Raw genomic sequence first — 72,089 nt, 5'->3', positions numbered from 1 at the left:
GACGGATGAGACGGTGCAGCTGCACCTTATTTTGCCACCCTGATGAGACTCTGACTCGTCCTCAAGTGGGGTGGCTCGGGATCTTCCTATTGTCAAGGGAAAGGGTTTAGACGATTCAGGTCCAGAAGGCGGTCCAATTCCGGCGATGCCACGTCTCGTGTGGGTTATGCCTCAAGACACGCAGCACCAGCTGATTGATCAATATTTGTGTCCACACACATGAAGTGCTCAGGAGCTTAGACTTGGCTGGAGGACACCCAAGATGGCCAATATCTCTGCTGGACATTCACAGACAGGGAAAGGGCCCAGAGGACGATGGGTTGTAACTTGGGGATCCATTGGCAGGTGAGGGTTGGTACCTCCTGTTGGGGTCAGCCTGCTCTGCCTGATATGACAGATACTTCACTGTTATTGAGGTATAGGGTGGGGGAGGGGGTTTGTTGGGATGTTCAGGGGAGATGTTATTCTTAATCGCACTGAACCATTACATGTTGGAGCCTTGCTACGCTACCCTGCTTGGGCCACCAGTGTTCTCCATATGCATGAAGCCCTTCCATGGCTACTCTGTTGGGTAGTCCACTAGATTATTTGGGGTCCCTGGGCATGCTGAGCTGGAATGTCAGGGGGCGTTGGATAAGATCAAGCGAGGAGCAATCCTTTAACAAGCAAATTGTGCCGGCGCTGATATTTTAATGTTGCAGGAGAGGCACCTCATGGGGATGAAGGCACTGTGTTTACAAGTGTTTTATTCAGGCTTTGTGCGAGGGTCCAGAGGAGTTGCAGTCCTGATACACCGACCGGTCCCTTACCCTCATACTAAGACTTGGGGCAACATGCAGGGCAGGTACCTTTTTATCCAAGTAACGGTGGGAGGTGAGTCTGTGATATTGGGAAGTGTCTATACCCCACCGCCACTATCATGTGAGCTGGTAGAGAAACTTTTGACTGTATGGGCAGATATCCCAGGGGGTTTGGCAGGGACTGGAATGATGTGGTGGATGTAGTCCTGTACGGGTGGAGGCTTAGCGGGCCCCTGTGACTCACCACCCCACCAAGCTCCCCTCCCTGGTGATGGCCCTGGATTGGGTTGTCCCATGGCGTAGGTTGCGTGGTACGACCCAGGGATACACTTATCTCTCAGCAGTCCACAACTTCTTCTCCCGCATTCCTGGGGGGTTGCCAACAGGGTGTTTGAGGCAGATATTCTCCCCCGTGGGCTCTCGGATCATTCGCTGGTGGCCATTACTTTGCATGCCGGTTTGGCACGTGGTCCCTTCCGGTGGCACCGCTCGACATGGAGTCGTCAGAATGAATACTACAGGGAACGTCTGAAAGAGGCCATTGATTAATACCTATCATGTAATGTAGGGTCGGTGCCTGCTGCGGAATCTCTTTGGGAGGCAATGAAGCCCACTCTTCACGGGTTGGACGTCTCCTTCTGCGCTGCGGCCCGCAGGGTCCGTAGGGAGTCTCTCATTCGAGCTGAAGCTACAATTATTGATCTGGAGGGGCGTATCAGAGATGGGGGCGGCTGGTCCACCGTCAACTGCTGCTCGCGCAACAAGACTTCTCATCTCTCTTGCTAGATGAAGCCCGCCAGGTTTGGTTGGCAACCCGGAGTAGGATATACCAGTGAGGAGACAAGTCAAGTAAGCTACTACACAGATTGTGTCAAGGAGTGTCAGTCTCCTGGGCATTATCGGACAGGATGGGTTACAAATATTGGACCCGTCAGCCATTGCATAGAGATTTTGTTATATCCCTGTTTCAGTATTTTCTTCTTTATGTCTATTCTGTATATATTATGCTTTCTCTTAGGTTTGGTTATCAATATGCTTCTCCTTTAAGCCTCTTTTAGCATATCATTGTTGCTTAGCGATACTGGAATGTTTAGGCTCTGATGGCTCACTTGATGCTGGAGCTTGACAGAGAGACACTCTGGCAGTTAGAGAGCTGTACTTGTCTTTAAGAATAAATCTTCTTAAACTACTGGACTGAATCTGTCTTCTTTGGATGCAACATAAATTTGGCGACGAGGTGGTCAAGTCAGCCCTCTTTGGACCCACATCCAAGAAAAAACTTCAATCCTCATCTACCTCTCCTTCAACTGCCAGACTACAGTGCTCTTTAAACCTTCTTTTATGAAACTTCAATCAACATTGATTACCAAACTCAAGACTCAGCCAACATATCTACTCAAGATAAGTTATTCTTCCTTCTATTTGAGACATTTTCTGCAATTTCAACTTTCATGTCTACTTGCTTAAACAAAATTTAGCAAATCCATAGACTTATTTAGCCTTAACTGAACTGTGCTCAGGCTTTCACTCTGCACCCTTGGCAAATTCATAGATTTATCTACCCCTAACTGAACTGTGCTCAGACTCTCATTCTGCACCCTGCCAAGACACTCGCTTGCTGCTCTACCATACAACTATTCGCCTATCACTGAGAAGCTCTTCGCTACATCGACATTTTAGCGATTGCCACAACTTTTGCTTCTTGTCGTTGACAGCTGATAAACACTTGTGTGCTAGATTGCCTCCCATGTGCTTCTCTCATTGATTTGCCCGTTTATTGCTGAGATACTCCCCGTTTTCAATGTTTACCTTGAACATTTTTTTTTCAATAACTGACTACACTTTTGTGCCCATTTATTTCGACAATTTTCGAAGTGGTGTTGCTTTCAATTGGTGCGCTCTCACAGGGCTCGCGCTTGGTTTACTTCAGGCAGCAGACTTCAGCGACATTTAAAATTTCAAAATTGAAGCTAAAGCCTACCTGATTCGGAACTCTGCCGACGTCCTCAGAGCTCCACAGCGCGACCATTCCAGGCTGCAAAGCGTCTTCGTCTTCCTCTTCAAAAAAACGTCATCGCGCATCGCGCAACGTCTCTACTTCACGCAACGTGTCAGCCATCTTACCGAGCACCTAGCAACCACCTAGCAACCACCTAGCAACCACTGTCAATACAACAACGCGCTTTCTTCCGCGCACTCGCTGATGCGCACAGCTGATTCATTTCAACGTTTCAACACTTTTACTGATATTATTCATTCATAGTGCACTCGCTGGTGTGCACAGCTACATTTTTGCCTTTACGCTGATAGGCACAGCGTTGATCTGAAATATTCGTCTTTGCCTCAACACTGATAAGCACAACAATCTCATCCTCAACTGATTCTTACCAACCTTACATCATTGCCTTCACGCTGATAGGCACAGCTAAGTTAGATTTCACTTCTATTACATGTCATTTATGTATATTGCATTTTCTTATTTTCTTTTCACTTTTCTTTACTTTTCTTCATCATTTTCTTTATTTTACCTTATTATGGCTATGCAAACGGCTATTCTTCCCTCCCCTTTTCTCCCAGAACCAGGTTCTACTCCAAAAATAAAATGGAATCAATGGTTCAAATCTTTTGACAGCTACATCATAGCCATTGATGGCACTAAGTTCCCTCCTGTACGAAAAAATGCTATGTTATACAATGCATTAGGCGCAGAGGGTCAGAGGATCTTTGATCATCAACCTAAAATTATACGCCCGCCCTCTGATGATTGGAATGTTTACACTGAAGCAATTCTCAGGTTGGAGAACCATTTTATTGATGAACCAAGTATTATTGTTGAGAGACACAAATTTTACACTCGAAAACAAAGGGAACATGAGAGTATTGATACCTTTTTAGCAGAATTGAGAATCTTAGCAGCTTCCTGTGAGTTTGAAGGTCCTATTGACCAATATTTGAGGGATCAACTGGTTGTCAATTGCCATTCTAACGAAGTCCAAAAAAGAATCCTCTGTTGTAGAAATCCTTCAATTACTGAAACTTTAGAAATTGCAAGAGGAATAGAGCGATCAGTATCAGCGTCCAAAGAACTAGGCAATAACAAACCTTCCACATCAGAAACAGTTAATAAAATTTCCCAACAAAGTTCACAACCTTCTTCACAACGTGAAAAAGATAAGCCGCTTAATAAGACTGAATGGAAGAAACCTGATAAATCTCTTCAATGCTATAGGTGTGGTTCAAAAAATCATCTTGCCAACTCACCAACTTGTCCAGCCTTAAAAAAACAATGTACTAATTGCAAGAAAATTGGTCATTTTAATTCGGTTTGTAAGTTTAAAGCCAAAACCATGTATGTGTTATCAGATAATCCTACTACTGAAGTGAATTTAGTATCCAGAGACAAATCCATTAACAAAATTTTACTATCTGTTGAAATGATTAATTCACAAGAAGATGCAGATGGTGGTGATCCTGTATGTGATATCATCATAGGAAAAGTTTCCCTTGAAGTTACAGTTGATTCTGGCTCTCCGGTTACTATAATTCCTGATGTTTTCTTCTTTAAAGAATGGGTTGGCATTGATTTATTACCGACTGATATACATACTGTTGCCTTCAATGATATTGAAATTAAAATGATGGGATATTTTTTAGATAATATCACCTTTGAGGATAGAACCATTGATACAAAAATCTATGTTTCTAAGAAAGGATATAAAATCCTAGGTTGGAAGGACCAGGGGAAATTTAAAATGGTTTTGAGACCAGGTACTGATAACCCTATTTCACTAGACCGTTCTGAAAACATTAATACTATTAATATTGAACATCCTTCATTAGACACTATAATTGATAAACATCAGGGTGTTTTTTCTGATAAGTTGGGTTCAGTCATAGGATATGAACATAAGATTATCCTGAAACCTGATGCTATTCCTGTAGTTCACAAGGTCAGACATGTTCCATTAAGTATCAGGGATAGACTTAAAACTCATCTTGATCAATTATGTAATGAAGGTGTGATTGAGCAAATTAATTCATCATTATGGATTTCTCCAATCGTCGTTGCTCTTAAAAAGAATTGTGATGAGATCAGGCTCTGCATTGACCTTAGGTCATTGAATAAAAACATTCAGATTGATTGCTTTCCTTTGCCTCGCATCCAGGACATGCTTGCGCAACTCAAAGGTACAAAGGTATTTTCTACGATTGATTTGAGAGCAGCATATCACCAGATCCAGCTGAATGATGAGTCTAGGGATCTCACTGCTTTCAACACTCCATTTGGTCCTTTTAGATTTCTTAGACTACCATTTGGCCTAGCTTCAGCGGCCTCAGTCTTTCAAAAACTAATGTCACAACTGTTTGATAATGTAAAGGATGTTTTAGCTTACCAAGACGATATCCTAATATCCACGAATACTGTTCAGGAACATCTAGCTAAGTTAGATCAGGTCCTAGACATATTGAACAAACATGGAATGACTGTAAAGAAACAGAAATGTAAATTTTTACTTGACAAGGTGGAGTATTTAGGACATGTCATATCTCAGGAAGGCATTAGTCCCAAACAAGACTTACTTAAGGCTATTCGTGAATGTGCTCAGCCATCCAATAAGGATCAATTGAGATCATTTTTAGGATTGAGCGAATTCTATTCAAGATTTGTACAGAATTTCGCTCTGATCAGTGAACCTCTAAGATTGTTAACCAAGAACAAAGTTAAATTTGTTTGGAGTGATGATCACAATTCTGCATTTGAGAAGTTAAAGGATTTGATCATTTCTGCTCCAGCACTGAAACCTTTCAATGAAGCATTATCATCCTACATTACTGTTGATGCAAGTAACATGGGTCTAGGTGCTATACTTAGTCAGTTAGACAATGGAAATGAAAATATAATTGCTTTTGCTTCTAGACAACTTTCGCCCTCAGAGAAAAATTATAGTACTATAGAAAAGGAAGCTCTTGCTTGTGTCTGGGGTGTTAAACACTTTTCTACTTATGTATGGGGCAAAGAGTTTATACTTGTCTCTGATCATAAACCCCTTATTTTCATATGGAATGATAAAGGGTTGAGAAATGCAAGTCCTAGATTAGTTCGCTTATTTTCTAAACTATATGACTTTAATTTTTCAATGAGACATATCCCGGGAGGAAAAAATTTTAAGGCAGACTTTTTATCAAGAAGTCCTGTGAACTCTTCGGAGGTTGAATCCGTTCTTGATGATAAGGAGGTAGTAATACGTTTAGTTGATGGATTAAAGTTAACTGAAGGAGTCATTTCCAAGTCAGAATGGCTACAAGCCTCCAATAGTGACAACTCCCAAATTCTTTTAAAGAAATGGATATCAGATGGCTGGCCGAGAGAAAGTCAGATTGATAAAAACATGATTCCTTTTGCTAAAATTAAGGACGAGCTTAGCCTTGAAGAAGATCTGGTTATGAGAGGATCTTTACTTGTTCCTCCTATATCTATCAGACACAAAGTAATTACTTTAGCTCATAAGGGACATGGAGGAATTACCAGTACAAAGAAAAGACTAAGACTGCATTACTGGTGGCCGGGCATGGATGTTTCGGTTGAAACATTATTGTACAACTGTACTGAATGTTCTCATGCTGAAAAATCTTTACGCACAGTCAATTCACCTTTGTCTCCTGTGAAATTTCCAGAAAATCCTTGGGTAAAATTAGGAATAGATTTTTTGGGACCAATTGCTGGTTTGAACCAAGGTTATAGGTTTATTTTAACTGTTGTGGATTATCACTCTAAATGGGTGTCTTTTAAATTTATGAAGGATCCCAATACAGAAAATGTAATTCGCTTCTTGTCCAAATTGTTCAGGTCTGAAGGAATTCCTGGTTTTATTGTTTCAGACAATGGTGTGCAATTTGTTTCACACAATATGAGAGATTTTTTGAATAATTATGGAGTCAAACATTTAACCACCGCTTTGTACAGTCCACAGGGCAATGGTTTAGTAGAAAGAGTGAACCGCATTTTAAAAGATTCTCTTCAACTTGCCATCTCTTCTGGACAATTGGTACAGGACGTTGTCAGTGACAGAGTGTGGTCGTATAATAATACTCCTCACTCTACCACGGGCATTACTCCTTTTGCTATGTTACGTGGTAGGGAATCTTTTAATGAATTGTCTCCTCAATGGGTGGTTACCAAAACCAAGTCTGGGGGAACCTCTCCGGATTTGAGTGTAATAAAAGACAGAGTTGAGAATTCTCAAATTCGGTCAAAGATCAGATATGATGACAAAAAACATGTTAAGAATCTGTGCTTTTCTGTTGGAGACAAAGTCAGAATAAGGAGACCAGGTAAAGTCAGAGGTTCTAGATTCTATCCTGAAACTACCATTATCAGAGTTGGTAAACATTCTGTCATGGTTTCAGGTGGCAAATGGTGGAGTAACAGAAGCATTGCTAGAGTTAGTAGTAATAATTCTCCAACCCTCTCTGATCCTAGTCAGTTGCCACATCCTGTTGTTGATTCTCACAATTCTATTGCCACTTTTCCTTTTTATTCTTCTTTTGATGGATCTTCTGTAAATAATGATTTAACACTTCCTAATGATGTTTTGGACGATCCTGAGCTTGTTTCTGACCCTTCCATTAGAGTCGGTTCCAGGCAGAGGACCACTCCAAAGTATCTTGATGACTATGTGACTTAACCTTTTGTTTTACAGGTGAGGAGGTGTGTTATATCCCTGTTTCAGTATTTTCTTCTTTATGTCTATTCTGTATATATTATGCTTTCTCTTAGGTTTGGTTATCAATATGCTTCTCCTTTAAGCCTCTTTTAGCATATCATTGTTGCTTAGCGATACTGGAATGTTTAGGCTCTGATGGCTCACTTGATGCTGGAGCTTGACAGAGAGACACTCTGGCAGTTAGAGAGCTGTACTTGTCTTTAAGAATAAATCTTCTTAAACTACTGGACTGAATCTGTCTTCTTTGGATACAACAGCTTTGCAGCGTATTATGCGGACCAGTATACTCCTAGGGAATGTCTGCCGGCAGGGTGATAGGCCGTTTTTTATATGATCTCCCGCCTAGGGCCCTGTCAGATGAGGTCAGTGTGGAGTTGGACCGTTCACTCACAGAGGACAAACTGGGCACCGCCCTCCGGGAGCGCTGTTGCTGGCGGACATTGACCGTGCCTTTGATTCCTTGAGCTGGGAGTACCTATTTGCACTCCTGCGCAGGTTGAATTTGGGGACTCGCTACTTGTCTTATTTAACCCTACTCTATACAGACATAACGGCGTCTATACGTGTGGCGGGTTCTATCTCGTCGGCCTTTACTAATGGTAGAGGCACCAGGCAAGGATGCCCATTGTATCCTTATCTGTTCACCTTGGTCATGGAGCCCCTGGCAGCCCCTGGCAGCCTGGTTGTGCATGGATGCACAACTGGCCGGTCTCGTATGGGCCGAAGGACTGTCGGATAACATAGCCCATGCATGTTGTTTTTTCTTACCAATTTGGACAGGACTGGCCTGCGGCTGCTGCGCATCATGCAGGTGTTCGGTGAGACCTCCGGCCTCTATATGAATGAGCAAAAGTCCACCCTTTGGGTCTTTGGCAGAGGGGATAAGCTTGGTGAATGGGCCTCCACTATACAGATTGGGCACGGGGCTGAAATATCTCAGTGTGTTCCTCTCCGATTCGCATCCGACTGCATGGAACAGAAGCCTGGTGCTGGTGTTGAACAGGGTGAGTGAGGATATTAAGGATTGATCCCTCATGCCCCTATATATTTTTGGTTGCTCGGCCATCTTAAAGATGGTCTCTCTTCCCCGTCTATTATATCAGCCACAAAATCATCCATATCCTATCCCTCCAAGATGGTTTCGCCAGGTCAATATGGTCTAGGGCTAGTTTTTATGGGGGGTGGGGCGGCCAGGGTGGCTTTCCGTATCTGTTTTCAGTCCACTTATTGTGGGGGGCTTGCGACTTCCAACATTCTTTCTTACTATATGGCTACGCACTTGTTGGTCCTTAATGAATGGTGGTATGGGGATAGGTTAGATCCTGCTTATGCCATAGAACAACGGATTATGGGTGGTCATTCGCTGCGCACGCTCCTATACTCTTCGCCTTTGTGGCATTCTTTGCCGGCTGCCACACAGCTTGTTTTTTGGATCTGGAGGCAGGTGTTGAGGGGGATGGGTTGGTGGAACCGTTTGACCCGGGAGACCCCGCTGTGGCAAAATGGACGCCTGTCACAGTTGCCGGCCTTGCCTGGATTCCATGACTGGGACGCGATTAGGATCTCCACCTTGGGTGATGTTATGCGGGGGCCCGTTTCAGGACTTGCATAAAGATTTTCTAATGTAACAAACCCATTTTTTTTAAATATCTGCAATTTTGACATGCTATTTTCCCTAGTTTAGCCGGATTGGATGCGCTGGACGACTTCAGTCCAGTGGAGGTGAAAGTTTTCATGGGTGATTTGGAGGACCATAAGATATCTAAAATCTATCAATCCCTGGTCTCTCATAGTTCCCCTTCTCTCAGCATCCCCTTGAGGCCTGGGAGAGTGATGTGGGATTGCTAGAAGAGGAGGACTGGACGGGGGCCCTTGCCTCCCCTCGTGGGGCGGCCATTGCGATGAGCCTTTGGCATATCTAGTTTAAATACCTCCATAGGGTTTATTTTACTAGAGTCAGGCTGTACAGGGCAGGCTTGGTGGCTTCCCCTGTGTGTCTTCGCTGCATGCATGAAGAGGGTACCTTGCTCCATACCATATCGGATTGCTCCGCGCTAGCGTGGTTTTGGTGGGGAGTAATGACCTGCCTGATGGACATTTTGGGTTGGGACCTCCCTTGTTCACCTAAGCTGGTTCTCCTGCAAATCATGGATGATATCGGTGGCAACATTTACAAATATCACGTTATGCTCCTAAGAAAAAACCCATTTAATATCTAGGGAGGCAGACCCTCTACGGGGTCTTAAAATCGATCTGCAAAATGTTTATTGTGGTCAGGGTGGAGCCACCCTGACACCATTGGTGTGTTAGAGGAGTGTTAGAGGGACCTATGCTGGGAGCAGAATTGATTTGTATCATTTGTATTTCCACTTCAGGAACTCGCAGAGCCACCACAAGGCTCAGTGCGGCCCCCCTTGTAAATCCACAGTGGATTCGTGAATCTTGACACACTTTAAAAACAACACTTTCAGACCCACTTGGACACCCACACAGGTACTTTCACACCCATTTCAAGACTTACACAGGCAGTCACACACCCACTCACAGACCCAGTAAGACACTCACACACCCACTCACAACCCACTAAAACTCTCTCACACCCACTTAGAGAACCACTAAGACACTCACACACCCACTGACAGACTAGGCCTGGGCAAAGTTTGCATAGTTGCACTAAATAATTCCGGTGCACTACACGGATTTCCACATTTGTGCAGAGTTCCCTTGTCACACCCGTTCATGTGATGTTTATAATATATGTCAATGCAAAGTGTGTTCTCGGCAGGAATCTTGAGCAAACTGCACCACGTGGTTCAAAGGAGTGTGGCCATTTTGTTTTTGACTCTATTTATGATGCCGAGGCCTACTTTTTCATCCTGTCCTTATCTGTTTAATCTTTCCCCTATAAAACTTATGTTCCCCTCATTTTATTTATTTTTGCGTAAGCTTTGTTCTTTTAACATTTTTTACTTTACTTCTTTATTTTTTACCTTCCTTCTTTTTCCTGTTTTTTTTCTCTCTTCCCCCCTAGTGCCATGGCAGAAAAGGGCAGCAGCAGGCCACCCAAAATCACCACTTGCCACCTTCCTTGTGGAAGGTAGCAATGTGAAGGTGTATAACCCCATGCTCTATTTTCAGATGTGTTAGGGCAGTACTGTTATATTATGTCCAGCACTACCTCCCCTGGGAAACATCCTTTACAACAAAACTTTTACAACGCACTACCATTACGACGCAACTTTTACAACGCAAACCATTACAACGCATAGCGCTGGGGGGCGCTCTAGAATAGGGAATGTATTTAATATACTATCCAACACCTTCCTACTATCCACGGGGACTGGAGTTGGAATAGTAAATTAAATAAATCACTATCCAGCGCCTAAAAGCACTATGCGTTGTAATGGTATGCGATGTAAAAACCGCGTTGTAAAGGCATGCGATGTAAAAGTATGCGTTGTAACGTCATACATCCCCTCCCCTCAACCCTGGCACCAGGCAGCAATCCTGATAGAGGGTACAGGCTCTGGGAGCATCAGCAGCATTGGTAAAGGGTGTGCCAGGCTGTGTGCTGCTGCTCTGGGGTCCGGTGAACCCAGCAATATCTCATGCACCGATGGTCCGATGTCCTGGACCGAGTCTAGGACCTGCTGGACCTACTAGGTGTTGAGGTCACGGGGCTCGATGGGCAATTATTATTCTATGCTACTATTTCTTTCCCAAACAGCAAGCGTACATGATGACATGCAGCTGAGTTAAGTTAACACATACTATGTGAGCATTATTCTAGACAGGTGCTCGGTGCTACCTAATCAAACTTCTTGGCGCTCGCTTGGGCTGATTGTTTTAGAAGTATTGTTGAGACTTCTGTGTCCTGTCACTAAGATAGTGATAGTTAGTATTAGTGAGCTAGCACGTTCTCCCACTTCTTTGAGCCTTTATTTTTAGTAACTCGTATAGTTTTAAGTAACTGACCAAGTGATGTGCAAGCCTGCATCCATCTATGAATTGAAAAATGCAAACTTAGTGAACAGGCCAGTCAAAAGGGGTTTAGAGATTGCAAATGAGATAAGAAGCAAACCTAATTCATTGCAATTTATTAGTAACTAGCTGCCCGTCCCGACGTTGTCCGGGTATGAATTGCCGCCGGCCAGTAGTATATTGTTTTGTAGGATTTCGTTTTGATAGCATTTGTTATCTGTGACAGGCCTGTGAAACGCTCCGATTCACAGTGCACTGCTGATGCACTTAAGAGTGCGCGTTCAGTAGTGTGTGAACTCGAGTTTCCCTACTTTATTTTTCCTTGCAATATTATATAGCGGGAACTCGACAACATGGCATGAGCACAATTTACATTACTGAAGAACACATTAATTTGTGGTAGGAACGGGGTGACAAAGCGATTTGCCTGGAATCACAGGATATTGAGCTGATGCCGAGATTCGAACGTAGCTCCCCAGCTCTAAAGTTCGCAGTTCTAGAACTTGTGGCAGGAGGTGTGTCTAAAAGTGTATGTCGGTGCTGGCCATCAATCAGATAAACCTGTGCATTTTTCAAATCGGTGGTGAGAAAATATGAGTATGTTGCTGGAGATGTGGGCCGCCGTGCCACCAATGTACTTACCGGGGGAGGGTAAACACCCATTATTCCACAACTTTCTTTCCGCATACCATCACTCCGCATACTTTCATTACGAAAGTACCATGACTCCGCAATGCCATTATAACGCATGGCATTACATTTTATATGCTTTTACCACGCATACATTTACAACGAAATTTGTTGTATATGCATGAATGGTAAAAGCATGTTTTTTTTTAATGTTTGGATAAGGTAAGTATGGGTATAGGGGTATATGTTTTGGGGTACTGAGGTATATGTTTTGGGGTGTTTGGGTTTTTTAAGGGTTCAGATATAGTTTTGGGTTATGGGGTACAGGGGTAGTTTTAGGGTTTAGGGATAGGTATGGGTTTTGGGGTACAGGGGTATTTTTAGTGTTCAGGGGTAGGTTTGATTTTTGGGGTACACGGGTATTTTAAGGGTTCAGGGCTAGGTTTGAGTTTTGGGATACAGGGGTATTTTTAGGGTTCAGGGCTAGGTTTGGGTTTTGGGGTACAGGGGTATTTTAGGGTTCAGGGGTAGGTTTGGGTTTGGGGTACAGGGTTATTTTTATGGTTCAGGGCTAGGTTTGGGTTTTGGGGTACAGGAGTATTTTTAGGGTTCAGGGCTAGGTTTGGGTTTTGGGGTACAGGGGTATTTTAGGGTTCAGGGGTAGGTTTGGGTTTTAGGGTACAGGGGTATTTTTAGGGGTTTAGGGCTAGGTCTGGGGTACAGGGGTATATTTAGGGTTCAGGGGTAGGTTTGGGTTTTAAGGTACAGGGGTTTTTATAGGGTTCAGGGCTAGGTTTGGGTTTTGGGGTACAGGGGTATTTTTAGGGTTTAGGGATAGGTTTGGGTTTTGGGGTATAGGCTAGGTATATTTATAGGGTTAAGATGGGTTAGTGTTTAAGGGTGTTGGGGTATTTTAAGGAGTAAGGGTGGTTTATGATTATGGGGTGCAGGGGTATTTAAAGGGAGCAGGTTGGGCATCCGGAGCTGGAATGTACAGAACCTGGGAAGAAAAAACAATGAAATATTTGGCACAACGCTCGCTTTTGTTTTCCGTAATCTCATGCCCCGCACACGCCCACGCCCCCAGCACACACCCACAGCACATGATATGAGACATGGCATGAAGGGCGGAACGTACCACACACCCCCAGCGTTTGTCACGCCCCCAGCACACGCCCACAGCACAACGCAGGCACGCCCACAAGGGACTACTTTGCTGGCACGGTTCTTTTACCTTTTAAATGTATATGTTGGGCGTCTGCATAGCCTATGTCCTTCTGCTGCAACAGCCCTTTCCAACGCTGAATTGGGTTTTGTGATTGGTGCTGTGGCTCCTGAGATTACCCGCCTCAAAGGTTTACGCTCTCTCTTTATTATATTAGTATAGAATCTAAAATGTAGTTTAGGAAATGTGGAATATGGTTAGGTGGGTTTAGGAAATGTGGAATAGGATATTCTGCGTTACTACTAGTCTATCTGATTTTAAAAAGTTCAATGTTATTGCAATTGCACGTTGCTCCTTTATTTCTTTATGTCTTACATAAGCATCCAGGGGCATGAAGAGAGCTGATGTGATGGGTGAGGGGAATGAAGGTGCCTCCCAAAGTTACGCTTCCAATGGCTCTGCTGGCCCCAGTACGGCTGCTTGTTGCTAACATCAATATTCCTTTCTCTAACTTTTATCACTCCACATTTTTTTTCTGCCTGTCTCCCAATTTTTTTCTAAATACTCTTCAATCTTTCCGTTTCCTAAACTATTTTTTTATCTCCATTATCCAATTGACTTATTTTCTATATTTCAAGTTTCTGCACTTTACTTCAAACTGTCTTTGTAGTCTGTCTGTAGCTTGTTTACTTCAGTAAGCTTTCAATCTCCCCTTAAATATCTTGTGGACTGGAGGTGCTACTGTAAGACTCAGAGAACCCTTTGGTCGTGTACTACTACTCTGCAGTGAAGATTGCATGCTCAGGTAAGGTAATCTATGCTTGTTTATTGAGATGAGAAGGCTTTCTTTTTCTTGGTCATGCTCAATCAGTAAAATGAGAGTGGCCATGGTCATGTTGGACCACCCAATGTTGTGTATGTATTATTAAAGTATACCAGCAGTTGATAATGACCATGCACAATGGCTGGAAAAAAGTATAAGGAAGACGGCCCATTGCATTTGCCAACCAAGACCATACGTCCACCTCTTATTTATTTTCAAAAACTCAGATTCATCAATAGCTCTGCCACTCCATCACAAAACGTTATTGATTGTCTTGACTACCGACTTTTCAAAAGTTTCCACCAAAAAAATGCCCAACCCGATATTTTTGATAGAAGATACTGTAACCGAATTGTAGTGATGTATTGTGGTTGTATTTTCATTTATAAAAATTAATAGAGGAGGCGTAGCTGGGATCTAAAATCGGAGTAATGTTTTTTCCAGCCACACCAACCACTGGTGCCAGGGCCAGCTGTGATGGTGCCAGCCAAGCACATGTGGTCCAAAGGGGTGAGCCAGTGGCAGTGGGGGGTGGTGGTAAATCATAGAGCTTGCTTATTGAAAATTAATAATACACTCACTGCAAGGGTGTATTGTTAACTTATGAACACCCCACTTTAGCAGATATAGAAGGAGTTGAATATTTAATTACCTCTTCTATCTTCTTTTATTTTGTTGAAGTTTTTATAGAGCGCGAACTTGACCTGTTAGGGTATCGGAGCGCTTTGAAGGAATCAGCAATAATATACAACATACTTGAGGGGGGTACACAAGGGATAAAGATAAAAAATTAACTTTACATTGGCATTTTACGAGAAAATGTAGGTCCCTGGGTCCATGGATGGATTCCCGGAGGTTCGGGGTGGAGAGTGTCAGGGTAGTCCAGGGGGATGCATTAGAAGGAGTAGGGCAAGGTCTCTGGATGAGAGGGAGGCAAAGTTTAGGTGAGGAATGTGCTGATAAGGAAGGTTTTGGCATCCTTTTTTAAGCGATCCAGAGAAGGGATTCTTCTAATGGCGGGCAGGAGTGAGTTAAATATTCTCGGTGCAGCCCCAGAGAAGGCCTGATTGTAGGTTTTCTTTTTCCGAAAACGCGCAGGTTGGATCAAGAGGTCTCTGGTGGATAGGGTATTTCTGGTTCTGGTTCCTCTGGATAACACAAGTTTCTGGGCAAGATATGCAGGGGAGTGTGAGTATAATGCCTGTGCGTGATACATGGCAACTTGAGTTGGATACTGGGCTGTAGAGGAAGCCAATTCAGAGCTTCCAGGTGAGGAGAAATATGGTTGAATTTCCTTGAGCCAGTTAGTAGTCTGGCGGCCGCGTGGAGGCAGGCTTTTAAAGGTGCCAGGTTTGGAAGTCATCTAGAAGGTGGAACTTGGTGATGTGTTGGCTCAGCTGCTGTTTCACACACTTCTCCAGAACTTTGGCTAAGAGTATATTAGAAATAGGTCTAAAATTGTCAGGGGAGACAGGGTCAAGCGCCGTTTTTTTAAGAAAGTTTAGGACTTGGCCGGCTTTCAGAGAGTCAGTTATCGATCCTTGAAGCAGGGAGGCGTTAAACATTGCAGTCCATCTAGGGATGATGGATTGGGTGGTGGCAGCTAGGCAGTTGGAGGGGAGTGTGTCATTAAAGTGGTTGTTTGGGTTTAAGGTGGATAGGATTTTTGAGATGGCATGTGTGTCATAGATTTTAAAGTCGGTCCAGTGAATTTGGTTTTTAGGAAGAGGCCTGAAGATGCGGCTCGGAGGGAGAAGGCAGATATGGAAGGGGTTGAGAGTAGTTGGCGGATCTAAGCTCATTGTCTAAGGCTGTGATTTTGTCAGAGAATAAGGAGAATCCCTCAGATGATATTAGTGACTTGGGGGTTTCGTTTGATGTTTTGGCAAGTTTGTTAGATTGGCGTTTGACCAGTTCGAAGAGTTTGCGGGTATGTTCTTGGCGTTCCCCAGCTCAGACCCGAAGAATTCTTTTTTGAGTTGAGGATGTTCCTGTTGAAGGCATTTCTGGCCTGGGGAGAAGTTTTAAATGCGCTGCTGAGGGGTGCTGTCTCCAGATTCTTTCTGACTGCCGGAGGGACTTCCTCTCGCTGTTGAGGGACCCATTGAACCAGGGGTTTCTGTCTTTGATTTGGGTTCTGTTTAGTTTTAGCGGGCAAGGTCTTCAAGAATGTTAGTTATAGTCGCAGAGTAATGATCATTGAGGTCACTGACCGTTGTGATATGAGGGGGAGGGCTGATTTGCAATAAGCGGCCAGTTCCCTGGGATCAAGGCACTTGGTGTTTCTAACCCAGCGTTTAGGGATTAGCGTGGTGGTCCGACCAGTCACAAGGGGCTGTAGCGATAAGCTTGACTGTTGATTCCTTAGCGATGATCCAGTCTAGAGTGGCGCCTTTCGCGTGTGTAGAGAGTGAGCAGGCTTGGGTAAGGTCTTGGTTGGCCAGGAAGTCTTTGATGGCATTGACATGAGGATCTTTGGGGTCATTCCAATGCAGGTTAAAGTCAAGAAGGAAATTGTCTTTAGAGTTGGAGGAAACCTTGGCTGTGATGATTTCCATGAGGTGGTTGGTGAAGGCGTTATTCGTGCCTGGAAGGTGGTAAACGATGTGCAGATTGCACAGTTGGGTGGGGTTGCTGCATATGGAAATTGCGAGGTATTCACAGGAGCCTGTAGAATCTGCCAGGAGTTCAGTGACGAGGAGGTTAGAGTGGCAAATGCATGCAATGCGCCCCCTTTTTTTGCTTGATCAGCTGTCCATCCTTGCAATGTTGTAGTTGGGAGGGACTAGGAGATCTAGGCCTGGAGATGAGGATTCGTTGAGCCACGATTCAGTCAGGACTGCTAAGTCAATATTTTGGCTCAATATGAGATCTGCGATATCGGCTGCGTGCTTAACTGCTGAGCGGTAGTTGATTAGGAGGCCAAACAGAGGGTGGTTGGAGAGGGTTTCATGCGAAGGGACGGACAGGGGTACTGGCACTAGGTTGCTGTCAACCACACTTATGTTGCGGAGGGTGGCTTATCTGTTGGAGTTGATTGCGACCGTGTAGATGCATGTTCAACATTCCTTTCTAGTGGATTGGGGCTTACTGGGGCAGAGTTGTAGGAAGGGATGATGGCTAGAATTTCCTCTTCTGTAAGGTCTAGCGGATTAGGGGGGTGACGAGTGTAGAGTTGAAGGAGAGGAGGAGAGTTACAATTTCCTCCTACGAGAGGTGGCATGGTTGCTTGCGAGGGCGAAGTCGTCTCAAGGAAAGCGGTAACGGGTGATTGGGGGGCTCTGTGATAGGGAGGGGGTGGTGTTCCACTGTGGCTTGCACTTTGAGAATGAAATGTCAGTGAGGTGAAGGAGGTTCAATACCAATATAAGAGGGAGGCGCTTGCGGGCAGGGGGACAGTGGTTTGGTAGCAGCTCTAGTTGGCATTCGATGGGGGTAGGGTACTGCAACTCAGCAGACAATGTTTCATAAGGAACTTTAAATATGATGGGGTGATGGAAAAGGTAAAGAAGGAGAAAGGATGAGTGAAATGAAATATGAATGAAAGAGGAGGATGCATAGGCAAAAGGATGCCTATATGTGGGAGATAGGATTAATGGGTGGGTGAATGACGGATTAAAGCCTATATGGCTTAAGGATGCCTGCCTGGGTTGGTAAAAGGTTATTAGTGAAATTGTGCCTGCCTCTGTGAGTGAAAGGTCCTTGGGTGGTTTGGATGGGTGAAAGGCTGAAAGGATGCTTTGGTGGGTAAATTTATGTTGGTAAAAGGTTTGTTGAGACTGAGAGGCATGTTTGGATGCATGGATATATGGATGCATGGTATTCAATGGTGAAGACCTCCTGATGAGAGAAGGTAAAACTTAAACAGTGAGTAGCAAAGCCAAAGGTGAAGCTTAAGAATACTAGAAGAATAATGCAATGATGACGGGATAAATGCTTGGAATGAAGAAGAAACAAGGGACTAGAGAGTTCCTCTGGAGGGGTGTTATTGTAACCTACTTTACTTGCTTGTAATGGCTTTATCAAAGCTTTAATTCAATGGGTTGAGGTGGTATTTGTAACTACTCCCTTGACTCACAGTAGTTTTCAACTTAGACATATATTATGTATCCTACCCACCCATCCTCAATCATCACCTCTCTCCATCCCTACCCATGGCATTTCGCCAGTGACACCCATTGTGACCAAATGGATGCATTATTTAATTTGGTGCCACTGCGTTATTGCCTGTGCAATGTGTGTCTGCTTCAGTTAATGTGCCATTTACAAAGTTCATGGCAATGCAAAAACAAGGTGTGCTTCCCTTCCCTCCCAGTGCCCACTTAGTCACTTCCTAGTACATAGTTCCTTTATTCTTTCCTAAGTTCTGTTACAGGCTTTCAAAACATTTGAAAAAAAACATTCTTTGCGTGCGCCACATTTTTCTGGCCTAGTGAATATTTTATTATGGCTGCACTCTAGCGGTTTACAGCTGTTCAAATTTTTACCTTTTAACATTTACCACCCACAGTGACTTACTATTGGCCAAAGCTTAGGTACATGATGATGATCTGTAAAACATCTACTTTTCCGGCCTAATCCCTCTAACCTACCTTGTAGAAGAGTAAATTAAAATTCCTTTCCTTACTGCCAAGCAAATGTATTTTGTTATAAAAAAGTAATTTCAAAGTGTGGTGAAAGAGGGTGAATCCAGGGATTAAAGTGGGACTAAGAGTAAGTGCCTTGGCTTTTGCGGAATGGATATGCTGTGACAAACATGGCAAATACAATATCCTGTTGCTTAATCCTTTCCCTGTAGTGTGGCGCATTGCTTTTCCCACCGTCTACTTACGGCAGACAGGAGGATGTCTGCACGGTTATTTTTACAGTACATCACTTGACGTATATCCTTCATAGTATTCATCTGCCTTGTAATCAGGGTAACATTGAAATGCATTGTTTTCAGCGCATGGCCATAGGAATAAGAAAAGTGTCCATTACAGAAGCTGTTGGAGGGATTCTGCTCATACACAGAACTGTGCACAGAGACCCAGGACCTCAGTGAATTGTGGTGGACCAAAAAACTCACCTCAGTACCTAGAACCCCTAACCGAATAGCATCAGTGTCACATTAGCTCTTCGTCCCATAGCAAAGGAACCAATAATTAGACAACCCAGAACATGCAACTTAGGTTACTCGCAGGAATGGTGGGAATCAAGAATACTCTTTAGTTTGCTATTCTCATACCAATCCACAACATGGGTAAAAAGAGACACAGTAAAGTTAAAAATGTTTATTTTAATGGCATGCTCTAAGATGCAGTATGTTTGATAACATAAGCAGGAATATGATTAAAAATAATAAAAGCAGTATTGTTATAATTCCATAAAACACAAAATGAAAAATCATATTATAGTGATAGTGGAAACAGGTCCAATAGTGCCATGTATGCCACCCTCCCTACCTAAGAGCTATGTTTTATAACATATAGAAGGTCTCCTAGGCTTGAATATGGGACCCCATACCTCTAGGATCAGCAGAAGTGGATCACATCTGGATCTGCAAAAGCTCTCTCTCTCTCTCTGGAAACAGATTTTCTCCAAGTGCCTAGAATCATGCATGCAGTGTAATATTAAAGGCGACAGAATTTCAGTTAGCTGCAGCTGTGTTTGTTGTGTCTAAGCATGAGCCGATCATCCCGAATAACAGCTAACATTGTTTGATAACCTTCGATGCTTTAGCACTCACTGTGCAGACTAAAGTCACGGTGTAAGGCAAGGGATGTTGAAAACAAGCCATTCTCATGTGCAGATATTGATGCAGTTAAACTTACAACAACAGCTGCATGCAGCGTCGTGTGCAAAAGCAGCAAAAGGGTGTTTAAACTTATAATAAGCTTATGCTAACTTAGCAATGTGCTCAAGCAGGGGCCTGCCTTCACTACAACGCCCCACCTGCAGGCTAGGCCTGGGTATAAAACTCCTCATTCCATGTAGAAGTCAGAGTTACTGATAAACTCTGTACTCCACAGTTTGGAAGAGTTTTCCTTTTTTGTTAGCATGCTCAAAATGTCATTTCGCACACGAGGAAGTGATGTGCTGTGCACTTGCAATCGCCCATGAGATTTCAGAGCCATTTGAGAGCAACACAAGATTTGCTTGCCGGCCGCAAGCTCCTGCAATATATTGTGGTCTCCAACACATCTTTCGGGAACACCAGCAACTTCGGTCTGATGTTTTGTGACACATGCAATCCAGACTGCGCAGGGTCAACCGTGGCAATCTGTGGAAGATTCTATCCTCGAGAAGCATCAAAATCTTCCTGAAAAGACGATTTGGAGTCAAAGATCCTCCTCAAACGGATGGTTGGGCGTGGTTTGTTGTGCAAGGAGTGTTTACAAAAAAACTTTTTTCCAACAAGAAGGAAGTGCCCCAGAGTCTCCAATTTCCTGTCCAGCAGGCTCCTCCCACTCTATTCTACTTCTCCTGGTAACTTTTTACTAGGATTTGAAGCTGGAAGGATCCCTCTCCTTGTCTTCAGCATATATACCATTGGATTTAAGGACTTTGTATTTGGGAATTAACAAGTAAGTTGAAAAAGTGGTGTATAATGGTGTTGTTTGTTTGATTTATTTGCACTTTTAATACATTTTTATACTTTATTGTGGTGGGTGGTCTGCAGTTTAAGTAGGGGGTCTAGTTTTTCTTTGCTTCTTTTATAAAAGTTAGCACAGTTCACTACATTTCTCCAATACTGATTTAATTCACTGTGTGGCCTAGTGTAGTCGGCCAATGGGCCTTCTGGCCAGTAGGCCCAGTGCTCGTCATTGGTGAATGAATCAACTGCTCCTGTGGTGTCTGTTGAATTGGAACATCATTTAGGCCATGGATGGCATTGGATTGAAATACAAAATGTGTTTTTTGTGGTAGTTCACGTTTTATTTTTCTGAAAACACTGTATAGGTGGGGTAATGCCTTTGGAGGAAGTGTGTTGTTGTAAAAGTTTTTAGCCCCGTTAATTTTCATTTTTGGCATTGCTGAAATAATGTTGTGTTCTCTGTGTTACTATGCCTCCTTAGTCTGGCCAGTGCATGTGTGTGTGTTTGCCATAGGTCACCATTTGCCTTTGTTCCCCATGCCGAATGGCCAGGGACCCTTTTGTATAGTATGTGTCCATAGACATACATGTGTACTTTGTCTTCCAGGCCTCCTGATTCTTGTTGTGACCATGTGGTTTGTGACCATTTTGGATAGGCAGCCAGTTTGCTTTTGCCATAGGCCTGCATGTCTTTTTTGTTGTGGCCCTGCCTTTTTGCTGGTTGTTGTGACCATGTGGTCAATTGCCATTTTGTGAAGGCAATGCATTTTGCCATAGGCCTGCATGTCTTCTCTTTGTTCCCAATGCGTTGTTGCTCAGTGTTGTTGTTGTTGATGACCAAGTGGCACTGTAGTCATTGTGTCCAGCCAGTGTGGCTCTTAGCCATAGACTTTCGTGGATGGTGAGAAATTAGACAGAAGTTCAATACATTATATATGCTTGAGAATAATTTTGCGTATTTAATATTTAAAACTTTTTTACTGTATATTTTTCAATGTTCATTTTTAACCCATTGCTTTTTCCACTGTTTTTTTTTCATTTTGTTTTTCTTTAAAAGAAATGTAATATTCATGTTTTAAAATTATTTTTATATCATTTTTTTAACCAATTTCATAACATCTGGCATCAATTAATCAACCCCATGTATGCTATAGGTGCACAACTGCATTCGTTGTCTAGGGATTATTTAATTGTCAGTATTTGCCAGCTGCACATTCCTGAGCGCTACATTCCATGTTTTACATGATGAACATAAAGCATAGAATTATATCTGTATGATGTTTTTGTTGCTCTTTCTTATCCATCCTTAGTGTATATACCATGAAACTTTATGTATGTGTGGTTTTATGAATTGATAGTGGATACACTGTATCAATAAATATGTATAATAACTTAAGTCACCAGTGACCACACTAAATAACATTCTTTGATTGTACTACTAATTGAACTGCAACAATTATACGTTTTACTGATGTTCTTCTTGCTTATTTGCTTTTAGCTGCACAAGAGACAACATCATCCACAGTGCTGCCAGACCGAAGGCCTTTGCACAATGTGATGTGTGACCACACATCACTGACATCTCTTCAACTAGTGAAGCTAAGTGCCACTGTCAACTGACAGCTTCAAGACGCCCCCAAAGAACGGTGTTACCAAGAAAGTGGCCATGATAGGAAGAAGGAGCTTACCCCCACTGGTATGTCGACCCAGACCTTGTTTGGGAAAAAACCTGTGCCTGCCTCCTAGGTCTCTGAGAAGCAAGCTGGGAGCAGCATCCCCACATCAGTGGACCCACTCGAACTTAGGCCCAAGCCCATGTCTGTCACAGAGGCCGCCAGTCTAATCACAGCAACACCGATGAGCAGTGACATTAACATTGACTTATCTCTATTGCAAAGTAGTAGCCAATCATTGCAAGAAACTCAGATAAGTGGGCAACAACAGCCAAAGCCAGCAATAGTAGTTCCCACTGAAAGCGAGCAGTTCAGGAGATTGAGCTTCATGCTGAGGAAGTAGAGGAAGCAACTCTTTCAGAAGATCCATTGTCTTCCAGATCTCGATCAAGAAAAAGGAGAGGAACTCCATTATCTTCGTCTCCAAGCCCCCTTTCTGATGATCTAGACACCACTTAGATCACACCTCAGTCTGAGAGTTAGACGCGCCACGATAGGCTAGGGAAAAGGAAGGTCCTGAAAGCCTTGAATTATGGATGTAGAGAAGCAGGATGACGATGAGCCAGGCATCATGGATGTTAGCCCAGCCCCAGTGGGGACCGACGTTACCCCACCTCAACCTGCTGTGAGGGACGTGGCACCACAGATACCACCTCCAGCTGCCATATTTGCAAAGTCCCATCAGCGACCTACATCCACAACACCTCAGTAGAAGTAGGTAATGCAGAGAAGCAAATGTCAAAACACCCTCATACCGCCAGTTCATACGACATTGGCAGTGCGACCAGCATCAGAAAGTGGACCTCCCCAGTATGGCACTTCTTTGTGGTTAGCAAGAAGGAGGTGAACATTACCATAGGGTCCATTTTGCAGAACAAGTCTTAGTCAGGGTAAGCTTGGTACAAACTATGGTACTGCAGGCCAATCAACCCATTTGAAAAAACACCACACGATCCAGTGAGAGGTACGGCAAAAAACTGCAAATGTTGTTGGTGAAGGGGCGAAAGGCTGAGCAGGAAATCCGATCTGATCATGGTGGAAGGTAAAGGAGAGGAAGACATTTTCATTACGCAAAGCAGCCCTGTCCCCAGCAGTGCAGTAGTATCGCCCACTTCAGCAACATCTCAAAGGCACAAGACTCAGGTTGAGATACCAAGGCAAGAGAGTACAGTGACTGCCATGCTGAAATACACATTGAGCCTACCACTGTCTGTTCTCAAGAACTCACCTGCATCAGTGGCACCAGAAAAGAAAAAACCCAGGCTACTATTCCTGGCATGGTTAGGCGGGAGGGACAGTATGAACGCAACCACCCTATGGCATGTTTGTACAACGTAAAGCTAGCTAAAACGTTAGCACTGGACCTCCTCCTTTTTTCTTTTGTGGAAGGGGTGAGTTTTCAATAATTGTGGCAGACAACTGCCCAAAATGGAAGGTTCCCTGCTGGTCCTATTTCACGAGAGTTGCTGTTCTAACGCTACAGCAGGATGTGCTGGGATTGCTTCGACAAGCTGTGCCTCAGAGTACTGTTCACACTATCCACCTGGCGACAGACATGTTGACCAGTTGCCAAGTACTGATTACATGTGCATCACTGCACACTGGATCTCTTTTGCGGGGGTTAGATAAAAGATATCTGAAGGTGTTGACACTGCTGAGATTTTTAAAGGTGCTCGAAAACATGCAAGAGTAACCATGTTTGCAATAGAGAAATCTCATACTGTTGCAAACATGTTGGAACTTTAACAGCAAGATCTTTGAATGGCTGCGACCAAGAGGGCTTAACATTGGATTTGTTGCAATGGACAATGGCAGGTATATAGTTAGGAACATCCCTTTGAAGAGGAAAACGTCGTATTGCGGGAGCTGCGATAAAATTAAGATATTGCAGTGCCGGATGGTTGGTGGCATAATGTCACTGTAGTCTACAAGTTCAGTTGTAAAGTACTAATTCAAAAAACGACCTTTGTTTAAACGCGCAGCACAGAGGACTTATATTCTGGCTGTGAGCTGCCTTCTGAAATTACAAAACTACAAGGTTGAAGGATAACGTCTGGACAACATTTGAGTGTGTCGGGCGCTCAAAGAAACGTTTAAGCTCTTTTCCCCTGGTCCTGAGGAGAACCCCTTTAATTATGTGTAGGGTTTGAAACGCATAGACCTGTTTGTGTTTGACAAATTTAAGTATTACTAATAAAATGGTGTCAGGTTTATTTAAAAGAATACATAATCAAAAGGATTTTAGTCTATAAACCTGAAGCTTATACTATTTTGCCATCATTTGCTGGGATTCTATCTATCCCCCTTCTATTTTTCTTTCTTGTAAAATCTTTTTCATTTTCTTCTTTTTGATTCTTCTCTACTATAATCTGTTTTTGATTTTTTTTGTGAGAAAGTGGGGTTTCTTGTTATATTGAATCTGGGTTATATTGAATTTTGACTGTTTTGGATAAATGTATATGGATGTAATTATGTGTATAATGTATGTATTATTGTCAGGTCCTTTTTGAAAATTGTTCTATTGTGTATCTAAAACTAAAAATAATCCAAAGAGTAGATTTAAAATATGAAATAAAAAGAAGTCTATTTAAAATAATTTGAAAAATTATTTTCAATCACTATGAGTGGCACGAGTGATTGGTAGATTTGGTTGTACTAGTGGTATCAGCATTGGCTCTTTTGTTTTTGGATTATTAGGTATATAGTTAAGACCATGGCAGATGGCGGTTATTTCAGTGTCCTGTGTTTGGAGCACTGCATCAACATCATTGTACAGGACTTTGTCCAAATAGAAGACCGAGTAAGCATCTTACTGTCCACCTGCAAAATAATCTGCACTAATTTCAGCGATTAATTTAAAGCCTGGAAGCAACTGAGGTTCATTCAGTGTGATAAAAGAATGCCAGTTAAAGCATTCATGCAGGAGGTTCCATCATGTTGGCACTCAACTTATTACATGTTGCAAAGTCTATTTGAGCAGTACAAACTGATTAATGAATATGTCATTCAAAGAGGGGATGAAACTGTGAAAGGCATGATCATTGAGCTGGACCAATGGGGCTTAGTCAAATGCCTGCCAGAGATGCTTCTTCCTTTTTATGTGTTCACACGGGAAGTCAGCAAGGAGGACAGTATCACTGGACAAGTTATCCTGTTGTTGCACCTACTAAAGAAACTGCTAAAGGAGTTAAAATGTAGGAAGGTGCAGAGGAAAAAAAGATGTGTATGTGTTGGTGGAGAGCTTAACCCTTCGCTCCTCTGTTATTACAGGGGTGAAAAGATACATTGTGTCATCCAAACATGACATCTGTGCAACAATTCATGGTCCACAGTACAAACAATTACTGGCCACTCCTCTAGGGCACAAGTTCTGCAGTGCAGCTTTCAACTTCACAGCCTGAGGGCAGTGCTGTGTGTTCCAACCAGCCATAACCAACGAGAGACACCAGCAACAACAGGAACAGGAGCATCAGTCCCGATATCTGCATTTCGTTGGTTTCTAAAGGCAGGGCTTAAGCTGATAGCAGAGGCAAAGGCCAAAGAGGTCTAGCAATGTGGAGCATCAATGACTGTTGAGAGGATGGTCCAGACCTATCTGTATGACCCAACAGAGGTCTATTTTGATCAAAAACCATTGTTGAATTGGTATTGGCAGAGGCACCAATGGCCAGCTCTCAGAAGGCTGGCAATAAACTATCTGGCTTTCCCACTAGCCATTGTCTCCGCTGATTGTGTTTTCAGTGCAGCTGGGGCCATAGTCACAGTAAGAAGGGCAGTCTCTTGACCCAAAACGTGGAAAGATTAACCATGATTAAAATGAATCAGCTTTTTATACCAAAGTACTACTCCATACCTGAAGTTCAACAGGAGGAAGATGAGGTTGATTGGTCAGACTCAGGTCAAAGAAACAGTGTGTTAGATGACGTACTTCTGGGCGAAAAGCCTCAGTTTGAGGAGGAACTATACTTCCTTTACTATTAGACCGGGACCACCAACCATAGAACTTTCTCTCTTTATCGCTGATCTACTTTGATGCCCCAAAAAAAAGATACAGCTAAAGGGACATTGTCTTATTTTATTTGTTTGTGTCTGGCTGACTAATGCAGCCGCGACATCTTAGACATATTTTATTACCAGATTGGAATTATACTAGTGTGCAGCGAAGACGCCCCTCCAACCCATTTCCCTCAGGGACATTGGACAGACAAATTTGTGCCTGCCTCCATCCTGTGCCTATCTATCCTTTCCTAATGTAGCCCCCTCAGCCGCACTGCCCAACATTATTTCAGTTACAAGACTGGCCAATGTCTGTTTTATGAAACAATGGATCAGCAGTGTACCACTGTGACCACACGGCTGTAATGCCAGAAACCGGTCATCGGTAGCTTGTTTTCGGTCCAGGGAAGGCATGGCTTGGCAGATCGGGCTGGACTGTTCCCATGAGGCACAGGGTCAGACTGATTTGCATATGGCCATGTCTGAACTGGGGTGGCAGAGTGGGCTAAAGAACGGTGATGGATTAAACCTACTTCAGTTGACTGGGGGTGAGTGCTTGTATTGTCAACGCTCCGTCCATCATTTCCTTTGGTTTTTCTTTGTTCGCCCTAAGTTGGCAGGGTATGCTCAGACGTTAGTCCCTTGCTCACTTTGCCACTGGATTCAAGCAAGCTGGGCTGACGACGGCTGTAATGCCAGAAACCGATCCTCGGTAGCTTGTTTCCGGTCCAGGGAAGGCATGGCTTGGCAGTTCGGGCTGGACTGTTCCCATGAGGCACAGGGTCAGACTGATTTGCATATGGCCATGTCTGAACTGGGGTGGCAAAGTGGGCTAAAGAAAGGTGATGGATTAAACCCAGATCAGTTGACTGGGGGTGAGTGCTTGTATTGTCAATGCTCCGTCCATCATTTTCTTTTGTTTTTCTTTGTTCGCCATAAGTTAGCAGGGTATGCCCAGACGTGAGTCCCTTGCTCACTTTGCCACTGGATTCAAGCAAGCCGGGCTGAAGACGGCTGTAATGCCAGAAACCGGTCCTCGGTAGCTTGTTTCCGGTCCAGGGAAGGCATGACTTGACAGTTAGGGCTGGACTGTTCCCATGAGGCACAGGGTCAGACTGGGCTAAAGAACGGTGATGGATTAAACCCAGATCAGTTGACTGGGGGTGAGTGCTTGTATTGTCAACGCTCCGTCCATCATTTCCTTTGGTTTTTCCTTGGTTTGGTAGATACTCCATCAGAATACATGACCAAGATAAGTCACAGATTTAACCCCAAAATGACACTTCGAAAATTCAATAGTTAACCCTTTGTCTTCAAGAATGCCTAATACTTCTTCAAGAATAGAAATGTGTTCAGTTTTGTCTTTCCCGAATACTAAAATGTCATCTTGAAAAAATTTCACTTTGGGATGTTTGCCATAAAGTTGGTGCATAATGCGTTGGAAAATGGCAGCTGTGGAGGCTAATCCAAATGGCATTCTTTTAAATTGGAAACACCCCATGGGAGTAATGAATGCTGTAAGATGCTTACTATCATTATCAAGTGAAATCTGACGGTACGCAGCAGAAAGATCCAGTGTAGAAAAAATAGAAGCAGCATTAACTGAGGACAACATTTCAGAAATTTCCGGTCATGGAAATTTATCAATTACAATATTTTCATTCAAATGGCGAAGATCTACACATAGGCGAATCTTGCCATTTGAACGTCTGGCGATTACAACTGAAGAAATCCATTCGGAGGACTCTATAGGTTCGATTATATCCTCCTTAACTAGTTTTTCTAATTCTTTTTCTACATCACCACGTACCAAAATAGGAATATTCCTGGCATTAAAAATTTGGGGGTTGGCATTACTCTTTAAAACAATGTGATGAGAAAACCCTTGAAAACTAATGATTTTGCCGTGAAAAACCATAGGAATTTTTTTAAGCATGGAATCGCCAATTTCTACACCATCATTAACGACCAAGACAGGTTCGGGACTATTGGGATTCAATATAATATCCAAATCCCTTTGATCTCTCCATCCGAGAACAGAAGGCCCATGTTTGGCAACATACAGCTTTCCAAAAGATTCCTTATCCTTAAATCTAAACTTCAAATTTTTGAAACCAATCATATTAATCTTTTCCCATGAAAATCCTTCAGGAGCAATGTCAGACGTAAAGAGGTTATTTTCAAGGTGACAAGCAAAATCAGAATTCCAGACATTCTCATTAACTATGGTATACGGAGAACCGGAATCAGCGTAGATATTAATGGGAACTCCACCAATCAGCATATTGCAAATGGGTTTTTTGAGGATGTCTTTCCGATAAGAATCATTAATATTGAATATGTAAACTTTCTCAAGAGGTCTTTGAACACATTCATCTTCAACTGAACAATGCATTACTTTTTTAACACATTTATCCTCAACAGAAAAGTGCATGACCTTTTTAACAATGTCTTCATCATCACTTGAAGATAAATCGCAAATAACTTTCACTTTTTTACTTTTAACTCTGTGGCAAGCTCTGGAATAATGTCCAATTAACCCACAATTAGAACATTTCTGCTTAATAGCTGGGCAGGATTTATAATTAGCTAAGTGTGAATTACTACCACACCTAAAACACTTGAGATTATTGTCATTTTTAACATCACTGGGTTTGGACTTAAATTGATACTTTTGTTTATAATTGGATTTGCCTTGACCTTTTGAAATAGTTTGCTCAGAGACATTTTTTTGCTCTGCTTTTGTTTTTTCATCAACCTTGATAGCTTTGGCACTGCGACCTGAGAGTTCCGCCTTCCTGACAATGGCTAAAACATCTTTCAGATCTGAATCTCCATTGATCCAAAGTCTGTCTTGGATTGACGGATCTGAGGCATGCATAACTACCTGATCTCTTATAAACTGTTCTTGAAGATGATCAAACTTACAGTCTTCAGCTATTTTTTAAGTTCGGCCACATACACATCAATAGTTTCACCAGGCGGTTGTTTACTGCGAAAAAACTTGTATCTGGTAATACCTATACACACTTTAGGAGAAAAGTGATTATCAAAATCTTTTAAAATATCAATAAATACATTTGAATCCCCACCTCCAACACTTTTTGGCATTTCTTCATACATTTTTAAACCACCAGCACCTAGAGAATGCAAAAATAGGTTTTTTTTCTCTCAGGTTTAATTTTTCCTTCTTTGTCAATAGTATCAATAAAGTTTAAAAAATAAGCTTTCCATTGAAGCCACTTCATACAAGGTTCTATTCCCGAAGGCCAAAAAGCTTGTGGTGATTGGATAGTAAAGTTTTGTGTAGCCATGTTAAAATATGAAATCCAAACAGTCAAAAATATGAGTTGAAGATTGCTTGAGCTACTGTTGAAATGTCTGAATAATAATAAGAAACTCTTACTTGATAATAAAAATGATGAAATCACCAATGGAAGAGGATTCCTCAAAGCGCTGTGAAAATAAAAAAAAATTATTGTTCATAAAATTATCGAAATCATAAATGGAGGAAAAAAATATCAAATTGCGCCAGTGAAATAAAAGTTTTTCGAGTGAATTAAACCGCGTAAATGAGAAGAAACCTTTAAGTCTTCACTCAATAACATTGCTATGGAGATTCCAAGATGTCCGCCTAGCGTCTTACATCATCGCGTTGCGTGCGTTACGTTGTGCGTTGCGTGCGTAACGTGCTGTCATCAGATGAAGCAACAACTTGGTGAGCGCGTGAAGGATGCACACAGAGGATGAACTCGCGCTAGAGGTAACCGCTTCTATGAATTTTAAAAGATGCACAAGCAATTGAAAGCGCTATAGATAAAGTCAATTTCAAATCCTAAATTTGCGCAAAGAGGCGAACAATAGAGAAGTCAATAAAACTCCAAATACGCATTGAAAAAAACCCACAAACAAAACGGAGGTCCTTGAAATAAAATGAAATATCAAATTTACTCACAAAGAGGTTCCCAGAGGTAGCGATTTCAAAGCGATTAATCAATTTCAATGCAGTTTTACTTCAGACCTGAAACGAGGATTCCTTTTCCAATGAAGTGGAATTCTCCTTTCTTTAAATCAATAAAATTCACATAGAATTCTTCTCTCCTCTTAAATCAGGATTAAGTGTAGAATTCTTCTTTCTTTCAAATCAGGGTTCGAGGGTTTCCTAGTGCTTCTGGAAGATCGTCGCCAAATTGTAATGTTGACTCCACGCAAGAATAATGGAAAATTAGATTTATTGAAAGAAAGCACAGGAGCAAAGTAGGACTCAGCCTACACAGGACTTCTTCCTCAGCAACTGTCTCCACAGAAGCTAGGAAAGGAATCCTGCAGCAATACAGAATGTTAGGTAAAAACAATTCTAAAGAACTATTTAAAGGAACAACATGACACCGTCCTTTTATAATCTCAGCGGCCAGGGAATGAAGAGAGAGGTGCCCTGTCATGGGGCTTCAGGGAACTTTTGGAAAGAATTCTGAATTCTGTGGTGGAGATGGGTTCATTGGTTGCCTTCAGGGCGGTAACATAGGCCCCTGCAACCTCCATTGCCCCCTACTCTTCAAGGCCCTCCCCATTGAGCCCAAGGCCAAGGAATATCTTGTAAGATAAGGGAGACACTGGGTCCCACATCACAGTCTGGGGGCTCGAAAGGCGAAGCCGCAAGGGGAGTCATAATTTTGAGTTGTGCCACTAGTCGACATTTGTCTCACAAGACTGTATCTTGAAGTACTTCTCTAGCTGGGTGACAGTAAATACGATAAACTCGTCACCAGCAACTTCATACTACCATAAGGTCATTTTTTAAAGATTACTGCTAGTGCCTGGGTTACATGAATACTTGGTCACATTCAGTGTTTTTATTCTTTTTAGGCACTGCACCACTGGTTGCAATATACAAGGTCACATTCACTTTTTTATTTTTTTAAGCACGGAGTGCTTAAGTGGTTTTTGCCCAGAATCACAGGATGTTGAGCCTACGGCGAGACTTGAAACTTGTTGCCCTGTTCCAAAGTCGGCATCTCTGGTACATCTCTCGAACTCCGTAACACTTATATGGCAGTCGGCAGGTTTATGGTTTCACTTGCTCATGTAATAAGGGGAAATCATCTGACTGAGTAAAGAACATTTTCTAAAAAACGGTCTATAGGAAAGGCCAGCGGGAAGAAAGAGAAGAGCGTACAGGACCTCACTTATAAGACACGCTTGCCTGACAGCCTCAGACCCCCTTTCCCATCAGACCTCTTAGCCAAGTCAGCGGCGGTGATGCTAGTGTATCTGGACTTGTGCGCTGCGACACAGGGATTTCTCAAAGGTGAAGGCAGATCTCGAGAACGAGGAGACAAAAAATAGACGATCCTTTGTGAGGAATAGAAGCGCCAACACCATAAACAAGTAACACACTGTTGGAAGGAAATGTGCATAGAAGTGTATTATTCTATGGTAACAAACATATTTTACGAACAGAAAAATAAGCACAAAACGCACACGAACCCCTCAGTACATCACAGGAAATTGTTATGATTAACAGAACAAAAAATTGAAACGGTCCACACTCCATACACAATACTTTCGCCATCTCGGGTGCGCGGCATGCGCCTCTCGGGTCCTGCCAGCTAGCCGGCTTGAGGTCTTGCAGGAAAGGGCCTAGGCGAACAGACAAACCTGCGGGTCTGGGGCTGAAGGCCAGCTGTATGTTCGCTTCTGGTTCTTAGTGTGTCTGTGAGCTGCACAACCTTCGAAATATTAGAAGACACAGAATTCTTTCACATTGTCTGCGCAGTGCTCACTTAACCTTCCCCTCCGTCCGAGGCCTTAATGAGGTAGGCTTATACGCGAACAATTGGGCCCCTGAGACACACTCACATCATTCATGCCATGCACCCGCACTGTACACAGTCACTGACTCTGTTAAAAAGTTATGTTATCTAATGAGGAAGTGTGTAGACTCACTCGACTGATCGTGTAGACAAGACAGGCACGAGGTCTACACTCTCGTGACTCTGACTCGTCGTGTGGCACTGGCGCGCAGAGGAAATGAGACAGCGTAGAGGAAATGGCCAATCACCACTGCATGGCTTCACATAAGCCACAGTGTTATTGGTCATACAAGTGTGGCACTGGGAAGCCACCACCCACACGTGGCACCATCCTGCAGGCTGCGCAGTGTCAACTCTCAGCCAATCCTGGTGCTAAATTAGCAGCGCCACTGCGCCAGGATTGGCTAAGAGCAGGGTTACTGCCTGTCCATAATGAGACCCGGGGGCCCGGGTCCCTCGCCAGTCTGAGTCGCTATAGGGGAGGAGGAGGGAAGGTACTACTGCGCGTGCGCTTGAGCAGGCGAGTCATAAAAATGACTAGCCTGAAAATTGACATGCGCACACTGCTGCTGCAGTTTTTCTGTTGCGCTGTCACTCACTGCCGCAGCCCCACCCCCTCACCCTTCCGCGATGTCCGATTCAGTCGGGCTTGTCCTGGTAGAGCTCTCTGAGCTAGAGCAATGCTGCAGACTGCGAGTGCGGTCAGAATAGAATATTTATTGTGAATCCTAAATTAACTGAATGTTAGTGTGACGGTCGTCCATGGCAAGTGGGGCAACGCCCCCAATGGACGCACTGCCACTGGATGTACACTGATCAACTGCCCTGTGGCAGACAGGTGCATGTCAAAGGATACCTACTGTAGAAAAAGCTAAAACTCTGGATGAATACCTGGACCTTCATCCACTTTAAATGAGCGAGCGGTCCACAAGTTCGTTCGATGTGCCTTTGGCTGCTTTTTGGCAGATGCACCACACCCACCAAGACCAAATAAATCCTTAACACTTTTCAGTCTATAACACATGGCCGTTTATTTTCAAACCTCTTGTGCTGCCTGTGCCTCACTTATTATTACATAAAAAGTGACGCACTGGTGGAGTATGGGGCTTGTAAATAAACCCCATGGATTCAAAAAAATTAATATGGATCAATAATAATGCTGTACTGCTGACCACTGTTGGAAAGTGGGTTATTGGTAGGGGCAAATGTAGGTCTGCCACTGGCAATAAGGCCATTAACACATGATAGGACTCAGCATAGGTCTTAGAAAAGTATTCCTTTGCTCAACCCTTGGTAATGTGGTTGCGAGCAGACAGGCTTAACTTCAAAGACAGGTATGTAAAGCATTTAAAAACACAATTTCAGTAAATAATTAAGACACAACGCAAAATAAAAATCCAACAACAATTTATGAAAATAGGTAATATTTTTATCTTTTCAATGACACCGAAACGAAAATAATCCACTGTAGGAACCTGATATATGAATTTTTAAAGATTAGTCACTTTCTAGTGCTTAGAAACCAACAGCTCTCTGTCAGGGACACACCTTTATAAATTGTTCTGAAGAATTCTCACCACTGTAGTGGGCCACCTTCTTCAGCAAGCGAGGTCCAGTTAGAACACCTTCCTGGCGTTCTGCTTGCAGGTCCCAAAGTATCCAACACGCAATCCAAGGTTATGGAATCTCCAAGAGGGTCCTTGAAAGTGTGAAACTTCAATTCCGCGATCCACTTGAACACAACCCTTACAAATCCACTGGTACTCCAGGCTTTGAATTCTTTGTGGGGCTGTCCAGGTGAGCTCTGTTAACCTGTAGCTTGCAGGGAGTTTCCACTCTTGAGTCTTTTGGCAGCAAGGTAATCCACGGGGCTGTACTTTCAGATAGTGCAGTCTTCATAGTTCAGGCCTTCGAGTTCCTTGCACACAGCAACATCTTCAGCAGGGCACTTCTTGCTTCATTCAGTTTCAAGGAGCAGATCTGGAGGGCTCTGCCCCTCTCAGATACTTATTCAAAATTCTCTGGGTCAAGCACCAGGTCCCTGCTGAACAATGAGAGCAGGGCAACTCCTCAGAAGCTCTCACTGGTGAGAGGTACTGGGGCTGCGAGCGACTGAAGCATTGGAAAATTGCGATTTTAGGCAGTTTGTTGTTATGATTACCAGCATTGCAATCTGAGCGCTTTTAAACCACTTTTAAATTCGCCGTAATTTTTACCTTTGGGGGGCTGTCAGCTAAGGGGAATTGAGTATTAGGTACACTGACATCCCTGACACCTTCTCTTCCTCTCCTTTCAGCCCAGCCGTCTTTTACCAGCACCCGGCGGCGGTGGGCGCCATATTGAGCGAGGCAGGTGAGGTCAGCGCTCTAGTCGCGCCGTCCTCCCACCCTCCTTCCTTTGCATAAATGTGCATCCCGGCCAGACGGCGCAGCGGGCTGGCGCAGCGGGCGCACCGGTCGCGCGCCGAAGCAGCGCCTAAGCCAAGCCCGTCTGCGCCCGTCCGCGCCAGGACCGCGCCGAGAGCCGGCCATACTGACCAAACCCACCCAGTAACTAGGTATAATTCTAATGACCTACTCACTATACGACAGTTAATGGCTAGCCACAGTTGTAAGGATCATCCTCCCATTGATCATCTCTGGGGCCCATTCTCATGTCGCTCCTGCAGATGGTCATCCTTGACACTCACTGGCAATATACCACAATTATCCTCCCCACTACCACATAAACCAACTACCTTCCACTGTGGACTTATTAACGCCAGATCTTTAGCGTGTCACGGACAAGACATCTATGACCTCGTACTTTCCCATGATCTTGAGGCCCCGTTTGTCACCGAATCTTGGCTCAATGACTCATCCAACCCAGATCTGGCAACCGTCCTTCCCCCTGATTTTACCATCTACAGACGGGATAGACCAGTCGGCAGGGGAGGCGGGTTAGCTATCATCATTAGAAAATCCGTTAGGTGCCACACATTTGACCTGGCCTTACTCAAGGACTGTGAGAGCATAGGCTTTGTGATCCACATTAACCCCTCCACCTCCTTTTCTGGAGGTCTTGTCTATCGCCCCCCTGGAAACGCTACGCCTTTCCTGGATTCCCTGGATGAAACTCTTGGATCTCTTTTGTCCCATTATCCCAACTTCACTCTTCTCGGTGACTTCAATCTTCATTTGGAATCCCGCGTAGACCCTCACACTTTAACCTTCCTACAATCCCTTGACATCTTTGGACTTTCTCAATTGGTTGTTCCCCCCACGCACCAGGCCGGCCACACACTAGATGGCATTTGCTCAAATTCAATCACTCTAGCTGTATCCCCCCCAATACCACAAATTTGGACTGACCATTGTTTTATACCTTTCTCCATCAAGGCAAAACCCTTAGCACAACCGTACACCAAGAACGCCCCTCCAATCTACTCGACCAACTGGAAGAAAGTAGCTGAGTCCATTAAACTACACCCTCAGCTCCCCATCCCCCCCCCACTATTGTTGGAGATGTATCACAAGATTCCAAAAATTTCCACATCTGGATCAATAAACTGGTCCTGGCCAATTCCAATTCAACCAACCAAAAACCAATCTCTCATAAAAGAAAGCCCAATGCCCCCTGGTATACCCAGGCTCTTACCGATAGCCACCATAAGTGCAGGGTTCTTGAAAGAGAGTGGAGGAAAACTTATGATCCTACTTCCAGAACCCTATACACTCGGCAGAGGAAACAATACCTGTCTCATATAAAAAAAGCTAAAAGGAGTTCTTCACTACAGCCATAGAAGTAGCCAATCAGAAACAACAGACGATTTTCAATATTGTCAAGTCCTTCACCCTGAGGTTCCGTGACGATTTTACTCGTGTTTGTAATCATTGTCGTAAATACTTAATTTTGGTATCAGTGAACCGCAAATGATCCATTTAGTATATCCTGGTGTTTTCGCTATGCTACGAGCAAGAGCACTCCTGTTACCAACACATTTGTGATTTACCCATGGCATCCATCTTAGAACACGGAAGCCATTTTGTATTCCTTGCCCTCACATAGTCAATGGACACGCAATGACTTCTTCTTATTTAAGGACACGTAGGCTTTAACCGGCGATTCACCTTGCTAGTGACACGTGCACCTTAGGCCAGCAACGCTGTGGCAGCATGACTCGGCAAGAGCTGCCTCCCCAGCCTGAGGCCAGTCCTGCTATACTGGTTCTTGTGTTCGTCGGCCTGATCATGATTAGGCGGCCGAAGCTGGTAACCGTGCCCATTTACGACCCACAAACATTTCTTATCCTGTCTTTCTATCTTCTGCACCTGGCTCTGCTCCTTTCCTTCTGGGCCTTTATTAGGGGGAGGTAACGAAATTTACGATGAGGCGGTCCGGGTCTTGAATGAAGAATTGACATGGGATTATGATGGACTAGTGGGAACCCCTCATTCGTAATGTTTTGACATCAGATACTGTTGACGATTCCTGTGCAACGCCAAATATTTATTGTTTAAGACACGAATGTTTAGAACCGTGGTAACATGTAAAGAATTTGCCTGAAGCCCAATATTTAGTATATAAGGAGCAACCCTCTTTGTACAAATCGAACAGGCTCCTAGATACTGCCCATGTGTAGTTTCTGTGACTTCTGTGTCCCTGCAGTAATAAACCTTTGGTCTTTGACGCCACCATCGAGAAGCCCGTGTTTCTGTTTGTTTGTGCACCGAGACAGGTGGAACTCCGGGGTCTTCGGGTGTTATCCCTGACACCTCTGGACGGAACCAAAAAGTCCAGAACTCCAATTGGCGCCCAACGTGGGGCGACGTCATTCGGTACCGGTCCAAAAGCCTGAAGAGTTCGAGGAGCTTCGTGTGAAGATTTCAGAGGGAGGCGCCCCACTTCATCGATCCCGGCATATCGCAAAAGTGGCCCCGACGTTCTCTTCCACGAGGGTTCCCGTTCAGACGGCTGCAGTGGTCCGTTGCCTTGACCGTCGCCCTGTCTTGGACCCGAGGTGCAGTCCTCAGTACGGCGAAACGTGACGGGTTTCTCCTTGGTGACGTCTTCAGTGCCTCAGTTAAGTATTCAGTGGTTGCTAGTTGGTTATTTCGTAAGGGTTGCTCCTATTTGGGTAATCCTTTTAGTCCTCAGTTCAGTTCAGTCCTGTAAGGTTATCACTGGTTATTCTGGTTACGATAATCATTCTGTTCAGTTCAGGTATCGATACATTTGTCAGTTCTGGTAGGCCTAAGTTCTTGGTTCGAGTGCGCATCTTTTCTGTTTGTGTCTTGTTTGTTTTGTGTTCCGGATTATAAAATGGTAAGTCGGAAAAATTGTATGTTGTCTTGTTTTAGTTGCAACAGTGATTCCCAGTTGGAGGACTCGTGTTTGGTTCCTCCGATTGGAACTCCCCTTTATGATCTTTATTGCAAGTTTGGTGTGGGCCCTATCTCTTATAACGAGATATGGATCCACTACACAGAGAAAGATGGTGTCCTTAGTTGGCCACTACATGGTAGTTTTGAACCTGAAGTTCTCGATAATCTAGAAAGAAGGTTGTTTAAGAAGAAAGCCCGGCCGGCAATGTTTGATTCTTTCCGTTATTGGCGAAAAGAATCTAAACAGAGAGAAATTAAAAAGTTGAAGAAAGAACAGAAAGAGCAAGAGTTGACTTTAGAACAGTCTGCTAGACAGCTGCAACTCAACGAGTCTGAGAAAGCGATGGAGGTGGCCGATAGAGAGCGTAACTTAGCGATAGACAAGTGCTATCCTGCTTTGCCATCGAGTACGGCTAAGATAGTAGAGGACCCTGAAAAGGATCCCCTGTTGTCTTACTTGTTACGATCACCCCCACCGTATGCACAGGGTGCTACGGCTCCACCTATACCGAATGTTCAATTACCGGTTGCTGGACAACCTGGTGTCCCTGTTCCCGCTCCCCTGAATCAAGTTCCTGTACCTCCTGTGGTCAATATTAATGTTCCTTCGACAACCCCTCGTCTAGGGTTGCCGGCTTCTTTACCTATGCCTGTGTCGCTCACACCTGCTACTCCGGGGCAAGCTATTTTTCCTGCTACTCCTGCTGTTCCTGATCTATCTGTTCCAACTGCTACTCTATTCACTGCCTCTGTTAATATTATGACTCCGCTTTCTGTTCGTCGAAGAATCACTGATTCTGTCTCTAATATTCTATCTCCCTTCTATAAAACTCTGATTAAGACTCCTACCTCTGACTCTGTACAGAGACGTAGTCAGCTTCCCAGTACTGAAGAAAGAGGAATATTAGATTCCACTGCTCTTAGATGGGTTTCGAAAGTTGGGAGATATAATGTACAAAATGTATTAGATACATTTATGCAATGGAACGAACCGACACAACGATATGTGTTCGATGAAATGTGTTTCCTTCTACGTGAGGAATTGGAAGAGGATGACCCTGAATCAAATCTAGGAGAATTAATTAATGTTCAGAAAGAGTTTGCTGCAGGTATGATAGTTGGACAAAATATAAAAGAAGCGATGGAACTGATTTTAAGTTATAGGAATGACTCATCCCTTCGTTCACCGAGAGAATTAGAGAAACGTAGTACGAAACGAAATCGTCAGTATCCAATGAGAGAGGTTCCACCAATTTGGCGTGAAGCTGTGCAAGCTAATGCAAACCTTGGTATTGCAGCCGCTCCGGCCCAATTCCAGAGAGTCTGGATACATATTCCATGGAAGCGAGCTGAAGTATTAGCAGTGAAACAGGCCTTGCCAGATCCGCGTAAAAATCCTGCAGGGTACTACAAAGAGTTGGCTCAAACAGTTGACGCTTGTGTATTGAATCTTGCTGACATAGATTTGCTATTTGGTAATGTAGTACCGCAACCAATTTGGGCTAAAATTCGTAAAGAGAATCATCCAGTTGCCCTAGGTGGTGACTGGGCAGCTATAATTGCAGCGGATGGTCAACAAATAGGTGGTTCCAAACCTGAACCTTTAATTGCTAATTTGCCTGGTAGAATAATCGATTTAATGAAAACCTTGATGCCAGCATTGCGCGTTAACTGGGACAAATTGTCCGCGTGCAAACAGAAGAAAGACGAAAGCGTCTCCGACTTTTTCACAAGATTCGAAGAGACTTTCGTGGATCATAGTGGTCAGGATATGAGCACAGAAGGAGGCCAGAGATTATTTGTTGATAAATTTGTGCACAATCTGTTGCCAGAACTTAGTGGTAAATTAAAGAATTCTGAAAGTGCGTGGGCTGTCTCTACGACTGCGCAAATACTTGCGACTGCTCAGTACTATGAAAATAGGGATAAAGAAGAGAAGGAAAAATCAGATAAAAAGACGAAAGATTTAAAAACTAAAGTACTTTTACAGCAAGCTTATCCGCCTCGCATGAATCAAACTAATATGCAGCAAGGGTCATATCAAAGAACGGATTATAATTTTCAAAGGCCACAATACCAATGGAATCAATGTGCTTATTGCAAAAAGGAAGGTCATTACAAAAGTGAATGTCCAGTTCGAACGCAAAATAATGCTGCGGCAGCTCAGGGAGGTCGTGGTAGTTCTATGCAAAACTCTAGAGGTCGAGGACGAGGTGCTATGCCTCCGCAGACGAGTGATCGCCCCTCTAATTATTTCGATCAGCGAAATGGACAATCTGCCCAACAGAATAGGTCTCCACAGTATCATGTCGAAGACTATTATGAAGCTAGTGAGGAAGTTCAGCAAAATGAGTACTAGGACAGCCATGGACAAAGAGAGGGAGTAGTATCAGTTCCAGTAGATCAGAGTGGCCCTTATGTCGCAGTAGCAACATCAGGTATAGTCGAACAGTTTCTGTTGGATACTGGTGCAGCAAAAAGTTCTATCATACATGCGAAACTCCCTGGCGCACCTTTGTCCGGCTCAACAAACGTTTCAGTAGGTTTTTCGGGCGCCCCTGTTCACAACCCTGTTTCTGGTCCAATTGTCTATTTCTGTTGGACCCCGTCAATTGAAAGCACCCCTGATTTTGACGACAGGTTGTAACGAAAATCTGCTTGGTTTAGACTTGTTAAAACGCCTGTACGCGACATTGTACTGTTCTCCAGCAGGAGTACAGCTTACGTTGGGTAAAAGAATAATCTCCCCGATGTACTTGTCGATGGATGCGCTCCCACCAGAGCTGCGTTCACTCCCTGATACTCTTTGGGCGACTGGCCCTAATGATGTAGGTCTATTGGAAATTCCACCCTATGTAGTAACTTTGAAAGCAAATGTCAAACTTCCACGAATTCCACAATACAGAATCTCTAATGAAGGCGAGCGTGCGCTCCTACTGATAGTACAAGACCTGATCAGGAAAGACGTTATAGAAGAGACTAGAGGAAATGTCTGTAATAGTCCTGTACTGCCTATTTTGAAACGAACTGACCCTACAAAGCCTCCAGTATATAGGTTCGTAATTGATCTCAGAGAGGTTAATAAAATTGTGATCCCACAGTTTCCTGTGGTTCCAGACATTACTGCATTGTTAACGTTGATTCCTGCTACAGCAGCATGGTTTTCGGTTGTCGACTTGAAAAATGCCTTTTTCAGCATTCCGATAGCCGAGGAAAGCAGAGATATCTTCGGTTTCTCTCTAGGAGGACGAAGTTTTAGATTTGGACGCGCTCCACAAGGTTGTTGTGAGGGCCCATCCATTTACAGTCAAGCATTAGAAGGCCAGTTGGATTCCTTCGTGCTTCCTAGTGGTTCTGCTTTAGTGCAGTATGTCGATGGTCTTCTGGTGGCTGCCGATGACAAGGAAACTTGCAAAACAGCTACGATTTCTTTATTGCATCACTTGTCAGATTTGAATCACAAGGTGTCACCTTCAAAAATGCAATACTGCTGCCAAGAAGTGACCTACCTAGGTCATCTCTTGTCAAAGGAGGGAAGGAAGTTGACCCCAGAGAGAATAGAGGCAATTGCACAGATGAACGTTCCTAGCACGCAGAGAGAAGTACGTGCCTTTTTGGGTATTACCTCATATTGTAGGCAATGGATCCCAAATTTTTCTCTTCTAGCAAAACCATTGGTAGCCTTGACTGGGAAAGGTGTTCCGAGTCCGGTACCATGGTCTGCTGAATGTCAGCAGAATTTTTCTGAGTTACGAAATGCACTGTGTTCAGCACCTGTATTGGGTACACCCGACTACAGTAAGCCATTCACGCTCTATGTCCACGAGAGAGAAGGTTGTGCATTGAGTGTTTTGACGCAGAAATTTGGTGATAAACAACGCCCTTGTGCGTATTTTTCATCAACATTAGATCCAGTAGCTAGAGCATTGCCTAGTTGCTTGAGAGCTACAGCCGCAGCTGCAGCTTCCATTCGACAATCTGCTGGTTTAGTAATGAACAACATGCTAGTAGTTATGGTTCCTCATGCCGTGGATACACTCATGAACCGAACCAAGACGCAACACCTTACCAGTGCTAGATTATCAGGTTATGAACTGACACTGTTAGCTAGTCATATTCAGATCAAAAGATGCAATGTATTGAATCCAGCAACATTGTTGCCGACTAGCGAAGAGTCGAGTGATTCCGAACCACACGACTGTTGTTTCAAAACTGAGGAAGAAACAAAAGGACGAATCGATCTAAAAGACACTCCGTTGTCAGAACCAGATGGCACGTTGTATGTTGACGGGTCTTGCTTCAAATTGGAGAATGGTGATGTGACTGCTGCTTATGCAGTAACAACTTTGAGTACGATTGTGGAGACTGCAAGAGTGAGTCAGAATTCTGCCCAGGCTGCAGAATTGATCGCGCTAACAAGAGCGTGCGTTTTAGCTAAGGGAAAGAGAGTGAATGTGTTCACAGATAGTCAGTACGCGTTCGGCGTGGCCCATAGTTTTGGCCGTTTGTGGAAAGAAAGAGGTTTCATTACGTCCCATGGGACTAAGATTCAACATGGTCAGCTAGTTAATGACTTGTTGGAATCTCTAACCTTGCCGACTGAAGTTGCGATTGTGAAATGCAGTGCTCATAAAGCAATCACGGATGATGTTGGTCGTGGGAATGCTTTTGCTGATGAGATCGCAAAACAGACAGCTAGAAATATGATGAGTAGAATGTATGTTGCAACGTCTGCAAGATGGATTTCTGAGTCTGGAATGTGTGAGAACACAGTGGAAAGCGTGAAGGAAATTCAGAAAGAGGCGACTGAGGAGGAAAAACTTGCATGGAGAGAGAGCACGGGTAAATTGGACTCGAGTGGGTGTTGGATTGACTTGTCGGAACAACAGCGTTGGATGTTGCCTGATGCGTATGTGCTTGCAGTAGTAACGATGGCACATGGAACAGCGCACATCAGTTCAAAAGGGATTTGTAAGATGTTGGCTCCGGTCTGGAAGAATGACGGGATTAGTAAGTGTGCAGAGAGAGTGGTGAGAAATTGTATGGTATGCTTGATGCATAATCCTGGCAAGGGAATCCCCACACCTGCAGGTCACTTCGCTCCTCCTTCCTGCCCCTTTGAGGTGATCCAGCTAGACTTCATTCACATGGATCGTTGCAATAATCTGAAATACGTCCTAGTGGTAGTTTGTGCTTTCTCCAGATGGATCGAAGCATACCCACTGAAGGACAATACTGCCTTATCCACTGCCAAAATTCTTCTTAAAGAATACTTCCCCAGATACGGAATGCCACGGATTGTATGGTCAGACAACGGAAGTAAGTTCGTAGGGAAAGTTATGCAGAGTGTGTGTGCCGGCCTAGGGATTAGACAGAAATTTCATAGTGCGAATCATCCCCAGTCCGCGGGTTTAGTCGAGGGTTACAATGGCACCCTTAAACTGAAACTCGCTAAGATACAAGCATCCACGGGTTTGTCCTGGCCAGACGCATTGCCTCTGGCTTTGCTATCAACAAGAGCAACTGTACATTCTAGAGTAGGGCTTAGTCCTTACGAAATAGTTTTTGGCCGTCCTGCAAATGTTTGGGGGGTACCTAGACCGAAAGAATTTAAGCAGCTGGAATACCCAATGTTAATTGATTACCTTTTCGACTTGACTGCTAAATTGAGTCTTATTCACCAACAGGTTTTCGATGCATTGCCAAAGCCACCGGAGAGTCCAGGCCATCAGCTGAAACCGGGTGATCAGGTGGTCATCAGAAATTTTGCAAGAACAAAAAATCTTCAGCCCAGATTCATTGGCCCTTTCCAAGTCCTGCTAGCAACGAGAACTGCTATTCGTGTGGCCGGAAGGAAAAATTGGATCCATACGACACATGCTAAACGTGTGCCTCTGCCACTTCCTTACGACAACTGGGTAAAGAAAGGAATCGGTGCCTCTGAAACGGAACAAGTCCCCAGGTTCATACCTTTCAGCGATGCAGAACTGATCACGGATTCACCAAATTCTGACTCTCCTCCTGAAACTGCTCTTTTGAACCCTGAACATTTGTCATCCACACCCAATGAACATTTGCCATCTGCACCAAAAGAACATTTGCCATCTGCGAACGTGAACATTGCAACGTTAGCTGAAAATACATTGTTTCCAGATCAGACAGCTCCTGCAAAACTGAGATACAACTTACGTTCTCGCAATATGGACAAATAAAGCAGGAAACTGCCTATTTTCAGATTTGAATTTGCTATACATTGCCTCCAGCCGGGAAGTTTGCTAATACTTTGTATTGTTTCTTTTTGTTTTTAAATTGCCTTGCTGTCTGGGTAGCCGTAGGGTCGTGGCTGTGTGCCCTGTTGAATCTGCGGGGGTCAGACACAAGGTCAATCTTTCTGTTAGTTCTGGGAACTCCCAGGGCTGATAGAGGCATTTTCATCTACGTACACATCATCAGTGGTCGCGAACGGTCGTAGAAGATGGAGCTTCCTGAGCTACAACGAGAAAATGTAATTTATGTTCGCAGAAATAGACTGTACAGAATACTACACAGCAAATGCTTTCTAATGCAATGTGCAGTTACATTTTTAATTGTTTTGATAACGTTGGTGGGTGGAATCGTCTTTGGTGTACATTTGATTTTTATGCCAGTAACTACAGTACCTTCCCTTGATCCTACTACTTCTACGGTTTCTTCTATGCATTCTTTTCACTCATTTCCTGAACACGAACAAGCTCGACGCTCAGAATTTATTAACAATACATTTGTACAGCTCTTGCATCAACACCAACTGATAGTTAATACTACAGACTGCTGGGTGTGTGGCTTGATACCTCACACTATGGATAAAGGCATTCCCTATCTAGTCTTGCCTTTCAGCTATAATGGATCATTTCAGGCCTTTCAGACCATTTTTTCATATGCCCTTGAGACCTATCCTTCGCGTCCACCACGGTCCACTAAATACAACTCAGCCAACAAAGCTTTAGTCCAGGGAATTATTGATATGATTAAAGACGTCAATAATACTCCATCTTATCCTAGAGATGAATTACTGGTGTATTTGAGTTGGAACTCTACAGAGTATCGCCTTAGTTTGGGAGAAAGCAAGCGTAAAAGCTCCATTTCAGTTTGGGTCGTGCCTCACCGAGGTCAGGTCTGTTTGCAAGGAAATGGGAGAAATCCGAGAGCTCAGCTAGGGAGGAGTGAGTGCGTTGAGACTTACGTATTTCCGTCTAACTCCTCCCCTGCCTTTCTGACTGCTAGGGGTACCTACTTCATTTGTCAGGACAGAGCATATACATGGCTGCCTGCTGACTTTTCCGGTTCATGTTATATTGCTCGATTGTTACCCCCGACATACACTGCTTCTTCAGATTATCACAAAACCAGAGTAGCAAGAGGTGTCTTCAGCAAGGAAGATACCGCTGGTCAAGAAGCTGGAGACTTCTTCAAAGGTTTTCTTCCGTTTTGGGGGCCTATGGCCAATAGTAGAAACCTTCGTCAACTAACACGGGTAGTTGAATCTACAATTACAGAAACTGCTGGTGCCCTTAGTAACTTAACAGCTGAGCTTCAGGCGGATCGTCTCATGACGTTGCAGAACCGTATGGTTCTAGACGTAATACTTGCAGATCGAGGTGGGGTATGCAGAATGATCCAATCAAGCTGCTGTGTCTTTATTCCAAATAATGCTCCAACAGTCTATGAAGCAATCTCTAAGCTACATAAGATTTCCGACTCTATACACGTAGATAAGGGAAACTGGTCCTTCATGGAGTGGTTTTGGACTCTGGTATCAGCGTGGGGATGGAAGGTTCTGATGGTCATTGGTGTCATCCTAGTATTTCTGTTCTCGTGCTGTCTTATTATCCAATGCGGTCCCGCTCTGTGTAGCCTCTGTGCTGCAACCTGTTTCAGAAAACCACCTGCATTAGGAGAAAAGGCACGAGACAGGATGATGATACAACAACATGTCACTGACCTAATGAGCATAGAATTAGACTCTGACTCTGATATAGACTGAGTAATTGCCTATGTAAGGGCAAAAGGAGGGTCTGAGGTTCCGTGACGATTTTACTCGTGTTTGTAATCATTGTCGTAAATACTTAATTTTGGTATCAGTGAACCGCAAATGATCCATTTAGTATATCCTGGTGTTTTCGCTATGCTACGAGCAAGAGCACTCCTGTTACCAACACATTTGTGATTTACCCATGGCATCCATCTTAGAACACGGAAGCCATTTTGTATTCCTTGCCCTCACATAGTCAATGGACACGCAATGACTTCTTCTTATTTAAGGACACGTAGGCTTTAACCGGCGATTCACCTTGCTAGTGACACGTGCACCTTAGGCCAGCAACGCTGTGGCAGCATGACTCGGCAAGAGCTGCCTCCCCAGCCTGAGGCCAGTCCTGCTATACTGGTTCTTGTGTTCGTCGGCCTGATCATGATTAGGCGGCCGAAGCTGGTAACCGTGCCCATTTACGACCCACAAACATTTCTTATCCTGTCTTTCTCACTTCTGCACCTGGCTCTGCTCCTTTCCTTCTGGGCCTTTATTAGGGGGAGGTAACGAAATTTACGATGAGGCGGTCCGGGTCTTGAATGAAGAATTGACATGGGATTATGATGGACTAGTGGGAACCCCTCATTCGTAATGTTTTGACATCAGATACTGTTGACGATTCCTGTGCAACGCCAAATATTTATTGTTTAAGACACGAATGTTTAGAACCGTGGTAACATGTAAAGAATTTGCCTGAAGCCCAATATTTAGTATATAAGGAGCAACCCTCTTTGTACAATTCGAACAGGCTCCTAGATACTGCCCATGTGTAGTTTCTGTGACTTCTGTGTCCCTGCAGTAATAAACCTTTGGTCTTTGACGCCACCATCGAGAAGCCCGTGTTTCTGTTTGTTTGTGCACCGAGACAGGTGGAACTCCGGGGTCTTCGGGTGTTATCCCTGACACCTCTGGACGGAACCAAAAAGTCCAGAACTCCAACCCATCCCAAGGCCCTCGCAGTGGAAATCCCGCCATCCCAAATTCTTTGTGACCAAATCGCTGATTTCTTTGTTGAGAAAATTAATAACATCCACAAGGATTTTCCCTCCCCTTCTATCCCTATGCAAGCTGCCAACACTAATTTACCCTTTCTCGGTAATTTCTCAACAGTGTCCCTGTTTCAAACCCAGAAGGCCATTATGACTTGTCGATCAGGAGCCCCCACGGACTCCTGCCCCCCTGCTATCCTCCACCTTCTCATTGAGGCCTTCAACCCTCTTATTAATTCCATTGTTAATCAATCCCTCAGCTCAGGCACCGTCCCCGCAGAATGGAAGAAGGCTATTGTTAGGCCTCTAATGAAAAAACAAAACAAATCCCCGACAGACCTTTCCAACATGCGCCCAATCTCCCTACTCCCGGCACTATTCAAAATTACTGAGCAAATAGTACAAGAGGAGTTAAAAGCCTTTGTGGAAAACAACCACATTCTCCATCCACAGCAATCTGGCTTCCGCCCCGGCCACTCCACTGAAACTGCTTTGATCGAGCTATCCGACACCATTAAGTTCTTGCAGGATGAGGGGAAACACGCTGTACTCATCCTGCTCGACTTAACCGCCGCATTTGATACCATCTCTCATGACATCCTCATTCACAGAATGCGCGAGATCGGTGTGACAGGTACTGCACTAAAATGGATAACATCATTCCTTTCCCACAGATCCCAAACAGTCTCACTTGGCCCCTTTTTCTCTGGCGAAAGAACCATCATATCAGGTGTGCCCCAGGGGTCCATTCTCAGTCCTCTTTTTTTTAAAATCTACATGGCCCCACTGCTTGCCTTGATTGAATCCCATGGCATCCTCGTAACATCTTACGCTGACGACACCCAACTTGTCGTCACCTTAGATAAAGAACGACCCAATGCCGCTCTCAGATTCCAGAACTGCCTCTCCCAAGTATTTGCTTGGCTCAACAATAACCATCTTAAGTGCAATAGCGCCAAAACTGAAATTATACCCTTAGGTAAAGACATCCACTTTTCTCCAAAAGATTGGTGGCCTCAACACTCTGAAGCACCTCCCTGTGCAGTCTCCTCGGCCCGCAATCTGGGTGTCCAATTTGACTCTTCCCTCAGTTTTGACGATCATGTGCGCATTACTGCAGGGTGCTGTTTTAATCTCATTAGACAGCTAAAGAAATTCTTCGACTTTCTCCCTATCTCTGCCAGGAAATCAGTCGCCGTCGCTCTGATCTTGTCTAGGCTAGATTATTGCAATGGTCTCCTGGCAGGCATAAAGAAGTCTACCCTCAAGAAGCTACAGAGCGTCCAGCATGCAGCGGCCAGGCTTGTCCTTAAACTCCCAAGAAGGTCCTCTGTCTCCGCAGCCCTCAACACTCTCCACTGGCTGCCCCTCCCTAAAAGAATCCTTTTTAAACTCCTTGTCACTGTTTTTAAAGCTACCAAGAACACAGGCCCCTCCTACCTTATTAAGCGCTTCCCACATTATATTCCATTGCGTTGCCTGAGGTCATCAGGAGCCAATCTGGTCACCATACCCAGGTTTAAGCTCAAAACGAAGGGTGGAAAAACTTTTTCATTCCTGGCGGCTAAGGCATGGAATGGCCTCCCCTTCAACCTCAGGCACGCCCCCTCAGAAAGCCTTTTCAGGAAACTCCTGAAGACATGGATATTCTCCCAGCCCGACTCTTTGGTCCTCGCAGCCATCTGATTCCTGTTCTCGTCAAGTTGGTTTCTTCTGTCTGCTCAGCGCCAAGATGCTCCTTCCGGAGCGATAGACGCGCTTTATAAAAGCTAATAAATATCAAATATCATAGTTATGACCACATCCTGTGGAGTGTGGCATTAGTTTGTCCCAGAGTGCATCATCCTTCCAAATCCATAATGGCTGATTTTCCAGCAAGGAGGTAAGAGCTGGCTAAACACACCCCCTGGGATATCTCATTTCCATGGACCATCCCCGTACCATCTGCAAATACCTTTCTTAAGCCTAGTCCTGACTCTGGGTCACGACTGTCATAGTGGACTAAAACCCAGGCCTCCCCTCTTGCCTTTGAAGAGCGTAGTTTACGACGCCACCTCCTGGCCTGGCATTCCTATAGAACAGATCACTGCCCTCCCAGCAGCCTGGCTAATCCACTTAACTCTGACCAATCAGGGCAGACCACTGAAAGGCTGAATTTGGACTTACAAACAAGAAAGTCTCATAACTTATTGTATGTACACTTTAGGAGAAATTCAACAATATAATATCGTTGGATATACTATGACCATTTTGGGAAGTCTTTGAATGGTCCGGCTATTCCTCTCCTATCAATCTTTATTTATCAATCACTTCCTACCATGTTAACCTATGGGCCATGGGGTTTGCAATGGGGAAAATGACTTGCGCCACTTTTGTAGCACCAGGGCTTATAAAACCATATTTTGTAAGTATTTCCCTAATTTCTCCTGGACCCCCCCCCCCCCCCCTGTGCAACTAGGGGAGACTTCAGGGGTTCTGAATCTGCAGAAATATTGCAGATCACCCTTACCCAATTCTTCCAGCATCAAAGTCTAATTTGAGCACCTCTTTAAGACAATGTGGGGAGTGAAATGTAAAATTTCACTTTACCCAGGCTTCTAAAAACTCATTTTATAAGGGCGCTCCTTATAGATAACTGCCCCCCCACGCCTGGGATACCTAGGCATGACCCTGGGGGTCTCTAACATGCAAAAACATGGTAGGTTTTTAATTTGTAAGGGCCTCTACCCCCAAAGTCGAGTTTGGGCACAATTTAAGGTTTAATAGCTGTCCTGGCCACCAGTGCAGCTTTTAAACTGACCTCAGGCTTCAGCACTGCACACATGCTGGTGCAGAGAATCTGATGGCCTCTAAACTGCCATGCACCAGGATGCTGGAGACTTCTAGGTAGTTTCAATCCCCTGCCCTATTACATACTAGGGGATTAGGTGGTAGGTCATGCCAACTACAGGGGTACCCCACCATACTATACTGTACCCTAGTGTATGTTGGGTGTCTTAACTGTGTGCTAATATGTTCCTTTTAGCTTGGCACTGGCCATGGGCCTGGTTAAACAGAGCCCAGGGTCAGTCAGAGTCAGTTACCACCAGTTCCAGTCAGCAAAAAGTTGAGGGGTGCCCAGGGCACAGGATGGCTTTGCAACAACCACTAATTGATGTTCTTGCACACATGAAGTGTTCATGAGATGACAAGCAATTATATATTTATGTAAAACTAATATTGAGAATTGGCATTATTTAAAAATTGTAATTCTGTAAAGTATAGTTAAAAATATACAAATTTAATTAGATACTAAGGGCCTTTTGTTGTACTTCTTGCAACACTTTTGTGCCGCAGTTGCATCACATTATGTGTCCCAGCAGTGGCATAAACAATGCACCATATTGCGACCTATTTACAAAGTTATGCATCTAAGCAGATGCATCACTCTTTAAAGCCCTGCTCTACATTAAACCTGCATCAGGTATAATTAATGAAGGGTGGACGTTTCCTCCTGAGAAAGCCTCGTAGAAGTGTTGCAGTCAAATCTATGAGATTTCACTTTGACACTTCTAGGGCGCTATTGCGTCAAAACCTTACACCTGCCTCACAGGTCTACCCATGCATTGCTGAAGTTGCGTCATGCTTGTTACACAATTCCAGCAATGTGTGACTTTTGGACTGACAGATACATCAGGATTCCTGACGAATCAGTCATTCCTTTCAACATGGTGTACATTAAATATGGTGCATCCATCGGGTCACAAGAAGGGCATAGTGAAAACTGTTGGATCACTGTTATATCACAGCAATGCAACAGTTTTTTATAAATGAGGACCTAAGTGATGTTAGAATATACTTTAGAATGAGAAATCATAAACTCCTCCATCCTCTCAATTTATGCATCTTCTTAAGTCCCACTTAAGTTAGAGTTAGGGTACTATTATGGTCTTTATTTTTTTAATGTTGGTAAATTTAAGTCACAATAGTAAACATGACCTCCAGTAATGTATGCCTTTTCCCGAATGTTAATGAGGCTGGAGTTAGAATAGTTAATCTGATCTTCCCTCAATTTATGCCCCTTCACCAACACTGGGTAAACTGGAGTTAGAATAGTAAATGTAACTTTCTACTATCTATTCCCTTTTACAGAGGATGATGAAACTAAGATAAAACATTGAGTTCAATTGCTTCTAATTCCTGCCCTTTCATCAATGTTTAAATTGGTTAGTGTGGCCTCCCCCTAATTTATTCCTTTCCCCATTATTACTAAGGGCCTGAGTACGAGCTTGGAAGTCTTGCAGCAGGCCGCCACACCAGCACTCCTCTGCAAAGACCACCAAACCTGCAGTCAGACTTCCCGCTGGATTACGACTTATTCTTCTGCGGCCATCTCACGGTGGTGCATATCTAAGGCACATAGAAGTGCCTTATAAATTCACTGCCGTGAGATTGCCACAGCTCATTCCTGCATGGAAAGAAATGCACAGTGCGCATTTGTTTTCATGCAGTAACAGGGGATGCAAAAATACAGGGGGGGGACAACATGTGTCCCCCTGCATACACCCCATGTACAGAGGCCCTGTTATGGCCCCCTGAGATTCCTGACCGCCACCCTTTTCAAGGTGGGCTCACCATCATTAAAAGGAGGTCGGTGAGGAAACTCGTAATACGTTTGTGGTGCAGCAGAGGCACCACCAGCATATTGCAACCTCAGACCACTGCACCACCTTTGCGGGTTCCATGATCCCCGGCGCTTGCGGCTCTCCTGTGACGGACCCCTCGATGGCTATGTTAATCAGCCTGTAAGACTGAAGTTACAATAATAAATGTGAACTCCAGAAAAGATATTCCTTTTCGTCAAATTCTAATATGTTGGCATTTAGAATAGTAAATTTGTTCTCTATCTTACCATTGTTAGCCAGATTTGAATTAAAATATTAAATCTGACCTCCCCCAAATGTATGCCTTCCCTCAGGGTTAATAATACTGGCATTAGAATAATACATTTTTGTCATGATTTATATGTAGATTAATTAATAATTGTAAATGAAAAATATTAAACAATAAAAAGCAAATAAAAGACAATATTTACATTGTTAACACTTTATTACTCATTTAATTTTAAAAAGAAACATTCGTAATGAAGTAAAATAGAAAAAATGCATTCAGAATATTTATATTTCTATATTACAATCTTCATATTGTACAATGATAGGTAATATAAAATGGAGTGCTATAGATTTTAAAAATAAAATACAATTATTTCAGGTTTCAATTTTCATTATGTGGTGTCCCAGGATACTTTTTTTGTAAAAATGTCTAAACTGGAAAATACTGAAACTGTAGAAGGCCTTTCCTTCTTTAATACTCTGGATCCCTCTTTTAAGATGTCAGGGGTGCCAATTGATAGACCACCAAATTGACCCAATAGTTCCCATGTCTTACTTATGTACCTGGTAGGTCTACTTCCCATACCTCGCTCCGATTTTTTAATGTTGAGCGATTTTAACTCACACATAGATGATGCACATTGTGCAGCGGGCAAACAGTTTTTGACTACATTAGAGGCATTCAAGTTTGAATAACATGTGCATGGGACCACTCACATGGATCTCATTTTCTTTTGCTCCCTGAATGTTCATGTTAGCCCAACCCTCAAGCTAATTTGGTCCAACCATTTCATCTAAACATTGTCTCCAACCTACTCAAGAAGCATCCGATGGCTTTTCAGAAAGCCTCAAACCTTAGCACCAAATTTCAGAACCACTTCTATTGGAGGCTCTCCAATCTCTCGCGCTCAAACTATCAGCTTGGTTGACTCTGATTTAGAAAAGATGAATAATTGTTTATCCAAATCCTTAGATCTTATTACCCCAATAAAAACTGTTTGGCAGAGGAGATTGAGACCATCAGATCCCTATTTTTTGCCTGCTTTAAAAGAGGAAAGGTCGCAATATAACTGCCTCAAGCATACATGGGGAAATCCTATGACAAGGAGGTGAAAATCGTTTATAAAAGTGTCTAGAAGAACTTTTGTAGATTTCTCACATGGAAGTTATATCTTCCTCAATTGCATCTGCCTAGAATAAACTACGGGAACTCTTCAAGATTGTTAATTCCTTTCTGTCCCCTTGTGAAATTCAAACCCATTTTACTCCTTCAATTAATCTATGTAGGAGCTCTCTGACTACTTTTTTAATAAAATGAACATTATTTATGATCTGTTTCCCTCTCAGGGGGCATCACCATCTAGCCATGGATGGGAGTTTTTGTTCTAGCCCTCGTTTGTTGAATTTTTAACCTATCTCAGGATGACTCATCCGCTACACTGGCCAACTGAATCTGTGTTTCACCTCTTGACCAATGTCCTCCTTACATTCTCATATTAAGCACTATGCTTATTAATCTCATTTTGAATAAGCTGATAAAATCTCTGGAGTCTGCAGTAGTGCTGACAAGTTGGAAGCTAGCCCTCCTGCTCCCCTTGCTAAAAAACACAATCCTGACCTCAAGGTACTCAGTAACTTCAGATCAATTTCACTCCTTCCTGCAGTAGCAAAAGTGTTGGAGAAGTTAGTCAAAAGACAACTTTCCTATTTCCTGGAGTTAAACCATTTTATACAGGATACTCAATATGGTTTTCACGCAGGGTACAGCACAGAGTCCGCCATATTGGATGGTTTCTGAATTTAGAAAGGACAATCTCAATCAGATTGCTATGTAGATGTTAGCCCTATTGGATTTATCATCAGCATTTCATACAGTTATTCACTCTACTCTTTTCAATAGTCAGAGGAGTATTGGAGTCCAAGGGCAAGTAGTGGCCAGGCTTAAATCATATCTTGAAGGCAGGACACAAGCAGTATTTTATTCTGCTTTTACCTCATCCCCAAAACCACTTGATTGGCTCTGCCTTGAGCCCCATCTTTTTTAATGTTCATTTGGAGCCTCTTGCAATCCTTGTGGGATCTTGGGGTCTGCAGGTGATGTTCTATGATGATGATACTCAGCTTCTTCTGTCCTTTCATAATCAGGGTATAGAGGCTTTTGATTCTGTTAAGCTTTGGTTGAAATCTGTTTGTAAATGGATGAATGACAGTTGCTTTAAATTGAATTCTGATAAGTTGTATATTCTCTTTTTGGCACCAGTCATTATCCAGACTCCCATAACTGGTGGCCTTCAGAGTTAGGTGCCCCTACTGTACCTTCCTTGATTGTGAGAGATGTAGGTTTTAATTTTGACTCTAACCTTTCTCTTTTTCGTGAACCACAGTTAAAACTTGTATTTGCAAATTGTTTTGCAACTCTGAAATCTCTTAGGAGGATGCTACATCTGGTACCTGAGGCCACCCGGAAGACTATTGTCCACTCTTTGGCCACTTCAAAGTCAGACTATGCTAACAGCTTATATCTAGGCATGCTGCCTTACTTTTTGCATTGTTCTGGTCCCTCCTATCCAATTATAGACTAATCACGGAGAACATCCTTTACAACGCAACTTTTACAACGCACTACCATTACGACGCAACTTTTACAACGCAAGTTATTACAACGCATTGCGCTGGGGGGCGCTCTAGGATAGGGAATAGTTTAATTTACTATCCAACACGGTCCCTACTATCCACGGGGACTGGAGTTGGAATAGTAAATTAAACTATTCACTATCCAGCACCCCCCAACGCAAGTCGTTGTAACGACTTGCGTTGTAAAACCTGCGTTGTAAAGGCATGCGTGGTAAAAGCATGCATTGAAACGTCATACATCCACTAATCACACGTCAAGAAATTGGAGCTAAACTTTTTGCATTGATTTTGCTAAAGGAGTTAATTGAATGAGTTAATGAAAAGCATTTAATTCCACCGAACCAATCGGGTTTTGTACAAGGTCAAGGGACGGAAGCGAATATTTTAACACTGGGAATTCAAATGGAAAAATATAAAACAAAAAAAAATGTATTGAGCAAACTGGATCATTATGGCATTAGTCCCTGCCTTTTAAAAGCACTACAATTGTTATATGCTGAGACTTGGATAAGAGTCCGACTAGGGAATGGCTCAAGGCTTTCTAGGAAAATCAATAAATCGATTTTTATCAGATTTTACGCCTGCAATGGACAATGAGTTAGCAGACTCACCAAAGCTGGCTGGGAAATAAATATTGAATTTACTATACGCTGATGACATCGTCCTGCTAAGCCACACAAGGATAGGGCTGCAGTGATTATTAAACAAAACATAGATGTATTCAATTGAGAATAAAATGACTATAAATGAAACAAAAACAAAAGTAATGGAAGTCAGCACCAAGAAACGGAAGTGCAGTAAATATAAATGGTACCACCAAAAGCGGGGTCTAGAAAAAGTTCAATGTTATAAATATCTTGGGATACTGTTTGATTAGAAAGGATCTTTTTTCGCTCCATAAAATAGAGATGAAGAAAAGAGCCTACAAGGGGCCTTTCGCTTACTTTACAGCACCCTGGCAGGCCGAACTTATAACCCATTAATAAAAGTAATAAAGGCGAAATTGTTCTTGAGCCTCACATATGGAGGTGAAATTCTTCGTGGTTTGGATTCGACATTACTAATCAATATTATTACAAATACATTTAAATATCTATTTCGGCTTGCATTCAATGTATCGCCTGCACAGATCAGGCTGGAATTTGGCTTTTACAATCAACAACATGCAAGAATGGGTCAGTACGTTAAGACTTGGAAACAAATCAAAACTAATATTAATAACCCAATGTGCACCCTTTTGTGGCAAGAGATGCAACAGATTTAAAAATTGTCTTTCTATAAATATCTGCAAAAAGCTCTTGAAGAATTGTCAATTGCTGAGATCTGGGAAATGTCTTTAACAGTACAAAGTTTTAAGAAAATAAGTCAGTTAAACACGAATCCCTTTTGAAAGAGAAAGAACTGTTCATTAAGAGATCTCTCACATGGATGTTGGTCCAGGAATATACAAGTCTTAAGGTTCAACCTTATTTAGAAATACCAGGGTCTGTACAAAGCAAAAACATATTTATGAAGGCTGAAAGCAAGTTTCTGCAACTTACCTGGCTTAAAACATGCAATGTCTTGGTCGAGACCATCTATGCCGGCTAAGTGCAGACTATGCAACCTATGGTATGAAAGTATTATGCATTTTGTCTGTATATGTGCAGCAATGATACTGGAAAGAAAACGATATCTGAAAAATTGCTTCATTGACAGAGGTGTTCGTACTTGCAGACATGCTATGGTAGTTTGTTTTAGACCAATGGATATTGCAATGAATGCCAATTTTACTAAATTTGTAATACTTGTAAAAAAGAAGTAGGATGCTTCTGAGTTGACCACACAAAATCTGGCAGTCTAAAACATTTAGGGAAAAATGTAGGTCTATTTTAATGAATTTGCCCACAAGTAAAGAAATATTTATTGATATTGCTCATATTAAGATATGGAAAGATGACCGACTGATGTAATGTTTATAAATTATTTACAGGTTTCATTGAGAACATGTTTCTGAGACTTCTAGAAATTGTGAAAATCATTTGTCCGTAATTTTAATTGGTGTGTTTTTCTTTAAGATTGTAGCAATTGTAAGATTTTTGGTAATCATGCGAATAAAAATGTACCTTACCACTTACCTTACTTGTTGCATTGTTTGCAGATCATTCAAAATGCTGCAGCTTGTCTTATCCTAAAGGTTCTGGTGAGCCTATCAGTGTCTGCCTACTTGCGCCAATTGCATTGGCTGCCTATTGCTAACCGAATCATTTTCAAGGCATATATTTTTGCTCAGAGAGCCTTTGAGCACAAATGTCACTTGTACCTAAGAAGAAGGTTTAAGCCTACTGACAGTGTAGATCCTTGAGATCTTAGGCTCTAAAGCTGTTGTAAATTCCTAGGGTTTGCAAGGCTTGAAGAGGGGAAGAGCCTTTGTGCTTTTGACTGCCAAACTCTGAATTCCCTTCTGACTGTGTTTTGTTTCCCCCCTCTGAATCTACTTTTTGCAAAAACTTGAAGACTTTTCTATTTAACGTTTAAGTTTTGTGTGTTGGAATCTTTGGTGTGGTGTAGGTCATTTCAAAACCTTGCTGATAGCACCAGGACGCTTCCTCAGAAGCTGCTGTGTGCTTTACAAATCATATTGTATTGTAATTGCATTAAAAAAAAATTTGACCGGAGTTTGTTGTTTTGGTTTCTTGATAGAAGTGAAGGCCGTTTTTCATTCATGAATCTTCATTTGGGGGATTTTTTTCAGAAATGGCATTAGATAGACAATATTGTTTAAAAAGATTATTTTATTGAGTTTGGTGTTTAATATGTATTAGATTATTTTTGGGAATTCAAATGATGTTTGGATTTTCAATTTAACTTTGTCACTGTTTAGGTTTTTGGGAAGTACAAGTAGATTTATCATATGCTATACTGCTACAAATTGCCGGTATATTGTTAATTTGCTTATATTTTATGGTGATGTTGTTCTTTGGTTTGTACATTTTTACCTTGAATGTATTGTTTGGTACATTCATGTTTTATGTAAGTAAATTATATAATTGTATTTCACATTATTTTTAGTACTTTGGGGGTCATTAGGATAGTAGACGGACTTTCCTCAATCCGCTATCCAATCGTATTTGGGACCACCCGCTTAGAAGGTAGCAATCTCACAGGGCAAATTAGGAAATGACCGCCACCGTGGTGCTCGTATTGTGGTGGATGCTGCTCTCTGAAGCATCTGCTGCAAGACAAAACAACGCCCCACACATATCCCTGTAGTACATGGCAGGCACCATGCAGTGTCTACCACATGGTGTAGGGGTATGTCTCGGGCCCAGGGGTTTAGGCGAACCCGGTACAGGCCACAAATCTGTTTCCACCTGCCGTTTTGCTGCGGTTTGACCGCCGAAAATGACCATCATTCTGGGACTACAGGGATATCCGACAGGCAGTTGGATATAGCCTTCCTTCCAGAATGCCATCGAGGCTCTAATGCCGGCTAGTGCTTTGCGGTGATTACCGTCATAAATATCGGTTGGGGTGTGATAGAGATGAACCCCTAGGTAGCGAAGGGCCTCTGCGCTCCAGGCAATGGTTTGATCGCTTAGTCTGATGACCCGTGGGGGAGAGTGTGGGTGCAGTGGGTATACTGTGGATTTCTCCCAGTTGACTTGCAACCCGGAGACTCCTGCAAACTCTGTCAATGTGGTCCAGATGGGTGTTAAATCAGCAGTGATGTCTTTGATGTAGATTAGGAGATCATCGGCGTACATAGAAACACTATGTGTGGTGTTCCCTATGGGAATGCCCCACAGTTCCCCCTCCCGCCATAGTCGTATGGCCAGTGGTTCCACCGCGAGGGCGAAGAGCAGAGGCGAGAGAGGGCTTCCCTGCCTCATGCCCCGTTGCACCGCGAATTCAGGTGAGATACAGCTCCCTGTACGTACCCGTGAGGTGAGTTTGGTGTACAAGAGTCGGGTGTACGCCAAAAGCGTTGGGCCAAAGCCTAGTCGTCGTAGTACCGAGAAAAGGTAGCACCATGTGAGGGTGTCGAAAGCCTTTTCAAGGTCTAGGATGAGGCAAGCTGCTCTGGGGTAGGTTTCCCCTATTTGATCTTGGACATGGAACAGCTGGCGTATGTTCTGAGATGTGTTCCTACCCGGGACGAAACCACATCGGTCGGGATGTACCAGGGGCCATATAATTTGGGTGTATCTATCCGCCAATATCTTCCCGAGGATCTTACAGTCGGTAGAGAGGAGCGTGATGGGGCGATACGAGGCCATCAATTGTGGGTCATGCATGGGTTTCAGGAAGGTCACGATGACCGATTCCTGGAAGTATTTCGGCAATTCCCCAGCCTCGAGTGCAGCGGTGTACTTTGCTGCCAGCCTGGGGACCAATAAGGGGGAGAAGGTCTTATAATATTCCAGGAGGAGTCCGTCCAGTCCCGGTGCTTTGTTACGGGCTAATGCGCGCAGGGCCTGAGAGATGTCTGCGGGTTGTATCCTCGTATCTAGTGCCTTCTGATCGTCCCTCGTGATTTCAGGAATCACCAGGGGAGCAAGGAAGTGATCTATTCTGTCCTGCTCAACAGGGGTTGGGTGACTGTATACCCCCCAGTAGTGTTGGTGAAATGCCGAAAGAATCTGATCCCTGGGTCGCACTAGGTTACCGTGGGGGTCTATCACCTCAGTAATAGGCTTCACCTCGCTATTCTGTTTTGCTAACCATGCTAAAAGGGTACCTGTTTTGTCGTGTTACTTATGCATGCGCGTTGCATATGTCCTAAAGTTGTAGCGCTGGAGATCAACGTAGGCTGTCATGTACTCCGTTCTGGCTTTGGCTATCTGTGCCGCCACCTCTTCCGAGTGCCCATCCCATTTAGTAACAGAGGCAAGGTGCTGCTCGGCTTTAGCAAGTGCTTTCTCTAGTGTGCGTCTCACTCCTACGATTTGTGTGATACATTCACCTCTGGCTACCACCTTAAATGTATCCTATTCAATGAGAGTGGAGGATGCCGTTCCTGTCTTGTGCGTGAAATAGTCCTCAATGCTCCGACCCTGATCATGTGTGAAAACCGGGTCTGCTAAGCAATCCCGTGGGAGCCGCCACGTAGGGACTGGGGATGCGGGGGCCTCCAATTTAATTGCAATATGTGTGCATCATGGTCGGAAATTACCCTCCCTAGGTAGTCTGTGTGTTGTACTTTGGGTAGGATAGAGGCTGAGCATAAGAATCTATCCAGCCGGACGCGAAGGTCATGAGGGATGGAGTGAAATGAGTATAATTTGGTCTGCGGGTGTTGCATTCTCCATGCGTCAGTGAGCGCCCATTGTGTGACCCAAGCTTTGAAGCGCTCTGTTTGTTTCTGCTCGGCTGAATGTGTTGGTGGGGGGTGGGAGCGGTCAAGCGTGATGTCCAATGTGCAATTGTAATCACCTCCCAATATCCACGGTGTGGGGGTAAATTGTGCGAGGGTCCCGGTGAGATGTTCCCAAAACTTGTCCTGGTCTGTGTTCGGGCGTATATACTGCCCAGTAATATCGAGTGTCCATCTAGAAGACCCTCTATGAGGGCATACCTGCCTTCCTTATCCACTACCCATCTAAGGTCCTGGAAGGGGGTCCCCGGGCGAATCCAAACCAATGCACCCCATGCGTAGGAGGAGTATGCCATTGCACAGATCGTGCCGTGCCATTTGGACTGTAATTAGCCTATTTCAGTGCTGGTGAGGTGTGTCTCCTGGAGGAGCACGATCCGGGCACTGTGACGTTTCACGTAGGAGTATACAGTGTAGCGTTTGCGTGGTGTGTGAAGACCTCAGGCGTTAAGTGTTAGGATCCTAATATCCACATTGCGTGTTACCGCAGCCATGTGGGGGTATCAGTGACTATGTGGGAAGGCTGTGCCTGCTGGGGTCTAATGTCCCGTGGGTCCCTTGTGGTATGAGGGGGAGAGTCGCCATGAATAGGCTCTGGAAAATCCGGCTCGAGTACCCTGTTGCATATGAGTCCAGACGAGGGTGGGGCGATCTGAAACAGGGGTAAATAACTATGAAGAACAGGGGTCGGGACACTGTCCCAATACAGGGGAGCCATTACAGTCTGCAATGCGTCCAAACCCACTCTCCCTTACCGGAGAGTACAACCAAAAGAAAGAGAAAGTCGATGGGGGTGTCAGTACGTGCTGGGCAAAACATATCGCCGATCGGGCATTCATAGGATCTCATGGCGTCGTCTGGATTGTGTCATGTTATGTTTGTGGTGCAAGTATTCAAGACAGGAGTATAGGTCGTACAAGTCGGTCTGACATGGTTGTGGGATTAGTTCAAGCCGGGAACGAAGCTCCTTGTCCATCCATCATGATATCAGCTGTCTGAGGGGCAACCAGGGGGGGTGTACCAGTGTCCATTCCAGAGATCGTTCCTTCGCTATTGTCCTCCCCTTCTGAGGTAAAGAGATGTGGAGCTTGATCAATGTCCCCCGACTGCGAGGGGGTCTGTAGGTCAATCACCGCTTGTAGGGCCCCTCGTCTGTCTTTCATTATTTGTTCAAGGTCCAGGGAGTCCTGGGCGCTGGACTGGGACATTGTCTTGGCCCCTCTGTTCTGTGGTTTTGGGGTGTGTCTCCTTGTGCGTGGCGGTTTGGAGGTTGGGACCTGCGTGCAGTCCGTTCTGGACTGTTGCGTGCAATGGCGGTCCGCCCATTCCTGTGCCTCTTCCGCACTTGTGTAGAAGGTAGCCGCGCTATTGTAGAGTATTTTAAGATGGGCTGGAAAGAGGAGAGAGTACTGTATGTGATTCGCTCGTAGTCGGCGTTTTACTTCCAAAAACGTAGATCATTGCTGTTGCACTGCCCGCGCATTGTCCGGGAATATCATCATCTGCTTGTTTTCCACATGTATGGGGCCTGCTTGTCTGGCCGCTTGGAGTACTGCATCACGGTCCCGAAAATGCAGGAATTTCTCCAGCATCGGTCGAGGAGGCGCCCCTGGTGGCGGCCTGCGAGCTGGCGAGTTCTCACTTACTCCAACGGGTCCGTGCCTTCGATTCCCCCCGGAAGGCCCAGTACCCGGATGTTGCAGCGCCGTGACCACCCTTGCAAGTCGCCTGTGCGCTCCTCGATAGTAGCTAGGCGGTGCAGGACCTCTTGCAGTGTCGTTTGGTGTCTCTTAACGGTAGGTTGGAGTTCCGCGAGTTCCTTCTCACCCTCCTTCATTTTGTCGGAGAGTTTGCGACAATCATCGCGCAGGAGACCGATGTCCGTCACGAGGGTGCCCAGGCATTTTTCCATAGAGATCCTGGAGTGTTTGATGCCCCTCAAGACCTGATCAAGCTTGTCCGATATGGATGGGTCAGTCTGAGGCACAGCGGAGGCGGCTGTCATTATGGTGTTTGGCATATGTTCAGGGGCGGTCTACGGCACTGCCGTCTGCTGGGAGGCCCTTGGTTTCCCCATATCGGCCAATGGGGAGGGGGGGTCCTTTGCGGCGTCACAGACAGGGACATGTGACTTGCGAGCGGCACGCCGCAGTGTTAGGCCGAAGGAGGTCCAACCGATTAAAAGCGCCCGGCCAGTGGGTGCTGCCGGTCTGATGGCTCTGTGAAGTGCACAGGAGCCCCCGCTCTGGTTGCCCCTGTGCACAGGATCGCCCCTTCGCTGTGTGCGGCTGGTTATGCTGACGCCGGTAATTAGGGTGCCGCAGGGTCTGTGGAGCAACAGTTCTAGCGGCGCTCCACCTGCGAGATGTGAGGGGTAAAGGTGAGCGGTGAGCCAGATGACCGTGCCGCCATGTATTGATTGAGATTCGGGGGCCCTCTGCTTCTGGATGGCGGTGTGTTGTCGCCCCTGGTCCAAGGTCGCTGTTTCACAGGGCTGCCGGTGAGCAGGGCACCCCAAAATCCACACCGGGGCTGTTCCTAAGCCGTCTTGCCAGCGAGGTGTGGAGGCCGCAGTAAGGGGCAATTGGGGTGCCTCTAAGCCGCCATGTTGAGGGCAGGCATCAGCTGGTGCACCTTGCCGGAATCTGGCCACTCTGGAGTGGTGGGTGTTCACCGGACAGTCCCTCCCTCAGCCAGGAGTTTGATGGCTCACCTGGGATGTGAGAGACCGGCTCCCGAACCGCAACTCCGGTTGTTCTGTGTGTCGAGGGTGTTGGGCGCCATTTTAGGGTCAGGCGGCCTCAGAGAAAACAGCAGTCCCACTCGTGTACCTCCCGGCGGGCAGTGGCGGTCCCCTCTGCCCAATATCAGAGGATCAGGTTCTAGTTAGGAGCCCACTGAAGGAGGGTCTGAGTAGTGGGTCACAGCTCCGGTGTTACAGGGTGATGCAGGATCGGGATGCCATCATGAGTCCTGGCGGTGGAGTCGTCGCCGTCGAAGCTCTGATTCCGACCTGGATGGTTGTGCTGCAGCCAGTATTGCACCAGAACAGCGGTAAGGGGAGGTGGTGCTCGAAATGTCCGCAGTGGGCGGCCCCTCTCCGAGTCCGATGTTAGTAGCGGGCATTCACCATTTTGTCTCCGGCTGCCTTCAGCCCACTCCTCCCCACGTTTTCGCGAACCTTACCCCACTTCGCCGGGACACATGCACCCCAGCAGATGCAACATGGTGTCCGGTGTCTGTTTGGCGGGTCGGCTGCCCCAGTTGGCGCTGGAAAACGGGCAATGTCCTGGCCCGATCGCGGAGCCTCAGCCGAGCACGTCTGCTCGCATAGCTGGCTTGGCCACGCCCCATGAACACCAATATTGCTAAGGGAAAAACTCAAATTGTGGGGATCATTTCTGAGGTTGAAAAGGATGCATTTTCAACACTTCATGGCAAACCCCAAGCGGGGCAAAGATCTGTGGTGGATTCAGGTATAACCACCAGTAGTGACATTACAACCATTATAAAATTGGCATCCGCCATTAGAGATTTTGTTGAGAAACGTTTCAAGAGGGGTAAAAGCAAAGAGTGTGCATCATTTACATTGCCCCTTGTTCAGGATAATGCAGATAATACAGTTGCATCCTCTCTCACCTACTTTCTAGGGGATTTTGTGCCTCCTATGACTATAGAAATGTCAATGATCATCTTACAATTCAGGCTACCTTCTTCACCTCTCACAATACAACTGACACATTCATTTTTGTCTAGCCCCTCCTTGACAGAGGGAGGAGAGAAAGAGAGACTGAACAGGCTGGATTGATTGGAGTCATACATTTTAAATGTGGTAGGCAGAGATCAGCAGGGGGAAGAAGGCGGGTTTGAGAATTCCAAGACACCTTATGAGCAGGGTGGGTGACATTCGGATCAAGGACAAGGGCAAGGTCAAGGTCAAGGTCAGTGTACTTTACAAGAAAAAAACTCACTGCTCAAATTGGAACCAACAGTCATTGACTCAACATCAATGTTGGATGTTGTGTTCCTTTTTGTAAAAGATGGTCCATGGTACATTGAAATCAATTGTTTTGAATAATAATACACTACAGACACAATTGTTTTGAATAATGATAATGATACACTATAAGCAATTGTTTTCAATAATGCACTATAGGTACGATAGAGGGCGTAAAACTATTATTGCTTTCAGAACAAGAGCTAAAAAACAAAGAATTATTAGTTGTATACTTGCAATTGTAAGGCTAGTTACGTGTACAGCCACAGAAAATGAGTTAGGCACAAAGAGTAATGATCAGTCCTTCGAGCCTTTGATGCAGGGTATATCTCCAAAAGACCAATGTTAGTAAAAAGAAGCACTGATCTTCTTTAATATAGAAGAGTATTGTGCTTAAAAGATAGTTGGGAATAATTAAGTTGAAAGAAGAAGGTAAAAATCATGCCAAAAAGGATGGTAAAATGTGGAGGAAAGATACGGATGTAATTGAGTAGGTAAAAAGAACCCAGCAACTTCTTTGACACTTGGGAAGCTTCCTGGAAAGGGTGAAAGTAGGATTATTAAAAATACCTCACAGTTTGGCTATAGGGTAGTTGAGAAGAAGTCGCCCAGAAATGAATGATGTAGATGATAGCCCTTATAGAAATGAGCAGTCTGGTCAAGCTGATCAAGTAGGCCACCACAGAGGCCTAAAGACTGTATCGAGTTCAGAGACTAAGAAACTTAGGGAAGGAGTTAAGTTCAGGGATGTTGTTACTCTGGTTCCAGGAGGGAATGTGAACTAAATGTGATGAGGACCACAAAGAGGGAAGATGCAAGTATGAGCAATACGACATTCCAATATTTTGGCGTCCTGCAAGCCGGACACAAAAATGGGAAATAAGGCCATTATACAGATCCCAGATGCTGCAAACATTTCAAAACTGACCATCCCTTAATGCTATATCCTCTGAAGAAATGAAAAAAGTTTGGTTTGTTTCAGATAAGGTAGGGAAGGAGGTCTAAAAAGTACAGTTCTTTTCTTTAGCTGTACAGAATCTGGTTTTGAGGTCAGTTATAGCATTAACAACTCAAGGACTAAGAGCTGTCCTGGAGGGAAGAGCTTAAGAGGGGAAGAACGCATTAGAATGCCATTTTTAACAACACACCGAAGACTAGGCACTAACAAGATAAATGTATTGTGGAATGATGGCAATTGGGATGTTTGGAAAAGGGTAGCGGGATTGACTCAGGGGAAACTCAAAGTAACTTTCCCAAGTAAGAGTGACCCTTGGTATACCATTATTCAGGGCTAGGGAAATCTCTAAATTTTTTGAGACTGGGGGCCATATTTATCAAACTTTCACACAACACAATGCAGCAAGACATCTTAATGCACTGCTTGAAAGAGGGAGAACAGGAATGTGCCAAATCTATCAAGATCTGCCAACGCGGGTGCACATTTAGCAGCATAGTGGCAATGCTGGCATCCTTGCGTCATTGTGAAAGGGTGCCTGCATTGTAGGCAGGATTATTTTTGTGCAGGAAGGCACACATTCCTGCACAAAGCAATCCTCAGAGGCAGTTTCCGCTTTCAATGTGTGCTGCAAAATTAAAGATATTTCTCCTCATTACACCTCACCTGGGGAGGTGTAGCATTTTGACACCCTTCCAGATCTCCCACTAAAGGTAAATCTGGGAAAGTGCCAAGATCCATGGGTGGATGCGTGGGAACACCCATGCTCCACCCATGGAACGCATCCCTGGCACAGGGTAATGCAAGGTAGCGATTTTCACAGCCTTGCGTTACTCTAGATTTACCATGCCATGCAAGGCCATGCAAAGTGGCCTTGCAGGGATTGATAAATTGTCCTTAGGTTTTGTGTCACCCCTATGCCCATTGTGCGGCACAAGAGTGATGCGAAAGCATTATAATACTGCTCCGGAGTTGGGAAAACACAAGGGGGTATAATCGATCTAGACCAGGATTTTCATGACAACTACATTCATCTAAATGTGGATATGCTAAATTCTGGAATGAATCCGGCCCTCCAGGACTGACATTTGAGAACCCTGATCTAGACTAAGAGGAGTCGTCCGTCACCCTGTAGGTTCTCTCTTGAAACTTTCACGGGTGAAATGAAATAATAGATTCTCAAAGTTTGAAGGATATGCTGAAGAACAACATGATTATTTCCTTCCAGGAGACTTAGCTGACTGGTAATTACACAAAAATCAATGATTTTGTGCCAATTACAACCCTGTTGAGATCTATGTGGCCTGGACGCCCATTTGGTGGACACATAACTCTGATTGCAACAAAGGCTGTAAAAGGGGTAGAACAACCTAAAACAGTCTGGGAATGGCTCCAAGTGGGTTAAAATATAATATAGAGGAATACTGCATCCATTGATACTATTATTGTGCTCAATGTTTATGTAGGGGATAATCAATACAACATAAACTAATTGTATTTGTTTAAAGTTGATGTAAGTGCAACTTGTACTCTGTTTTTCAATATGTCAGTAATTTTAATGATAGATTTTGATATATGCAGCCTAACCCAGCCAGTGAAAACACTGCACAGGATAAATTGTGTCTCACGCCAAAAGCAAAAATGTCTCACTAACTGATATTTAATCTGAATAAATAGTAATTTTTCTCTTGCATTACAAGCATCTAATACATTTTCTCAAGGTTAACAAAGTGGAACCATAGTTTATATAATTTTAGAATCATGGTATTTTGATTGTGTCCATAGTTTTCAGGTTGTAAAGATTATGGTCAGCAAACATTAGCCACGAAGTCTAAATACAATTTTGAAATTGAAGGCAAGTGTTACTACTACCCCTCGTGTACCCGAAGAGATTAAGAACCAAGATCAATGAGTAGCACCTTTTAATATTATCCCAGAACAAGAGGGAAATAATTCTGAAGTCTTGGGTATTTCATAAGGAGGAAATCCTGCAAGTACACAAAATTAATTAAGAGGATTTTAAGCTGTTTGGAAATTGTGAGGTACTGGGTTGTTGGTTGAGTGGGATGTTAACCCTGCCCAAGCAACAGCCATAATCCCTGACAGGGTGAACCAGAAAAGGTCAATAAATTGACCTGTACTTAACCCTCTGGCAACTTGACACAAAAGTATTTATGCAGCACACAAACAGCAATAAAGTGTAAACACAAAACAAGAAATATCACATACCAATTTTAAGAAATTATTTGGCACCGGAAAAAGAAAAATCAAGTCAGTAGAGATAAGAATTAAAAAATACAAGCCTGATTTATAAAAACACCAACCTCAAAGCTGCAAAACATGGTTGACCACAACAGAACACGAGTTGGATACAAAAGGTGGATTGGGCCCTGTCGGCACTTACCTTCAAACTTAGAAGAAATTTCAGCAAAAAGTTGCCTGAGAAGGTACAGTTTAGCATGCAAGGCAGCAAGCAGTTTCCGAGGTCGAGGCGTCATCGTCGTGGATCTGCTGAATAAGGTTGTGGTGAAGATTTCTACATTTGCACTTATTTTTTTTATTTTCTATTGACATCATTACATCATGGTTACTGCAATCTGGGCCGGTTCAAACAACGAGACACCCTTGATCCTTCTATGATCCAAGCAGTTACATTCAGCACCTTCCACGGCACCTACATGTCCTTCTTAGAAGAACGCAGGGGAAAGGGCATTGCCTGCTTACCACCTCAATCCATGGCTTGATGTAATCATTGGACTGAGTTCCGAATTAGATTTCTGAATTTGTTATCCATGGTTACCTTTCAATTCAGCCAGTTCAAAAAGGGCTCCCACACCTCAGCAGGAGTACTTTTATCCCTTTTTATATCAAATCTACATGTCCATTTAACAACATTAACCCAGGTTATTGCATTGGGAGGTTGAGGGTCTAACCAATATTTACAAATTTCCCTTCTAGCCAGAAGGATTAAATAAAACAGTAACCCCCTCTGTTTAAATCTTAGGGCCTGTTGAGTTACATAGTCCACTCCTAAGAGTACCAAAGTTTCTGTTAAGATGATATTTTCTCCTAGAATATCCCTTATATTATTTGGTAAACAGTCATAATATCGATTCCAAAATAAAGAATGTACATAATATCGAAGTAAAAATATAGAATGGACAAAATATCGAATGGACACAATATAGTGGTTAAAAATTTCGAATTTAAGGTAAGTAATATAGATTTTCAAAATATAGAAGTCAAAATATCGAAGTATACAATATAGGCATTAAATATATCGATTTTTTAATAATATCAATTTTTTTCAAGTGTTTTGTATGTTAGTATATGTGTGAAAAGTGTATAATAATTTTTGTAATGTATGTTTAATGTATTTTAAGTAATGAATTTTATGTTATTTAATTTTTGCGTAATTTAATTCTGTAGCGGGTTGTGGGTTTATAGGGGAATAGGGTGGGAAGTAATTTAATTATATTAAAATAAATATTAATTTTTAGCAATTATTATAAATGTTTAATTAAATTTTGCTTTTTAGTTCTGTAGCGGGTTGTGAGATTATAGGGGAATAGGGTGGGAAGTAATTTAATTGTAATTAATTAAATATTTTTATTTATTTATTGGTATTCATTTTGAATTTATTGTTATTTTTTAATTGGTAATTAATTTGTATTAATTGCCAATTATTTTGTATTAATTGATTAATTGTTAATTATGTTAATTTTCTTAATTTATTTTCTGTAGCGGGTTGTGGGTTTATAGGGGAATAGGATGGGAAGTAATTTCATTGTAATTAAGTAAATAATTTTTTTCATTTATTGGTATTGATTTTAAATTTATTGTTAATTAATTTTTAATTGGTAATTAATTTCTATTAATTGGCAATTAATTTTTATTAATTGGTAATTATTTTGTATTAATTAAATATTTGATAATTATGATAATTGTATTAATGTATTTTTTGTAGTGGGATGTGGGTTTATAGGGGAATAGGGTGGGAAGTAATGTAATTGTAATTAATTACATATTAAAAATACTTTTTGTGTATTGATAATTAATTTACTGTTAATTTTTAATTGGTATTAATTTTAATTATTAATTAGTTTTTGTGATTGAAAATTAATTAGTTGGTAAATAATTATGAATAGGTATTACTTTTTAATAACTAATATGTAGTTGTATTTCTAATTAATTATTGCATAATATTAAATTGGTTATTAATTTCAATTAATGTTTTATTGGTATTGATATTTAATTTATTTTTAATAATATATTAAATCATTACTTTCCCTACTGTTAAACTCACTGGAGTGGGAATAGTAATTTTCACCCTCCCGCTATCCAACGCTTTCCCTACTGTTGCACTCTCTGGAGTGGGAATAGTATTTTTTACCCCTACGCTATCCAACGCTTTCCCTACTGTTGCACTCTCTGGAGTGGGAATAGTAATATTTACCCCTACGCTATCCAATTCTTTCCCTTCTGTTGGACTCTCTGGAGTGGAAATAGTAATTTTTACCCTTCCAATATCCAACGCTTTCCCTACTGTTGCACTCTCGGGAGTTGGAAGTAATTTTTACCCCTACGCTATCCAACGCTTTCCCTACTGTTGCACGCTCTGGAGTTGGAATAGTAATTTTTACCTTCCCGCTATCCAACGCTTTCCCTACTGTTGCACTCTCTGGAGTGGGAATAGTATTTTTTACCCTTATCCTATCCAACGCTTTCCCTCCTGTTGCACTCACTGGAGTGGGAATAGTATTTTTTACCCCTACGCTATCCAACGCTTTCCCTACTGTTGCACTCTCTGGAGTGGGAATAGTAATTTTTACCCCTACGCTATCCAACGCTGTCCCTACTGTTGCACTCTCTGGAGTGGGAATAGTATTTTTTACCCCTACGCTATCCAACGCTTTCCCTACTGTTGCACTCACTGGAGTGGGAATAGTATTTTTTACCCTCCCGCTATCCAATGCTTTCCCTACTGTTGCACTCTCTGGAGTGGGAATAGTAATTTTTACCCTTACACTATCCAACGCTTTCCCTACTGTTGCACACTCTGGAGTGGGAATAGTAATTTTTACCCCCACGCTATCCAACGCTTTCCCTACTGTTGCACTCTCTGGAGTGGGAATAGTAATTTTTACCCCTACGCTATCCAACGCTTTCCCTACTGTTGCACTCTCTGGAGTGGGAATAGTATTTTTTACTCCTACGCTATCCAACGCTTTCCCTACTGTTGCACTCACTGGAGTGGGAATAGTATTTTTTACCCCTACGCTATCCAACGCTTTCCCTACTGTTGCACTCACTGGAGTGGTAATATTAAATGTTATCCTCCTGCTATCCTACGGTAAAATATTGTACATTTTTTATTAATAACTTAAATTAATTATATCTTAATTTTAAGGTTATTTGAGTATTTTTAAGTATGTTTTAGTTAATTATATTTATTATTTCATTAATTTTAAATTACTTTTAAGACATTTAAAAAAATCGATATTTTGACTGACTATATTTTTTACAGACTATATTTTGGATTCGATATTTTTGTACTTACCTGTTTGTAGATAGGAATTCGATATTTTGGCAGTCTATATTTTGGTGACTATATTTTGGTAAGTCTATATTTTGTCATTCTATATTATGTCAGTGATCCATATTATTTTCCAATGAGCTCCAGTAGTCCTTTAACCATGGACATGTAAAAATGACATGTAGGTCATTTGCCTTGAGATGGTTACACCTTTTACATCTTGGCACCGGCTATTGCACACATTTTGATAATATATGTGGTGTCCAATATAGCCTATGCATGCCGAAAAAGTGGTGTCTTTTAAGATTAGCTGGAGTAACAATGTCATATTATACATTTGCACTGAGTCTCTTTATTGGAACTCGAAAATCTCCAGTGGGATGAGGCTAGAGACTGTAGCAATCGAGAGTTCCACAAGCCTGGATACCCCTTTGGCAAAGGGCCACTGAACACATTTGCTGCTGTGGAGAAGAGCGTAGTGAGAGCTGCCACGAAGTCATGCTGACTGGTGATGCACTTTGGGTGGATAGACTAGCAGGTTGGTTCCAGTCTTCTCTTGGTTCTCAGAGCAGTTTATGGCAAAAAAATATTGAAGTCCCAACTTCGGGATTTTAGCAAGCTAGGCACCTTTACCACCACCACTACCACTACACCACTAAGGGTCCAAGACTGGAGGGGCACCACTTGGGAAGTTTAGTGCTCATTCATGCTGGGTCTAGGTGCAGGTTCAAGATGGTTGGAACCTTTTCTGTCACTTAGGATCTGATCAGGAGGCTAGAGAACTAGACCATTGGAATTGCTCAAATAACCCAGGGGTCAAAAGTGAAACAAGGCTAAAGCAGCAGGGCTTCTAATGGTTTAAGTCAGATTTCGGGCAAAAAAGCAGGCCCTCCAGGTGCAGCAAAGCAGTCTTCTTAAATACACAGCAGGCTGCAGTAGCAGGCCGTCCACAGAGCGTCATTCCGCAATTCCTGAAAATGAACTGAAGAGTATGTCTAAAGGTTCTATTTTCATACCTAGTGTGTTCTTTGAAGTGGGAGAAGTTTCTAGCTAGACAATTCCCCTTGATGTGCTTGAAGTTTCCTGCATCTCCTGCCCTGGCCACAAGCTGGTTACATGAACAATGTAGTGGTGACGAGTCCATTGTGTGAATGCAGTGCACAACCTATTCAGTTGCAAGGAAGGATGTGCCTAGCTCCGCCCCCCCCCCACCCTGCTGGGATGGCCCATCTAGGGACACCTAATCCCTCTATTGTTTGGCTGTCTGGGAGGAATAAACAAAGTTCATCTGCCAACTACACCTGGTCATGTGACCCAGAAACAGGCTACTGCATCCAAATAGCTAAAGCATGAAAATGACAACTTTCTAAAAGTGGTATTTTCAAATCTGTACCGTATAATCCGACTTTATCATTAAAGAGTGTTTTAAATTACAATGTCTCCAACACCAAATATAATATTAAATGTAATAAGGCAATCCAATGTTATCTGATGGGAGAGGTAGGCCTCACAGTAATGAAAAAATAATGTAGGTGTTTTTCCTTGCCAGGGCAAGTAAAGCTTTAAATTATATGACCAACCTTCTCATTACAAGGCACCCTACCATGTGGGCCACCTAGGGGCTCCCTTAGGGGTGACTTACATGTAATAAAAGGCGAGTTTAGGCCTATGTTTTAACCAGTGAGCAGAAGCTAAAATGCATTTGCTCACTCCCTAAAACATAGTCTTAAACTTGTTAGCAGTGATAAAGTGTACAACGTCCTAATGTCAGCAAAAACAATTTCACAAAAATAGGATGGTAAAAGCAAAAGGTTTGGGGAAACACACCCTAAGCCTGTCAGGTCTAACAGTTATTTAGCTAAGTTGTGAGATAAGCAATGGGTTACCTTTAGGAAATGGTGTAGTTTGACGGTCTCTGTCTTAGCATGACAAGAAAGATGAGAAAACATACTCCATAGGGAAAGTTGAATGTAAAGAAGCATAAATCCTACTATGCAGTAAAAGCAAAGCACACCACATGAATTTAAAGGAATAACGATCTCACTGGGAAGAAATGTTAAGAGTGCTTGCCTCAAAGAATATGAGCAAGTTTCAGAGATAATTGTATCAATTAATTTAACACGCACAGCTGCTCCTG

The sequence above is a fragment of the Lissotriton helveticus genome, chromosome 5_1 (assembly GCF_964261635.1).
Source record: "Lissotriton helveticus chromosome 5_1, aLisHel1.1, whole genome shotgun sequence".
Lineage (NCBI taxonomy): Eukaryota > Metazoa > Chordata > Amphibia > Caudata > Salamandridae > Lissotriton > Lissotriton helveticus.
Note: the sequence above shows the minus strand (reverse complement) of the source record.